The 72,089-nt window shown below is 42.2% G+C and overlaps 1 protein-coding gene and 1 pseudogene across 1 annotated transcript; both read left to right on the top strand.

Moving 5' to 3' along the window:
* Nucleotides 1–7,250: 7,250 nt before the first annotated feature.
* LOC147446842 (uncharacterized) lies at nucleotides 7,251–15,397 on the top strand. The gene is made up of 6 exons (XM_086522796.1): nucleotides 7,251–7,578; nucleotides 7,666–9,886; nucleotides 10,029–14,263; nucleotides 14,384–14,519; nucleotides 14,613–14,679; nucleotides 15,044–15,397. The coding sequence occupies exons 1-6, from the start codon at nucleotides 7,465–7,467 to the stop codon at nucleotides 15,051–15,053; spliced, it is 6,783 nt and encodes a 2,260-aa protein (XP_086378922.1). The 5' UTR covers nucleotides 7,251–7,464; the 3' UTR covers nucleotides 15,054–15,397.
* A 29,661-nt stretch (nucleotides 15,398–45,058) lies between these two features.
* Nucleotides 45,059–45,688, top strand: LOC147446841 (homeobox-leucine zipper protein HDG2 pseudogene; annotated as a pseudogene).
* The last annotated feature ends 26,401 nt before the right edge of the window (nucleotides 45,689–72,089 follow it).

Genomic DNA, 72,089 nt, shown 5'->3' with positions numbered 1-72,089 from the left:
TGTTTGATAATCTACAAGGCTCTACCTAATTCACTAGGATTGACCTTAAAAGTGGCTATCATCAAATAACGATAGTGGATGAAGATATCCTAAAGATCGCGTTTCGTACAATGTTTGACCTTTATCAATATCTAGTCATGCCTTTTGACTTGACTAATGCACTAGCCACGTTCAATCTTCTAATGGAGAAAATCTTTAGATCCTACCACAAATTCATTGGAGTGTTCTTTGATGATATCATCATCTACTTCAAGTCCTTGGAGGAACACAAGCAACATCTCCAAGCGATTTTTCAAGCATTGAGGGAGAACAAGCTTTTCTTAACCGAAAGAAAAGTGAATTTTTCCTTCAAGAGATTCAATACTTAGGTCATATTATCTCTCAAGATGGTATCCGTATGGATCCATCAAAGTTAGAGGTAATAAAAGCATGGCCTAATCCAAGGAATCTACATGAGCTAAGAAGCTTTATTGGTATGTGTGCATTTTATAGACGCTTCATAGCAAAATTCTCTCAAATAGCAGGACCATTACATGACTTAACAAAGAAGAACGTTAAGTATTTATGGACTGCTAAGGAGAAAAATGCTTTTGACAAGCTCAAAGAGAAGCTTGCCTCCCAACCAGTCCTCATGCTTTCAGATCTCTCAAAGCCATTTGAGGTCCAATGTGATGCTTGTGGTGATTGCCTTGGAGCAATCTTGCTTCAAGAAGCGCATGCTGTAGCATATGAGAGCCGAAGGCTCAATACGGATGAACGAGACTTGGGCATTTATGAGAAAGAGGTTTTAGTTGTTCTACATGACCTAGGCACATGGAAGCACTGCTTATTAGGGGACTCCATTTATTCTACGAACAGACCACCAGAGTCTCGGAACTTCATGACGTAAACCAAAATTTTCGTCAAACAAATGAGGCGGGAATTTTTTCTTTCGCAATTTAATTTCCATACTGCTCACATTGCTGGTAAGCACAATTGAGTGGCCGATGCACTTTCACGACCACCAAAAGTTAATGCGGTGTCTATAGCTACTCATAGTGATCTATCTTCTATGATAGACGAGTATGCTACTGACCCTGACTATAGAGACATAATGTCAGCCCTTGCTTTGGGGAAGAAAGAGGAACCATTCACTTTGTAGGATGGTTATCTTCTCCACGGCAATAGGCTATGTGTTACCCACTCCCTTCACGAGAAAGTCATGTATGAATCTCATGCTCCTTCCTACGCAGGACATAGAGGCATTCAACCTACTCTCTGAGGAGTAGAAACATACTTCTCTTGGCCTACCATGAAAGTGGACATATAAGAGTATGTTTCAAAATGTGTAGTAAGCCAAAAGACCAAGTATGATAGAGGGAAGCAATGTGGATTACTCCAGCCATTGCTTATCCCAAATTCACCATGGGAGAGTATATCCATGGATTTTATCTTTAAATTACCCAAGTCTATCCATGGGAAGACGGGAATATGGACAATAGTCGACAGGTTTAGCAAGCAAGCACACTTTATTCTTGTCAAAAAGACTATTAAGGCACACCAAATGGCAACTCTCTTCGTATCACAGATTTTCAAACACCATGGATTACCAACCTCCATCGTGTCAGATAGAGATCCTAGAATGACCAATAATTTCTGGAAAGGTTCTTTGAAAATTTAGGAACAAGATTGAATTTTTCTTCGGCCTATCACCCACAAACCGATGGCCAAAGTGAGATAGCCAATCTTACGATACTCGATCTACTAAAGACTTATGTTGTAGAAGTGATCAATGCTCACAATGGCAAAAGTACTTACCTCTTGTAGAGTATGCCTACAATAATAATGTACATACTTCTATAGGAAAAGCACCTTTTGAAATAATTGAGGGAAGACCTAAAAGTCCCTTGCTACTTAAAGTAAATGGGAAGATCTTCGATGCCGATGAGTATAGCCGTGACCTACAAGAATCTTTTCAAAAGATCAAGGAGGCTATATCCATCTCTCAACAAAGGCAAAAAGCTGTCGTTGACAAGCACAGAAGGGCCTTAACGTTCAAAGAAAATGATTGGGTCTTACTCAAGTTTCCCAAGGCTCGATTGAGGCAAACGAAACAAGAGTTATGATATAGACATGTGCTTATAGATCTATCTCAACATGGGGACAATAGTAAAGGGGCCCAAATGAGAGATGGTATGTCAAAGAGCAAGGCTAACCAATGGAGCTTAAAGACCTTAGGTTTAGCTTCATTGAAAACCTCCAATGGTTAGTGTTAAAAGTCCTTTGACCTTAGGTAAGCTAGGGTTGTGCTTGAGGTGGGAACCGAGCGCAAGCTTGAGATGCTTGTCATGCGTGATGACTGAGATGCTTGAAGTGCTTGATAATTGAGATGCTTGTCATGCTTGAGATGCTAGGGTTGTACTTGAGGTGGGAACCGAGTCCAAGCTTGAGGGGCTTAAGGGCCAAGCTTGTGGTGAGAACGGGGCCCAAGGTTGAGGGGCTCGAGGTGTCACAAAAGTCAATGTTAATCCCTACAAGGAGGGGGTGAGCCATGCAAGAAGGGGGGGTAGTTGCTTGACCACTCTCTCCCCCAAAGGGCACCCCTTTGCCCAAGAGGCAAGTTGGACACATGTCAAGCCCCTAGCTAGGTTACCCTCATGGTGTGCCTAAAGCCTATTGGTTGGCCTTACAAGGGGTCCAATGATAATTTAGTGGATTTAATTAATTGTTTTAGCATTTATCAAGTCCTCTCTCTCAAAAGGAAAAGGGGGACACTTGTCCCAAGACTAGCATGCTTGCTTGATATGCCTCTTGCTTGTGATTGGCTAGGCCTGGAGGGGTCCGATGAGCTTCAAGCATGAGCTACAAGAGGGGGTCGACCAAAGAATGCTAGGGGGCTACTTGAGGGATATACTCTCCCACACACACTCTCATTGTGTAGTGTGCAAAGTGCAAGAGCTCCCTCTCCTTCTCCGAGCAAGTAGAGAGGTTGAGAGCCTACACCAACACTCTTGGCTATGGAATGTAAATCCAACCAAAAGCCATGCTTCAATGATTAAGCTTGCCATCTTCTCCATCGTCATTACTATGCTATTATGTATGCTAGCAAGAAGAGTGTTGATAAGTGAGGAACTAATTCTTTCTCCTATGAAATGTTTCTTCTTCCTCTTCCCTATCAGCATTCCCTGCTAGCTCTCTCCACCTTCGAAGGTGTTTGAGGTCTTGGGACTGAGGCTTGAGAAAGTTTATGTTATGATCGTAATGCATGAAGCTTTTCATCTTCATTGCATCACCTAGGTCACAAGGAACACAAAGATTGTATTGTAACAAGTCTCTCTTGATGGGAGAAACTATCATACAAATGCCTATTGGAGGGGGGACCGGCTCCACATAAATCCGGTCCTCAACTGTTGACATGTTCTCTAAACTCTCTCTCTTGCAAAAGTATTGTTCATGCCAAGTTAAATTGCTATGTTTATGTTGCTACCATCAATTAAGTTCACCCACTATGCTCACAAAGTAATTTCACAAAAGTGCTTTCTCTAATTTCCGCTACTCTCAAAGTTCATAGGCCAATTACATTACATAGCGGATTTTCTCAAAACTGAACCAAACATCCGTCTGACCTGCTGGAACATGGGAATGGCCTTGCTTTTTACCTTAGAACCTTACAATACTGTCAATCAAGCATCTTAAATCAAGATGTTGACAAAATGGTCATTAGAATCTGTTTTTCTTATTTTCAAAAGAGACCCAATTTTTGGGGATTTTATATAGGGAATAATGCTAACTTTGGTATCAACTTGGACTAAATCTATGACAAAGGGTCATGGATCGTGATCCATGTACCCTAGTGTCAGATTGAATTGAGACTTGACACACAAGTCCCTCACAGTCTCTTGATCCTTGCTTTTTATGTAATTTGAATCCTTTAGATCACCCAAAAGTTAATTCCTAGATCTGTTTGACGATTTTTGGCCTTGAATGCCTTTTGCCTTGTTTTGGCCCACTTCTTGAAGTGTTTTTTTACCCTTGCTCTTGGATAAGCTGTTTGTATTGATCTCTACTACAAGGCTGTATAGTCTCTATCCAAAAATTTAGCAAGGGGACATACATAGCGATCCATGTTTCATCAGAATTGAACCCCAAACTTGGCTTGGTGATTACCTGCAGTCTATGGAGTCTCCCCAACACTTATTTTTGGATTTGGAGAACCCTTTTTTAATATATAAACCAATTTTTGTGTTTGCCTTGCCGTTTTTGACTTGCAACTAGTATTTTGGTGATTTGGTCAACTTTTTGTTGTTTTTTCTTGCCCCAAATGTTGTCAGCTACTCACTGCTCAAATCTCAGCTTCAGATGTCTCAGGGGGTCATGGAACGCGATCCATGGTCCATCACATATGGACATGAAATTTGGTTAGCTGCATACCTACACCTTGTAGATGTTAAATCTCCACTTATTTTTGAATTTGGATTCCAAAAAGTCAAAAAATCCCAATTTTTGGTCAATTTCCAAGGTTTTTGTGCTTTTTGCCCAATTTCTTGATTTGGATGTTTTATATGTCAATTTTTCACAAAAAATATATATCTAGTGATCTGGAACCTCACAGGACCCTTTGGTATCAGTGTCTGCCCAAAATGCTTCAGGGGGTCATAAATTGTGATCGATGTTCCTGCACCATTTGGCATGAAACTTTCCAAATTAGCTCTCCCTGGCTTGGTTTACCCCTTTTTGCACTTATTTTTGGGTTTGTATCAACTTTTGAGTTTTGACCATCAAATTTTCCAAATTTCAGAGTTTATGGTCTCGGCTACCAATGGGCGAATTCCTTAAGTCCATCCCGCTCCTGGCAACTCTTTGCAAAGAGAAGCTGGTGCATTGCATGCTACCTAAACATACAACAACTCTAGAGCAAGCTAAGGCTTGAGGAGTAGTAGAGATTAAGAACTGCTAATTGGGAGTTGTAAGCAAATCAACTACACTGAGTAGAGCTGCAAAAAGGGCAGCTCTCGAACATGCCCAAATCGAACATGGCAAATGAAAACAAGGTGTGAAGGATGAGAGAGCGAATTAACCAGTCCATGAGCAAATTGCACTTGAGCAGATCCCAATGCACATGCGAGAGGGCGTCACGAGCAGCAGAATCCAGAGTCACGTGGGCGGTAGCTCATAAGCCAGCAGAGCAAAAGGCAGCAGCTCTCGCGTAGCAAGAGGGAGCTTCTCTTTCATTTGTATAGTTTGTGTGTCTTCTCTTTCTTCTTCTTCTTCTCCTCTCTCTCTCTCTCTATTTCATCTCCTCTCTCACTCTCCTTGCTCAATGTCTTGTGTGAGTGTGTGGGCTTCTAGTCCTTGTCTATGTGAGCTTCTGCTCCCTACACCCCACCCACCACCACTACTAGAGGTGTTATTGGAGGTCTCTTGATAGAAATTAAGGCAACACCATAACTTACTCTCACAAGAAAGATGTTGACTTTCTAGGCGATGCCTACTTGTATCTTTGCTAAGGGTTGCTTCAACAATCCCCCCACAGTAAAGATGTGCCATTCAATTGGCAATTGCAAAATTTTGAACCCAAAAGTAGGTGCGCACCTATCACCCACTCACACATTTTTTTGAGTAACCAGTAGCGGAGTCTGTTGTTCATATTCTATGGGGCGGGTGTTCATATCGAGATGCTCCTCTTTTTAGTATAGGGCCCTCAACTCTTGAAACCATGTCCCCTTTAAAGGCCCCTCTACGATGAAGAGGGGGCAACTACCACGATTTAGCCCACAAGGTCCTTTAGAACATCCCCCCCCCCCCCCCCCCCCCCCTTCTCACGCTCGCGAAAAAAACAAAGAAACCCTTTAAAGGGCTGTGCGCTCAACACAACATGTGGCCTCTCCCACATTCACCATGAGGAATCGTTTGCAGCCAGTGGAAAAGGTGATACATTGATGATGATGAAAAAGTTGCAGTTGCTCTTGGTCAATAGCTCTAGCCTCTCCATTATTAGCTGGTTATGACACACAATCTCATTTTTTTTTGAAGAAAACAGTAATCAGATGCCATCTAAATTTTGAGGGCCCTCCAAAGGCGCCTTTAGAGAGCTTTTCCATAGACGCAATAATGGTGCCATTAGAGGGCCCTTCAACCAAAACGAGAGCTCCCCATAACATCCCGCTACCAAAAAGGCCCGCTTGTAGTGTTAGCTGAGAGAATTGCGACTGTTTCGTTGGGGGTGCCTCAACCACCCCCTACATCAAGCTTTTGCCATTATAACTTGCTACATCCGGTTGCAATAGCTCAAATCTAGTTCTGCAGGTGGTGATGCTGCATGACAATGACCTAGAACCGTTTGTCTATAAATAACAACTATGGGATTCTCGAGCACCCTTCAAATGCACCGCCTAAAGGTAATGGGCCCTCCTAGGTCATGTGCTTATGTGGGAGCCCTTTCAGACTCCGTGTTTACAGGGGCTATGGGGGAGCATCTTAGGAAGGATTTACACGGCACGACGACATCACAAGCTCATCTGTGAGCCTTTTCTACCCCCCATTCACAAAGCACGGTGGCAACAGAGCTTTGGCAGTAATAACAGGTAGTGTAAAGTTGCAGCAAATCTACGACTCTATTGAGTTCCCACCAATTTCAAACTTTTTCAGCTTCTACGTGTGGAGACATGGATACCTCTACCGGGGGAGCTTCTCAACTTCACGTCTCCTCCACCCGGAAGTTGGCATTTTACTTCCTTTCTTCCGCCTCCCCACCGTGAACCCAGCCTTAGCACCACCGTGAAATTGTGAATAGGCTAAGGCTGGATACACACTGCCAATGCGGGTGCCCGTCACTGTTGATGATGGGCGGGCATGCATTACACACTGGCTACATTATTTTATCATAAAGCAAAATCATTTTCAGTAGCTGCGTCCATCGCATTGGTTCACCGCCTGATTTTGGCTGACCTGGCAAAAGCTCAACCCCCGCCCGAGCTTGTGCAAGGGGTATCGCCTGTCCAAGACCTTGTCCTCTGCCCTTTCTGCCCTGCGTATCAGCAAACGCCGCCTAGCCTCTACGTCTGCGCGCCCAAGCTTGGGCACGCGGTCAGTAACCAGCCTAAGATGAAAAGTCTCGCTTTTACAAGGCGCTCCAACTTCACCAAAGTTTGAATTTTGAACTAAAGGGGGCAACGGTATGTTTTGGAGGGTTTCTTGTTCGTTGTCACTCCCATCTATATGCCGTACCTCTAGCTCCAGCAGGGCATGACTTTGCATCACCCTAGAAAAGCAGGCAGCAGGGCGGTAGTCATTGGAAGTTAGAAGAATGGAGTGAGAGCACAAGGGGACCCGACTCCAGAGTGTGGGTGTGTGCGTGGGCAAGAAAGACAGTGAATGAGTTGCCTGTGTAATGTAGAGAGAGAGAGAGAGAGAGAGAGAGAGAGAGAGAGAGAGAGAGAGAGCTACATTTGAGCAGGGACCAACAGAGTTGCTGCCCTTTCTAGCATGGATTACCACACACTTTCTCGGCGCCAACTTCAATCGCTTTGCAAAAAGCATGGCATACCTGCCAATGCAACCAACTTAGAGATGGCTGATGCCCTCTCTGCTCTGTTGATGGTAAGCTTCCGGTGCCTTGCCTTCTTCTCCACCTTTATATTTCGCCTTTTGTTTTTGCTACTAAATAAATTACTTTTTCTGATTCAGCCGAAACCAGACACCGCCAAGAAATTTGTTAAAATTGCAACTCGCAGCCAAGAAGTAGCAGTTAAAACAACAGTTGGCAAGGAGAAAATTATACCGCCCTCTGAAACTCAGGTGCAGAATGCTTTCGGCAGCGATGAGAAATCAACCATAAAGCCTCTAAGAGCTACAAGAAGCCGTAGATGTCTGACAGAAGCACCCGCATCAGCTCCTTCAAATACGGAAAATTCAAAAAATGTTGAGGTTCAAAGCGCTTTAGCGGTCCAAAAGCAGGGAACCAAGTCAGTAAGCACTCGTAGAAAGGTGGGCAGTAAGGGTGAAGACAGGCTGCTTTCCAAACCCGAAGAGGTTGAAAGTACCAAGGTGGAAAGCCCAAGTTCAGAGAGGAAGATAGACAGAGCCGGTGGAATTGTGCTTCGCAGGGGAAGGGTAAAGTTTAGATCTCCAAGGAGGAGTTCTACAGCTGCTCAATCTGACAAAAGTCTCAGGTCATTAGATGTCAATGGAGAGGGTAATGAGGTTACCCAAGGATATACTTGCGCCCAGTCATGTCTTCTAGATGCACAGAAGATCCAATTGAGGAAAAACAAACGATCTGTTACGTTCTCAGATGTTCTTGAAGTGACTCATAGCATCTCAGAAAGCCCATCAGCAGATACTTTGACTGAGAGTAGAATCAGCTCTAAAGGCTTGGCAGTTGATCAAGAGAATCAAATCCTGGTATCAACATGTGAGGACAAGAAAGCTGAAGGATCCAGAAATAATGCAAGAAGAGCATCAAGGAAGGATTGCAATCAAGGTAACCCAACTGTCCAGGTTCCTCAACAAAAGAGCAGCAAAGTGGGTGGCGTAGAGGTTAGCAAAGATATAAACAACCTTCCTGCTAGCAAGCAGAGCCAAGGAAATATTATAATGAGTGAAGTTGACACTTTGGTTTCTTCCCAAGTGGAAATGACAGTGGACAAAGAACATTTCAGTGAGTCTCGCACCAGACGAAGGTCCATTTGTGGTAGAAAGGGTGATAATGAGGCAGGTTTGGCATTGAATGAGAAAGATAAGGTTGGGGACAATCATTTAATCAATAAACAAGTTCCACTTGTTCCTAATACCAGACAAAGTCGAAGGTTGACATTGATTGCCTCAGACTTCAACACTGCCCAGGACAAGGGGAAGTCTTTAGAAACAAAGGAGGAAGACAAGGCTGTTGATTGTTCTGTACAAGGGAACCTATATATTACACCTGTCTCAAGTACCAGAAGTAGCAGGAGATCAACATTACTTGCATCAGATGTTAACATTAACCGGGTCTGGTCTAAGGTAGCTGAAAGTTCACAGGAAAAGTCCGATGTCGATGGTAGTAATTTTACTGCTCCAACTGAATGCGACTCCCATGTACAAGTCTCACGTAAAGGGCGTCAAAGAACTTTGCCACCTCTTGAGTCAAACTATATGCACAGAAATGGGAAAAGTGTTGGTGAGCAAATGATGAAGACCACAGCAGAATCGAAGAATACAAACAGAGTAAAGAATGCTTGTGATTTGGGAACAGGAAGTCATATTGCACCAACAAAGAACACTAAAGCCAAAACAGACGTGAGAATTTTTGTCAGTACAGATCCTATCAAACCTGAACAAGTTCAAACTAGTGAAAATATATGCTGTAGCAGACAGAAGAATTCTACCTGTCCTGCTGTTCAGAGTAGCAATGGCAAGAAGAAGAATAGCAATATGCAAATGATCTCTGATAGGGAGGCCAGCGGTGTGCTCAAGCCTGGTGCTCAGGAGCTGGTAAGAGAAACAGAGTCTGGAGCGGCGCTAGCCAAGAGTAAGCTAAATTTCTGTGAGACTGAAGCTCTGGAAGTGGCCAATAAAGAGGAAGAAGTAGATGCTGCTACAACTGCTGACATTATTCAAGAGGCTGATGAAATAATGTCACACTCAAATGGGCCAGAAATCGGTGGGATACAATACAGCAGACCGATACAGCAGGATCTTAATGGTTTGAACAAAGCTGCTGCGAAGTCCTCCAGACAATTTAAAGATCTTTGTGTCTCAACAAAATCTGGCAGTGAGGATTCTTCTACAAGCTTTGTTCAAGAAACTGTAAATTTAAAAGGGTTTGATTCTGTCCAATTTCTCTCTACTAACTACAGCAATAGCACAAAGAGCTCCAACACTCTATTTTCAGCAACTAGCAATAAGCTGGGACCAAGCAGTGCTGCAGGTATATTGATATTTAGGACCTCCACATGTTAATACAGTGGAAGTGAACTTCGAGCCTCTGTTACAGTTTATTTGTATGTTTGTATGAGGCTATGAGCTTTTGCGTGGCTTTTGATTTTAAAGCTGTTTCCTTCTTCCTGCAGATGCAGATGCTAGCATTTCCCCATGTGGCACTGGAGTTCATGGCATCTTGGAGGAGGTGGATGTTGGAAACACAATTGTGACAGTCGCCCAAAATGCTTCATCTTGTTCTGAAGCAGTAATTTCAATTTTCAGCAGTGAAATTGCTCCTGAGTCCGAATGCCTGGAAATTCCAAAAGAAGATCATCCATTATTTGACAACACTTCAAAATGTGGACAGCAAGCACTTGTTGATTGTAACCAGGAAGATTGTGCTGCAAGCAAAAGTGGTCCAATGTCAGACTGTAGAGCAAGCGAAGACAGCCCAATGTCAGATTTTAGAGGTAGCATTTCACCTACCTTAGTAATGATAAGTGAAAGCTTGGGGATCACCTCACCTATTTCGACTAGGCTAATTTCAGATGAGGGTATCATTGACTACAAGGAGGCAAAGGGTGGCACTTCACCTGTTTCAGTAAAGATGGGTCCAGTCGAAGGTAATCTAGGTGAAATTCAGTTCACCATTGACAACGAGGTACATGCAATTGCTACCAGCATCACAAGTTCAGATATAGAGATCGGTCTACCCTCTTCCATACGTACACGTTTGGCTGAGGTCATGGACACAGGCAATCAAGACGTTAGTGACATGGAGATAAAAAACAATGAAGTTGCTCCTCAAGGATTACCGGGTGGCAGTGTGCAGTCTCAGCGCAATGCTGAAGAAGGTAACAACCACATCAATGAGAGCTTTGGGAGTAGCTCACCTATTTCAGCAATAACAGTTTCAGATGAGGGTGTAATTGATAACAAGGAGGCACAACAAAGGACTTCAGTTGGCTTAACAAAGATGAGTACAGCTGAAGGTAATGTAGGTGGAAGTCAGTTAACCATTTATGATGAGGGATGTGCAATAGAAACCAGTGCCAAAAGGGCAGATATTGAGAGCAGTTCACCTTCTTTAAACCCTAAGAGTTCTGTTGAGGGCACCGAACATGGTAGTCAATACATAATTGACGTTTGGATGAAAGACAGCCTTAACATCGAGGAAGAAGCGATTGTCTCTGAAGGATTAGCAGTTGGCAGTCTGAAGTCACCATTTGGGCGGCACAATTCTCTAGAAGCAATTACTTCAGAGCAGGGCAGTATTGACAGCGAGGAGACACTGGAAAGCAATTCACCTGTTTTGACAAATATGAGTCCTGCTGATGGCAATTTAGACGGCCATCAGTTCACCAATGAGATTGCAGAACATAAAACAGAAAGCAGTGTTGGTTTGAGGCCAGACATAAATAGTGGCTCAGGCCCAGCAAGTTCTAGTGAAGATATTGCACAGTGCATTAAACGTACCACTGTTATTAACAGCCCTGAAATCAAAGCAGATAACGCTGTCAAAGAAGGTTTGTCGGACTCTGAAATGAAGTCACTATCCCCACATCAATTTGCTGCAGAAGCATGTGCTCTTGCACAAGAAATGTGCTCTGGCAATGAACTTCTTGTTTCACATGAGAATGAGTGTGTGGGCTCACCATTTGGCGTCCTAGGAAGCAGACTGCCTGTGGAAGTTTCGTGCAAAACAAAGCAGAGATGGCCACGGGCAATATATAAATCTGCTAGAAAGTTTCGACCTTCAGGGCTACAGAAGAGTGGAAGTTTTACAGAGATGGATTTTGGGTCCTCAGAGGGCTCTGCAGCTTGCTTCATGCCATGTAATCAAGGAGAAGATGTGGAAGTTCAGGGCTACGGTACACCCGATGTGGGATGTGATGGAGTACACTCTTCGTCTCTAGAGAGGTGTGAAGAAGGGGATTCTGAAGAAGATTCCTTCTCTGATGGAGAGTTTTCAAAATTTAATGTAGATGTGGTCCCTCTGAACGCAGATAAATCTGCTTCCTACAGTGAGGAAAACATGTCCTCTGACAGTGGAGAAGACTCAGCATTTGACAGCAAGGTGGATTGTTTTGAGGAAGAAGAGGAGGTTCTTAGTGGGGGGGAAAGCTATGAGAGTGAAGGAGACACCAGTGAAGAAGAGGTTCTTAGTGGGGGGGAAAGCTATGAGAGTGAAGGAGACATCAGTGAAGAACTATCTGAAAGTGATGATGAATCCTTAGATGACTCTGGCTCTCTTGCTGACCTTGAATCTTCAGGAGCACTGCATTCAGTGGTAAAGTTGAAGTCCTCAGAGGACTCAAGCTGCATTGGACATTTCTTCGAGGCTATAGAGGTGGAGGCAAATGCTGTTGAGAAGGCTCAATCAGATGCGCAGAATGCTGCTGCATATGGGTCATCTCTCTTTCATGAAGAGTTAACCCTCGGTCAAAGGGGAACTTGTCAAAGTTCAGAAAATGAATCAAACAACTCAGATACTACACAGCTGCTCTCAAATGATCATAACAGTTTAGCAGTGGTAGATCTGCAACTGGCAACTCACATACCTTGCCACAAAGACACTGCTCTGACTTCACTATCTTTCTTATTTGCCACTCCCACATCAAAGATCAAGGAGGTTGGTGAGTGCTCATCTGAACCATTATCTATTGATTATCAACATCTGAATGATGGTGTTTTAGCTGAAAATGGTCAGCAAAGCATGGTTAAAGCTGAGAGTCATACTGCATTCTGCGCATCAGTGTCTGCTCTGCAAACAGAGCAAGAGGAGAATGGTGAAGTGTGCGGTGTCCTTCAGAGAGGTTTGGAGCCATTATGTTACATAGATCAAGCTGTTCATCATGGAGTATATCAGGCTCTGGAATTGACTGTCAAAGCTGATTTTGTCAACAAAGAAGTTGCAACAGAGGATGCTGCTGATGAATCCCCTGACAATAGTGAGGAAGTCTGTTCAGATTCTTTGAAGGACCTAGGAGCTGGCAAGAATTATCCAGATACTTCTACTACAACAGTTGACAACGGGGATGAGCAGGCAGGAGGTGTTGAAGCTGCCAGTGTGGAATTTGCACCAATTGCTGTGGCTGCAACAGAGGATGCTGAAGCTGAAGTAACTGACAATAGTGAAGAAGTCCGTTCCAATGCTATGAGTGAGGACATTGGAACCAGCAAGAACTATCCAGACACATCTACTGGAACAGTCGAAGATGGGGTTGCTAATTATGAGCAGACAGATAAGGTTTTTGGTGTTGGAGTAGCCAATGTGGAATCCGCAACAGTTGCTGTGGATCTTGATCTTCTCCAGGATGTCGAAGATAATATAGATATACACAAAGCTGATGTGGTCTTGGCCTCTCCAATTGCTCCTCCTGCATCCTTGGAAGCTGTCGAGGAAGAAACTGTCAACACTGATTTAGAAGTTATTGAGCTTTGTACAACCATCCCATGTGCTATGGTTGCAAAGTCAGAAAGCGACTTGTGTCAGCAGGCAGGCAGACAGCAAGAGTCTATGCTTTGTGACATTTCTCATAACACTGACACTAAACTTACAACAGAAGAGCAAGGTGAGAGCTGGGAACAAATTTTTCCTTGTGAGATAACCCAGTGCAGAGATTCAGATGTTGTGCAGTATGCGCATGTGCATGAAAGCCTTGTAGAAGAGACACAAGCCCCACAATGTCCGCAGATACCACAAACACCGTGTGCCACGATTGAACATATGAGGTGGCTAGTGGATGAGCTCCTCGAGGGTGTTTTGAATGAGACACAAGCTGCACAATGTCCAGGGACACCACCAACACAGCGTGCATATGCTGAGGGTGAGCAAATGAGGGGGCCAGTTGATGAGCTCCTTGTGAATGTTTTGAATGAGACGACCCACAATTGTCTAAATGGCCTCCAGAGCAAAACAGAGGCTGTATATTGTGCAGAGATACCTCAAACATTGGGTGCATATGCCAAGGGTGATCTTAAGAGTGAAAAATTGGATATCCCCCTTAAAAATGTCTCAAAGGATCAAGAGATATCACAGCCACAAAGCATACCTGCAGAGGGTAGCATAAGGAATGCACCGATGGAGGAGCTGCTTCAGACTGTTTTGAACAAAGCCCAGGCTTGTGAGAATCCTCTTTCTCATGTGATCAAGGAAGCTGCAGAAGCTGAGAATCCAAGAATGGAGATTTCAAGGGAACAATCCTTGCAGCACATGGATCTGACATTGATGAGCTTGAGAAAGCTGAAGCAGATGTGCAAGGAAAATGACTTGCCTCCTACTACCAAACCAATGACTGAGACACCCTCCCGAAGGGAAGTCAATGCATGGATGTCTGCTAAAAGGGCGAACACCTCAGTGCAACCAAGGGATCTTCCATCGGTGAGTCTTTGCCTTAAAACTTTGGTTTGCATGCTTACTGGCAAGAGTGTTGGTTGTTCAACTCTAGCACACTGCTATTACTATTTGGTTGATGCATTTCTCCTTTTGCTTGTGTTTCAGGCAAATAAAAGGTCTGCCTTGAAAGCATTGTCTTCCAATTTCAAGAGTAATACTCCAGCTGCTTCAGCACGAACTCCGACAGTCAAGAGCGTGCAAAGGCCTCGAAACCTTATGTTTACCTATAACGACAGTGAAGGTAATGTTTTATTTTGCAGGTACATGAATGCATAGGATCCATGGCTTTGCAAGCCTGTGTTGCTTGACAATGTGAATGTGACAATTACAACAGGTGCGGGAAAGAATTTGGTGGCACCGAGCCCTCAGGCTCCCCTATCATCCAGCAGGCATATTGCAAGGTCTGTTCAGCAGTAGTTTGCTCGGAATACATCAAGTGGGGGGTTGTCATTGTAGAAAAGCTTGTGTACCTCTCTCGTTAGCATAGACCAGTGGGTTTGCTTGAATGTATGTGGGCGATTGTGTTATGCTTTTGGTTGAGGTGTGTGTGGTGCAGGCATGTGGTGATTGTGTGTTTCCCAGTCAGCACATCTGAAAGCTCTTTCTTTAGCATAGGTTAGTTTGCTTGTTTGCATGAATGTGGGCAATTGTGTTATGCTTTTGTTTGAGGTGTATGTGCGGTACGCAATGTGATCAGCATATCTCAAAGCTCTACAAATGGCGGTTTGCATGCTTTCTCATGAGTTTCCTGTCTTGCGGATGCAGGCAAATTTGAGGGAGATAATCCATATGCTACTCAGTTCTTTCAGAGGGACTCTGATGTACATTGTAGTGCTCATTCAGATCGCGAAGGGGCAGCATCTTGCTGCTTTAACTGTCTTTGATTGTAGTCTTACTTCCATCTGAGGGAACTACACAAATTCTTAGAGGTGGGTTTTTTTTTTAATCCCACCAGTCAAAAGGGCTGCTTTTTATTTAGATTTTCTCATCCCATAGCTAAGGCAAGGCTAGTGGCTTGTCTCAATGCCTTTTAAACCTTGTCATCATATTGAGTAATTTTCACGTTTGCGTTTTTCATACCTATCTTTAATTCAAGAAGAAAAAAAATTTCTTTGAGAAAACCTTAACATGGAGTAGTGAAGGAATAGTTGAATTGCAGGTTCTTACGGTTCTCGAAAAAGTGAGGTTATGTGAAAAATATGCTTGGTTCACCACAACTGTTGAAATAAATTATTGTTTACAATTGATATTCGAAAGGAAGAAACCTCAGATGGAAGCTCAAGGATTGAGATAGTCAAGAGTCTATTGGAGTTGGAAAGTGTTCGTCTTTTTAAAAATATATATTTTAAAACCTGCAACTTTGAAATTATAATATACACACACACACACACTCAACCTCCGTAGGTGGAGGTAGCCCAACCAACTCTTAAGGTAAGTCTTTCTAGCCAAATGAAGTTGGCCAAACCACATGGGAAACACTCCTAAGAGTTGGGACATGTCTTCCAGAAGTCAAGGGGTGTTTAAACCCACCAGCTTCCAAGTTCATAGGCTATGGCCTTCAGAAAAAAAAAGAAAAGTGGAGTTATCCTTAAGATGACATGTGGATGCCTTAATGTTTGCGCATTTTTCCAATCTCCATAGAGTTTTTTGGGAAGTGTTTTAATGGTGTTCAAAAAGAAAAAAGTGGAATGACCTAAGTGTAGTTAGCATGCAAAAGGCTTGTAGCCTTCGTTACACTTACCCTTTACTAGTTGTGGCAACACATGCATTCCGTTGCATGCATCGGTAATCCATGACCGCTTCGGTAGATACGTCTTCTCTTTACTAGTATGGTCAACCGCCTTCGGTGGCCTCTCGCTCTCTTGGGCCTCTCTCTCTCTCTCTCAACCAACCTTGTGTTGCTTTCTCTCTTTAACCATGATGATTGGTGAACTCTCTCTTTCTCCATTCTCGATGCTCTTGCTCAAAGGTTGTCATCATTCTAATTGAGCATGGATGCAATGCGGCCCATGTTCACAACACCTTACGGATGTGATGCCCGTGTCAAGAACATGCTCGTGTGTCAGTCGTAGGTCGTCATCTTCACCACCAAATTGATGATAGAGGGCACCTATGTGTGGAGGGTATGTAACATGTCATCATCGTAATAGTGCATAATGGTTGGTTGCAGGTTGTTGTCATCACGATGCTTTACCTCTTAGGTTCAAGCTTAATGTAAAAAGTGTCCTCCATGGATATCTTAATATGTTACAATGCCATGGCAAGCTAAATAGAGCCGTGCGACCAATACTATTTATCAACAGGTTAATGGAAGCAAGCATTTTCAGGTCTAACTGTCCATGTAAGGTCTGCAAACTCTCCCCTCAACATCAGCTTGCTGAGGGCTTAAGAAAAATTGAAGGCAAGGGAACCCGTGGTGGGGTCGGGGGTTAAAATTTCCCCCAAGTCATCTCGCCCTTTGCAAGTTGGCTGCCCGCACATCAAGGGTCATGCTAGCTAGTGTGCTCCCGTGCTCCCACAGACCAAGGTGAGTATTCACGTTGGTGAGTGACTGCTATGATTGTACCAAGTGCTACCATATATGCGCCACGTAGCTAGGTTGGTAAGGCAACGGGTTTTACTGCAAGTATGTGCAGCCACGTGGAGGTTGACCTTGTCATAGTGCCGATCCTCTACAGAGGCAACCTTCATACCCAGTAAAGTGGCCACGCAGATGCAAATGGTGTTTGTCGGGAAGATGTTGTAGCGTGGAAGCCATGGTGGCAACCTGCAGGGCGTAAGCAGATAGGGCAAAAAATCCATAGGCCACTGCATAGATTTTGGATTTTATTTTTTGGCATTAGAGAGAAGTTGTATACTCCTTACTCTCGGTTGCTTTGTCATGTGTAGCCTTAAACTTCCAAGAACCTGGGCTAGAACAGAGGGATGAGGTTGGAACGTTACTCTTGATAATTTGCTTCCTATGATTATAGAGACATAGAAATTGTCACATAGAAAGCGGATCGTATACAGGATGTCTTACCAGAGGTGGACTATTGTTACAGATTCTACTTAGGAGGCAAGAAGACACGCTCATCATAGCCTTGCTGGCATGGTGGATGGAGCACAAATAATAGTGGAGACTCTGGAGAGGGGAGACCGTAGTAAAAATGAGGAGATTCTTTAGGAGTGTTAGAACTTAGATCGGGCCTTGCCCCGGGGGGCGGAGATCATGAACGTGGGGAGTTGCACCTGTTTAGATTGCAATGATGAGCGGGGTGGTGAGGAGCGAGTGCTTAACGTACAAATGGTGGGGAGGTGCAAGCGCTTAGAATATTGTTGATTGGGGGGAGCTCTTGATGCCATGAGGTACTGATTTATACAGAGTTCATGCACTGATGTATTGCATGCCACCCCGCATAGAGAGAGAGAGAGAGAGAGAGAGAGAGAGAGAGAGAGAGAGAGAGAGAGAGAGAGAGAGAGAGAGAGAGAGAGAGAGAGAGAGAGAGAGAAATGAAATGAAATGTTATATTAACGTCTTCAAAAGGCCATAATGACCTATGAGACCCGAAAGTTACAAAGTGGTGGATCTGATACAAAGTCAGAGTAACAAAATAACCTAACAACAGTACAAAACAAAGATATCTACTATGGGGTCCTAAGTGGTCGATGTGAGCCAAGCATAAAACTAAGCGGAAAAATTTGGGCGGCTTGTTGGGATGGCTGAATCACAAGAGATCTAGCATCGGTCGTTGGCAAATCTCATCAATTTTCTCCATGGTTAGTAGTTTGACCGGGCGTCGTGCATGCCTGGCCAGCGTGCTCCGAATTTGCTGTCGGAGAACCCGTCGATGCTGTGTAGTTCTTCGCAGTCGTGGGCGCCTGGATTTCCCTAGTTCCATCGCTCGGTCAATCAGTGTGCCTCTGGTGTGAGACGAGGGGGAGCTCTGTTGTGGGAGTGGCTCTTGCGGCTGTGCCGTGTCTGCTTTGAAGAAGTCTGTGATCCGTCTTTGAGACTGGCTAGCCTCGCCATTCATCAGGCTATCTCTGTGTTTGCGCTCAGGCTATCTCTGTGTCTGCGCAACTCGACTAAGAACAAACCCAGACATCTGAGAGAGAGAGAGAGAGAGAGAGAGAGAGAGAGAGAGAGAGAGAGAGAGAGAGAGAGAGAGAGAGAGAGAGAGAGAGAGAGAAGCCCACACTTGCCCGCCTATAGAGAGAACATCCCGCAACTCGAGAAGAGGAAGACCTTAGCGAGAGAGAGATAGAAGACATACAGACATGTATACTTGATTTGTCTCATAGGCCGACTTTGGCCTCACATAAGACGTTAAAAATCCCTTCTCTCTCTCTCTCTCTCTCTATGTGTAGAGCTATGCAAAAGGCTATGGCAGCACCGCCTTAGTGGCATTCATTATTCATTAAGTAAGGATAGTCGCACGCTTAACTAGTAATGTACACAATGGACCATTGAGTATGCAAAGTGTTAATTGATTAAACTAATGCAAAGTTCTACATGCTCTTATATAGAGCTAGAAGAGAGGTGTCTACATCATCGCTTATGTTCGATTAAGTGTAAGTGGATGCCATGTGTCGAGTAGGTTCACTCAAGCTAAGCGTGCATCCCAATGGGTGAAGCTAGGCAAAGACTGTGAGTTTGTGTATGGTGTGAGGATGTCTCACATGAGTATGTTGTATGGTGTGCATCCCCATGGGTGAAGCTAGGCAAAGATTGGGAGCTTGTGTACTGTGGGAGGATGTTTCACATCGTTAACAATCCTCCCGTATGAGAGACGGCAGATGAGCACCATGTGTGCAATGCCATTTCCTTGGGGTTTGTGTCTCCCATACGAAGTATGGCTACAAAGTATGTCCCTCCCTAAGAAGTGTGCTAGTAGGGTGTAGGACCAAAATATGTGTGTCCCCATGGCAATCAACAACGGGATGTGAGTTATGCCTCATGGCGACTTGTGCTATAGGTTTGACAAGGTGAGGCGAGGCTTGTAGTGCACGTGGGCAATTGGTGGAGGCCTTAGGATGGCTTATGATAGAATCTCATGGTCTTACACTATTGAGCTCATGAAAGCATTGGGGAGGGAAGCTACTCTGATTTTCTTTTAGATAATAGGATAGTGGGAATGTTTGAAGTCAAAAGATCCATCAAGCAAGGTTGTCCCCCTTTTCCACTGCTCGTTGCAGTTGGCTCACACCCTCTACTAACCTTGCTCGAGGTTAGTGCGGCTAAAGGTGAAATTCAAGGTCTCTCACTACCAGGGGAAAATCAATTGCATGCAAAACTATTTGCTGATGATTCACTGCTCTTTATAAAAAGTGAAACCCCAAATGCTAAGAAGAGCCCTAGAAATTGGTTAGTTATCTACTATTGCCTCGTCTCAAAGTGCACTATCAAGAAATTGAGACTGATCTCGCTTTCCGAAAGTGATTTCTTTGACCCCACTAAGTGGTTAGGAGAAGGTATAAGGAAGGGCACTATGTGTAGACACCTCGGTGCTCCAATTGGGGTAGATGTATGAGATAAGAAATATTTGATTGGGTCTTGAACAAGATCCACAAAAAACAACAAAGCCAATGTGATTAATGCTTTCATGACTCATACATCTCACCCATCCAAAAAATGGGGGAATTTTATTGGAAACAAATTTTTGAGCCTATCAAATGATTCTTGTGGAAGAACAACACAAAAGAAAAGAGTGGGTGGCGAGACCCAAGAACTAATGTGTTGTTGGGATTTTGGATTGTGTGTTGCATGTAGAAGCCATGTGTGCTAAACTAGTTGTCTCTCTAACTACTCAAAGGCACAAATGGGCGGTCATGGCTTGGGGCATGATTAACTCGATAGAGCTTGTATCACAAGGAGGCACATAGAGGAAGGCTAAGGTGCATGATAAAATTTTGGAACATAGCTAAACTTTCCTTAAGCTTGGGGGACGCATAGGGGCCATCGAACAAAAGTGCAACAAGGCAGCCTCGGCTCTAGAATGGAGAGAGACTATCTGTTAAGTGCTCCATTTTACATTCTCCCTAGATTTCCAAACTTGGCAGGTGATCCTTGAGCCCATTTTGGAGGAAAGTTGCACAAAAGGTGAGTAACAAATGTATCTCTAGTCTTTCACATCTCTAGGATGACAACAAGCTTTGCTAGAAGGAAGTGGAGCTAGTTGTACTTCAGCATAATTTGACCATCTACAAAAGGATGTAGGTCAACAGAGTCTTAGATATGCTCTGCTCTAGTCCTATGCCTGTGACCGAGCCAAAGCTAGATTGGAATGCCTGGCAGTGGCCAAAAGACAGAGTATTTACACTCCCTAGGACCCAAGATATGAAAGCAAAATTGGTTAGAAGAGCGTTGGTAGAAGCTAGTTAGTACCATCTAGGAAACTAAATGGCCAAACTACATGAAGATGTTTACATGGAAGGTGCTATGTGAGCCATCCCAACGAGGAACAAGATTTTTGCTAGAGGGATGGGCACTGACACCTGCTCTGGGTGTAGATCATTTTAAGTGGATCCTCTCCATGTGTTCAAAGACTACACTTCGGCACGGGGTCCTGCCACAAAACTCTGCAAATGGGTGCACAGGACATGGAAGATTGCCTTCTTCATAGACAACATGATTCTAGGAGGGAGTAGATTGCACAACCAAGCCATCCTCCTGGTTTGCACCCAAATCACCAGAAACTGTTATTTGAAATAGATTTGGAAAGCTAGGAACCTCTGCGTCTTTGAGAGGAAATATGTCATACCGCAATTTAAAGATATTTAGAGTGAGTTTTCTGAGCTCATCTATGTAGTAGGTTCAAAGAGAGGGGTGGGTACCAATACCAAAGATTGGATATATGCAGTTAGTTGCATTAGCCAATCGAGTGTTCTCTCTTAGAAGCTCGTTGTATGATTCCTTCTGTGTCACGACCTTTGAAAGCTTTGCCCCTCAAGGCACATGTTGTGCTTGAGGTTGATCGTATATTCTTTTTTTAATTAATATAACATCTCCACTCACAATTTTATGGCCAAAAAAAAAGTGCTACCACTCTAACATTGTGTTTTAAGGCAAGCCTTTGGATTTTAAACTTATTATAGACACAATTGTACAAGTTAAATAGTTTATCGGTAACGAGCGGTGGTGGAGACGAATGGGGCAAAACATATTCTTAACACCCACTACCACCGTTGGGTTTATTCTAAATTATCATATGCATCGTCCTTTTTTGTCCATGCTATATCTAAAATGATGGTGTTATAAGAAAGTTTTTGGATGCTTGCACTTATGTTAGATGTCGCCCTAAAAGTTTGAGATTTTGCAGAAATTTTATCTAGGTGACACTGTGAAAACTCCAAAGCATTCAGAAATGCTTAATCACCCACACTTGTGTTGGTTTCTTCTTACGTAGCAATCTTTTGAACAAATCATTCAATGTCTTGAAACATTTCTTTCTATTTTGTGATCAACTAGCTACGATGAATTCAATGACTTGGAAGTCTTCTCTCATGAGGGTTAGAAAGCATGGAACTCTTGGAAGTAATTGTGGACCGTTGGACATAGGTTGTAGATTAGTGCCACATGATAGTTTTATTGATAGCAGGCCTTCTTCCTTTTTCTTGCAAGGGGACCGTTACGTAAGGATTTTCTTATAACACCATATTAGATAAATAGGGAAAATCCAATTCCCACTTTAGAACTTGTTTCTTAACAAAAAAATCTATGATTTTTGCAAGTTGAGAGAAGGATCTTTTATGCTTAAAGTGTATGTATTACACTTTGAGGCAATGATTGAGGTTTTATGTGCATTGCGATCCCAAAAATCAAAGATGAGATTATTATTATACCTAATTGATGGTGTTGACAAACACCAAGATGCGAACCAAACAAAAAAACAAGTATGAAGTCATTGAACCACGAAAGCATAACCTTCATGATGCCAACATACAAATCACTAACGAATTCCCAATAGAACTATAAATATGAGTTTCATAACCAAAAATTTTATGATGTTTGAAAGTTGATAAAAAGGTCTCTATGTTTAAGTTCTCAACAACCAAAGACTAGATTATTATCATACCTAACTGACTGTGTTGATAAACACCAACATGCAAACCAATCAAAGAAATAAGCTTAAAGTCATTGAACCATGAAAGCATAACCTTCATAATGTCAACATACAAATCACTTGAAGTTTAAATGTAGTTTCAAAACAAAAAATCCAATAATTCTTGCAAGTTGATAAAAAGGCCTTCCAAGTATATTCTCTATGTATTACATCTTGAGACGACGTCCAAAATTTTGTTATGTGCCTAACAATCCCAATAGCTAAAGAGAAAAATATTCTCATAACTGATTGATGGTGTTGATAAACACCGAGATGGGAACCAAAGAAGGGAGAAATCACAAAGTTCTTTAACCATAAATCCATGTCTTTCATGATGCCAACATACAAACACTTACACACCTTTACTTCCCAATTTGTTCCTACACAAATATAAATTTGTAGATAGAGCCTTGTCAGTGATTTTAGCTCAAACAACGCCTTGCTTGTGTGTATGGATTGTGTCCTCCATGTTAAATGTAGAGTTCTCTCCAATTTATTCATCAAGTAGTATTGCTAATATGTATCTGGGCCACCCACATGTTAAGTTTAGTACATCTTCCCTTGACTAAATCCTGCACTTGTACATAACATAGATCCCTAGCATCAAGAGGACTTTGTCAATAGTAGTTGTTCTTTGGCAATTGACGGGATATCAACCTCAAGGTCCAATGATATTAAATACGAAAGTCAGTCTTGCATTAGAATGTTATCCCCTTGCAAAAACTGAGAAGATGATGAATGAATACAGTTCTCATGAGTGTTCATTCCACTCTTGTAATGTGAGTCATCAAATGAGAATTATTCACCTACGATCAAAGTGGGCTTGTTCCACTTGATGTGTTATCTGCAATGCAACAGAATAGTAATATACATGTGGACATTACCACTATTGATAATTAAAGCATTCTTAAAGCAACATATAATACAATTTGGATGGTTCTTTAACTCTCAAAAGCTATATGCGTTCATAAGTTTAGCAAGTCTGTATCTACTAACTATAGAAGTAGCACTCACCCATACACAAAATCTAGGACACAAGGAAACAAAACCTAAATCACTTGATCTTTTAAATAAAACTAAAAACCAATATTCTCTTGAAATTTCTTTCGAGCAAGGAAAATATAAATAAATAAAGCTAAAGAAGCTTGCTTGTCTAAAAATATGAAACTAATACTCAAATTTGAACAAACAAGGATAACGCATATCAAAGACTTAATCTCAACAAAAAATACTCAATAATCTTGGATTTGAAATAAGTCTTGAAATTTTGAAAATTGACCATTACTGGTGCAAGACTCACATGCAAAATCAACAATAATAGAAATTGGTAGTGTGATTGCAACAACTCTATGTTTTCTTGCTCCCTATATTGAAAGTTACCTACACACACCAATGGTCTTGGCACCTGACAAGCTGACCAGGATCCTTTGTCTAAGAAGGTGAGCTTAAAATACTTTGAGCTCATATGATGCAGGACATTGTTGCTACTTGGCATGAAGACCTCATTCGAATGGGGTATTATAATCGACTACTTGTTGTAACCTCCTTCATATAACGCTTGTAGCTATGCATTAGGGACCCTCCCTTCCACAACACCATCATTGAGCATGACCTTGTGTCATAAAAATTAATATCTAATACTTCCAAATGATTTTATCATGTTAAATTGATCATTTAATATGGGGAAGTACCAGGGGAGTAAAATCTAGAATATTGGTAAGGCTGCCAGACCGGTCTTTGTCAGGGATCCAAAGGAGGCAAAATAGGGATCCAAAGGGGGACAGCCTACAAAAGAGCAATGTGCTTGAATGGGCTTAAAAGACCTAAGGTTCAACCCCATTAAGACTTCCATAGACTAAAGTTCCTAATTTTAATTGTATTGTCCAAAGGCCAAAGTAGGGAAAATATTGGATGGTCATGGGAAGACTAAAAAGTCTTCCCACATCCCTAGGAAGGAGGGGGTGAGTCCTTATTGTAGGGGATGAGAGAGAAAAACACACACACACACACACACACACACACACACACACACACACACACACACTCCAAAGCTCCCCCTTTACACAAACGGAATATTGGACACATGTCAGGCTCCTAGCCCAGTTGCTCCCAATCTCCCCTCAAATCCTATTGGATGGCCATGGAGGTGGACCAATGAGAATTAGGCTAGCATAAATTTAGTCTAATCAATTTAAAAATGCTTGATAAAAGAACCAATAGAAATTAAGCTCCCTAGAAGACTATTGGACAGTCTACCAAGGGTCCAATGAGCATCTAGCAGCCCAATGGCTTGCCTGATTCCTATTGTCCAGAAGACAAGAAGGTCCAATGAGAGTTTATATGAATTATTTAATTACCTAAAACTCTCATAAAAGGGGAAAGGGGGACACATGTCACAAGGTTATTCTTCTAATTTGTGATTGGCTAAGCTTTGCAGGAGGCAATGAGAGGTCAACATGAGCAAAAAGCAAGAGGGGTCGACCAAGAGAGAGAAAGCTTGGCATTTTTAGTCTTACACACTTTGCTACACACACACACACACACACACACACACACACACACACACACACACACACACACACACACACACACACACACAAGTTATGTGTTGAGCAAGAATTCCATCTCCTTCTCCAGGCATTGAGAAGTAGAGGCCTACACCAACAACTCTTTGCTATGGAATGAAAATCAAACCAAGAGCCAAGCTTCAATGGCATGCTCATCTCCTCTACCATGCTAATTATTAAGCTAAGGTATGCTATTAGAGTGATTATGTGAGGAGAATACTTCTTTCTCGTAAGCACATCTTGTTCCTCTCAATCTATCCTCATTCCATCTAGCTCTCACCATTTTTGAAGGTGTGTGAGGTCTTGGGCTTGAGGCTAGGGACACTAGGTGTGGTTTTCAAGCATAATTTGGTGCATGAAGCTTCCATCTTAATTGTACCAAGTAGTTTTGTCAAGGAACACAAAGATTGTATTGTAAAAAGTCTTCTTTGATGGGATAAGCTATAATACAAAGCCTTTATGGAGGGGGGACGGCTCCATGCAAAACCTGTCCTCAACTGTTGTCTATTGTTCTATTACTTTCTCAAGCACAAGGATGAAGCATTGAGTGTTTTCAAAACGTTTAAGACACTTGTGGAGAATCAGAGTGGCAAGAAGCTTAAATGCTTACGCACTGACAATGGTGGAGAGTATGTTTCAAAGGCCTTTCAGGACTTTTGTGAGTCAAAAGGTATAAAACGTGAACTTACTGCTCCTTACAATCCTCCTCAAAATGGTGTTGCTGAGAGGATGAATAGGACCATACAAGAGAAGGTCAGAAGTATGTTGTCTAATGCACATCTGCCAAATGGGTTTTGGGCTGAAGCTGTATCAACAGCTGTTCATCTTGTAAATAGATCTCCTAGCAAGGTTTTGCAGAAGGATTCAGTGCCAGAGATGGTATGGTCAGGCAAAATGCCCTCATACAAGCATCTCAGAGTCTTTAGCTGTGAGGCATATACTCACGTTCCAAAGGAATTTAGGAACAAACTTGAGCCAAAAAGTAGAAAGTGCATCTTTCTAGGCTATGGTAATTCTGGTGAGATGGGGTACAGACTTTGGGATCCCGAATCCAGAAAGGTTGTCCGCAGCAATGATGTTCACTTTAATGAATCCAAATATTATTCTAAACCAGAGAGGGTTGAGGAGATTAGAAGAGTTGTCTTCCAAGAAGATGGACCTGCATGTGCAAGACAAAATGTCAGAGCTCAAGAGGAGCAAGGACAGGATAGAGTGGAACCACAGGTTGTGGCTGAGCCTGAGCCACCTATTGTGCGTAGATCTGGACCTGTCACGTGACCTCCTGATAGGTTTGTTCCATCTATGAACTATGTCATGCTGACTGATTGCAATCAGCCTTCATGTTACAAGGAAGCAGTGCAAATGAAGGACTCCGGGAATTGGCAATTGGCCATGCAGTCAGAGATGACAGCTCTGCATAAAAACAAGACATGGAAGCTAGTTAAATTACCACAGGGCAAAAAGGCTCTACCTTGTAAATGGGTTTACAAGTATAAGATCACCGCTCATGATAGTCAGCCAAAGTACAAAGCAAGGCTTGTTTCCAAGGGCTTTAAGCAAGAACAAGGCATTGACTTTGATGAAGTCTTCTCTTTGGTGGTCAAGATGACTACATTGAGATGCTTTCTTGCATTGGTTGCCATATTAGATTTGGTGTTGCACCAAATGGATGTCAAGACAACGTTCTTGCATGGTGATTTAGATGTGGAAATTTACATGCAGCAGCCAGAAGGGTTTGTTGAGAAAGGCAAGGAAGATTGGGTATGCCAGTTGTTAAAGAGTCTTTATGGCTTAAAACAATCACCGAGGGCATGGTACCATAAATTCCACAAGTTTATGCTTTCTCAAGGCTACAAACGTAGTGAGTTCGATCACTGTCTATATACAAAGAAGGCTAAGGATGGTAGTTGGCTGATCCTTATTTTGTATGTGGATGACATGTTGATTGCTGGCAAGCACTTGGAAGAAATTTCAGCTTTGAAGTCAAAGATGGCAAAATCGTTTGACATGAAAGACATGGGTGAGGCAAGTCATATACTTGGTATGCGCATTGAGAGAGACAGATCAAAGAAGTTGATTTGGTTATCTCAAACAGAGTATATTGACAAGGTTTTGCAACGTTTCAATATGGAGAAGGGAAAGGCACTGAGTGTTCCATTGCCACCATATGTGAAACTTAGCAAACAAGATTGTTCTATGTCTGAGGAAGAACAGGCTGAAATAGATAAGATTCCATATGCGTCTGTAGTGGGTAGTTTGATGTATGCAATGATTGCTACTTGCCCAAATATTGCATTTGCAGTGGGAGTAGTAAGTCGATACATGTCAAACCCAAGCAAGAAACATTGGGAGGCAGTGAAAGGAATATTGAGATACCTGAAAGCTACAAAGAGTATGCGTATATGCTATGGGAGTCAGGAGCTAAGTGTAAAGGGTTTTACAGACTCAGATTACGCAGGTGACTTAGACAACCGAAGGTCTACGTCAGGGTATGTCTTTACATTGGCTGGTGGAGCAGTATCATGGCGTTCTAGATTACAAGATTGTGTTACTCAGTCTACTACAGAGGCTGAATATGTTGCAGCATCAGAGGCATGCAAAGAATCAATTTGGCTTAATCGACTAGTAACAGATTTGGGAATCAAAGAAGAGATGCCTATGTTATATTGTGATAGTCAAAGTGCTATACAATTGGCTCACAATCCAGTTTATCACTCAAAGACAAAGCATGTGGATGTGAAGTATCATTTCATCAGGGAAATGCTCGAGGATAAGAAACTTTAGCTTGTCAAAGTTCACACCACAGAAAATCCTGCTGATCTACTTACAAAAGGACTTCCCTCAGAGAGCTTTGCGCATTTTCGCAAGCAGTTAGGTGTAGGGTAGTACATCACTTCTCTACATCTCTTGTATATTAGCTTGTATAGTAGCTTCTCTCACACTTAAAGTACCACATTGGACTTTAAGTGGGAGGTTGTTGGGGTATAAAGCCCAATGTGGTCGCCCAGGTAAGTGGGCGGGCCGCCAGGTATGTACACATATTCTTTTGTAAAAACCTAATAAGAACTGACTATGCTCTACACATTACAGTAGAGCGAGTTCACCATATCGTCGTGCTCTTCTTCTCGCACTCTCTCTCGCGTCGCACTTTCGCTCGTACTCGTTCACCTCTATGGCATTCTATGATTGTCTAATCTCGTCCTCATAGCTCTCCTTGAGATCCTTCCTTCTTGCCTTGCTTTGCCAAAAAATTGAGCTCCGATTGCTCTTCACCCAAAAAACTTATCATTTCTCGCTCACCAAGTTCACGAGAGAGAGCCTTAAATCCCTCTCTCTCTCTCTCTCTAAATAAATAAATATATATATATATATATATATATATATATATATATATATATATATATATATATATATATATATATATATATATATATATATATATATATATAGAGAGAGAGAGAGAGAGAGAGAGAGAGAGAGAGAGAGAGAGAGAGAGAGAGAGAGAGAGAGAGAGAGAGTCCTCTTCTCCTCTTAATCAAGAGTGAGAGAGAGAATCTCCTCGAGGTCCATAGCGAGAGAGAAAGATTGATTGCTTTTTCTCCTTCCTCACATTCCTTTTCCCCTGCTTCATGCAATCCCTTCTTCTTCCAATAGCCGTCCTCTCCCTTCGTGCATGCCCCTTTCTTCCAATAATTGTCCTCACGTTTCCATCTCATGCAATAGACCTAAAACCCCCCTATAAATACCTCCCCTCCCTAACCAATGATGGTGACGTTGTTGTTGTTGCTAGGGAGAGTAGAAAATTGCCCCTGCTAACATTGCAAGCTCGGCTTCGACCAACGCCAAATCCGCTGGGATTAGGGCCGAAAAACGCCAGAGACTCTCGATCACTTCGTTTCATTGACATGCTCGTTCGAGCACTGCAAAGTCCAGTGCGAGCTCATTCTCTCCCATGCTCACTGCCGTCGCCATGCTTTCCTTCTTATTTTCTCTCCCCCATCACACTTACCCCCCTCTTTGATTTGGGCGGCCTTCCCACCTTCTTGGGCAGCCACTAAATTGGCCTTTGGGCGGCCTTTGTAGTGCACCCCCAATTCATAAGGGCACCACATTTGGCATGCAAAAATTAACCTAGTCATTGCCTCACACTATTTGCAAAAACCCTTGACTGAAAATATCATCGTGAATTTTGTTGCCCATTTCAATCTTGAATGGTGCCGCTTGCCTTCAAAATAAAAGCGTACGTGATTGTATTTGGCGAGTTGTCCGCTCTTTGCATTTGCTGAAAATAGCCAGCTTCCTGGCCTTGCCTCTCTTGGCTATATCCCACGATCATTGCATTCGAAGAGAAGACATTCCGGACACGAAGCTCTTCAAGCACCTTTTGTGCTTTATGAAGTATACCACATTTGACATACATGTAGACTATCATAGTGTTGATGGCAGTATACCCTACTATCAATGACTTGTAGGAGATGACATTTTGGGCGATGCTCCTTGATCGATTATTTCCCTATTAAGTGCACCGCATTCTAGAACCCAATCGAAATAAAAAATTCCCAGATGGCACACCGATGATCGAGTCGACCAGAGTGGTATGGAACTGGCCCTCGGTGAATCTTTAACAACCAATATCTTGGCAACTAGAACTTTGATCGCTGATCTGAAAAGACTGACGTGCTTCACAAAGTGAGCACTTCAGGCCCATGCATTCACTTCATCTCAAACCTCTCAACTGCACTTGCCCAGTCCGATACGGATTTGCTATCAACTTAAACCTCAGATTTCCATAACTTCTTCAACGCAGCTCCAATCAAGGAGCCGTAAAGACAGGCCGGTAGAGCACTTCAAGCACTACGGTTCTAGATCATAAAATCCCATCAATGATCACTTCAAGCATGCTCTTTTTTAGCATCATTAAGGCATCTATTAGCCCTTTAAAGCTTGACATACATTAATCGTAAAACTAGCTTGTTAGCAAGCCTTGAACACTGATCATTAATCACGTAAGCTTCAATTAAGCTCGGTGTGCATCTTCTTGGTATATTTCTTAGCATGGGAGCGGAGCTGCATGACATCCACCCTCTCTGAACCTGCACAGCCTCTAGTCTATGCCAACCAATCTTTAACATGCATCTGTTATAAGCACTTAAAGCACTCTGCCATTATCACACTCACGTAACTGGTAAACATATGGAAAATAATATAAGTCTTATACCCTATCATCAATGTTCTAGCTTAATCATTAGGTAGCTGCCCATCAAAAATCTTTGAACTGTATTTGTCGTTTCTCCAAAGCATTTAATTATGGAAAACCTGTTTAGTGAACCCCACGAGACGCAAGTGCTCCATTTAATGAAGCACACGGCTTGACCATCAAGCTCGCTTTAGGGAACCCTGTCAAGCTCAAGTATGCCTTACTCTGTATGCACACGAAATGGCCGTCAAGTCCTTTACTTCAAGTTCTTGTAGTGGAACCGACTCAAAAGATGTGAAGATACTTCATCAATTGTCCAAGGAAGTCACTTGGAAGCTAGCCATGTAAGCTTATTGAGCGAATAACAAAAAATTCTTCCCACTTAGCATAAATCTAGAAAACAAAATCCTGCTACAAGAAACAACTGATATCCTTTGAATTTGCAACTTGCACTTCAGTAGCCCCCCAGGATCAAATGGGATAAAAAGGAATTTCCCACACACTAGAGCATCATAATATCCACATGAGCATACATTTCCTCTATCAATCAACATCAAGCATTTCCGGTGCCAATATGCTACCCCTGGTTCAAATAGCACGCAATTACTATGCATACTTAACAATATCCATCCATACTAAATCTGCTTATGAATATCCTTAGAATCTCCTGGATCAAACACCATTGAGATCACATAGCATTGATGGGCTCCGCAATATACTAGAGTTTCTCTCGAAGCATAATGCAACACCCACATCCCGTAAACTTTTGGCAACTTAAGCTTGTTACCAGAAACCATTAAAGAATTCTGACTCCCTTTTATTGGCAACCAAGACATCACTGACATAAGCATCATTAGGAATAACACCCAGCCACATTTGGCACATTGTCCAAGGAAATGAAAAAGTCTATGCATTTTTTGCAGTATCAATGATGATTTAGCATCATCACTCCCTCTAGCTTCATAGCCATCACAAAAAACCTTGGAACTCTTTGGACCTGTTGTAAGAGATAGGAAACTGGAACATGCTCATCACCACCAGCCATGCCCTATATAGGCCCTTGTCCTACTAAATATAGGGACCCCCTTGACTGCATGTCTGTCCTAGCCCTTGGCCGTGCCTGGTCCTACCCTTGGCATGACATTACTCCCCCCTTGGAGAAGCGTTTTCATCCTCGAAAACAGGAGTGATGATAGTGGCATCCTTCATGGATCCAACTATTTGGTTGACCGGAACACGGTTCAACAGGAGGTTTAATAAAACCAAGAATAACATCTTGATTTATCACATTGTTTCCTAGTGTGTTCACACACATCACTACCACATGTATATGGTAACACATGTTACAAAATACATACACCAAGTTCGCAGCTCGTTTAGGACTTAATCAATTTCGTTTTTTAGTATGCACAAAAGCAAATGAAGACCAATTTCTTTCACGCTATCATTTGAGGCGGCAACATACAATACTCTCATAGGCACATACTGAAGTTCCACTTTTTCTTCACCAAACTGGTGTGCTCATCGTCTTGATAACATCTATATGCCAGGGATCCCCAAACATTCCTTCTCTGCTAGGATAGGCCGTCTTCTATGTGTATTCCACCCGTCCATCCACATTGCCTAATATTTGGGCACACACTTTCTTGAAATCACTAATCACTTCATTGTTTGAAGTTTGATCGTGCATCTGGAACTTGGGATCTAAGACGAACCCTGCTCCATGTAAAGGAGTTTGCAGCTACTCCAATTGTCTTTTGAAAAATCACATCATGATGGATTTCTCTTTTCTTGCATAAGATGTATAGTCTTTTAACTTGCAAGAGGCTTCATGCATGTACCAGTAAACTCGTCCAAATATAGAGGCTTCTTTGTCCACTAATCGTATAAGATGAGTGAAGGGTTCTGTGACAATAACAATTTTGTCTACACTTCTCCAAAAACTAGGAGAGTTTGCAAACTATGGCATTTGGAAGTAACACGTTCATACTTGGGATATTTATCAAGCCAAATGTCCCATCTTATATCTACCACTATTTCAATAAGGGCTGCTTTAACCTGTTGTTGTAGTGTAGAGAGAACGTAATACGCAGTCGCAAAACTAGTCACACAAAAGATCTGTCAATTTTTGTTTGGGGACTTTGTTCTAAACAGAGTGTAAGTAAATGAGTGCTCTATTATAAACTTCACCAAGTGGTTTGCATCTAGAAGAGTTTGCTTAATAGAAGGAACTTTTCCAAAGTCCTTCAAGAGCAGATTCAAAGTGTGGGCAGTGCATGGAACCCATGTAATCTCTGGATACTTTGCTTTAATTGCTTTTCCAACTACTTTGTAGTTAGATGCATTATTTGTGACAATGGTTGTCACATTTTTAGGTCCTTTTCTCTTTTGATCAAACGCTCATATACACCAGCAAGATATCCACTAGTTTTCTCTTTTAGGGATGTGTCAATCGCTTCAAGAAAGATGGATCCTCTTGGACAAATCAACATCACATTAATCAATGGTTTCTTCTAACAATTTGTCCAACCATCTAGAGTGATTGTGCATCCATACTATGGCACATAATCAAAATTTGTGCGCTTTAAAATATTCTCTGATGTGGCTTTTACTTTATCTAAATATTTTGTACGCATCTTATTATAATCAGGGACCACAAAACCCTTCTTTGTTGTGCTCATTAAAGCATCTTTGAAGATAGGATTTTGAATGACATTAAAAGAAATTCCACATGCAATAAATGCTTGCGTCCACTTAACAAGGATCTCAAGCAGCCATTGTTTATCAAATGCCTGATACAAAGTAGAACCACTTTGTGCATGTTCTCCTCTAGTCCATGCTTCAGTTCGGCTTATGTTAGCAGAGCTTGCGGTCGGATTAGAGCTACAAGCCCCAACAAAGGATGAATGACACCCTCCTTGATTATAAGAAGGGGTTGAGGGAGGGTTTTGATCATTCTCGAGTGTCATCTCCACGTCCCTAGCCATAGATGGAGCCATCATTTTGGGACCACCCTTTTTTTTGCCCTCAAGGTGTAGTCTCTTTGCCCTGAGAGCCCACTCATGATTTTTTCTTCAATACCTCTAGGGGGATTTTTGCAAGCTGCCATGTTTCCAGGCATTTTGAACACATATTCTTTTATCCTGTGAGCATTTTCGCTAAAATTATGGCCATAGGTCTTACACCTCAAGTTTGATGTAGTCTTACTAACCAATTCATCTACGTAGCTCCACTCATATCCTTTCACCATCTTCTTGAGATCTACAAACTCAAACAACAATACTTATTAAATACACATCTAAAATCAAACTCTCATACCATTTACATTACTATATTTGCTATCATTTTCAAAAAACATAAATTTTCAACCTCTTTAAATTATAAATACCATTTTTTTTTCAAGTGTGAGCTTTCACTCTTAAAAATCACTTAATCTATCTCAATAACTTCCAAGTGTGAGTAAACTCTACACAAAGCAAGATATCTTTAAACTTCCTACCTAAATTACCTCCAAGTGTGAGTGTAACTCTACACATGGCAAGCAATTGAGAGGCTGATGCACAAAACAAACCCGGTGGCCTCTACACCAAGACTATGCACGAAGGCCTCATCATGGGAGGTACTCAATAGGGATACCACCTACCTTGGAATGTGGCTAGGACGCATGGTAACGGGTCGACACACAACACAAGGAGAATATGAGAGAAGGAGAGAAACGGAGAGGAAGAGACTCATCCCCAGAGGTTTCTAGATCCATGTTGCATTGCCAACCTATCTTCATGTCATAAAGCATCCTTCATCTAAATTATGCTAGTGTCCCAGGTCCTGCTTAGCTCTCATAGCCATAAGCCAAGGCCTCCATAGAAATGATAGGATATCCCTCTCCCTTGTGTGGCATGACAACGATGTCCACATCTACCTCGGCGTTGAACTCCTTCATCTTAACTGCATATATAACAATGACACATTAAACTTTTACATTATTTGCCATTTTGGCTTGGCATGGTGCCAGCCTACTCACCTCTAAACCCAAACGGTGCATCATTTTTTCACTCATGATGCATATTTGTGCACCACCATCGATGTAGATTTTGGAGATGTGCTGCCCTTTGATGTGAGCGTCCATCACCGATAGTATGCCATCTAGATTCCTCCCAGAGATAACCCCAACTATCTTTCGCTTTGGTTGTCTTGTGCTAACCATCTTTGTCCATTGTCTCCTCACCCTAAGTACTAGGTGGAGTAACTGGGGCCATGTGATTTTTGAGCCCTGCACAGAAACATCTTGAACCAAATCATATGGCTTAGAACATTCACCCAAAGAGAAATCTACAATGTCAATTTTATGTTATGACTTAGACGGCTTTTTGCTAGATTTCCCTTTATTTTTCATCTTTTTTTCCTTTTGGGAAGATTCACCATGCCTAGCTCTCTTTACCCCCATGGCATCTACTCCTTTAACCTTGGTCTTACCTTTTGTCACTCCCTTGATATCCTTCTCCTTTCCCTAATCTTCAAGACTAATGACACGTACTGCTTGCTTGTCGGCTAGTGGTGGGGGTAAGGGTGGAATGAGAGGTTGTGGTGGTGGTGGTGGATGTGGTTGAACAGGTGGTTGTAGGATTTTCATTGGTGGTGCATGTTGTGGTGCCCTTGGTGGTGGTGGTCTTGCTCTTGATGGTGAGATCTGGTTTTGTCTGGCTCCTCTGTTGAAATTCTACCTCCTTGGGTGTGGGCAGTAATACATGCCATGGCCATCTTCCCCACAATTGTAGCACTAAATGCACAGACAGATTCTCCAGCTGAGTAGTGATACAGCTCAACAGGTCTTGTTGCTCTTTTGATGCCTCTTGTGGTTGGGTCCTCTAAGTAGCTGTTGTAGTTACTGGGGTTAGTTGGACTGAGCTTGATTCCTATGACTCGTTGACTCTTGCTTGCATATGTAGCTTCTTGTCTTTAAAGCGGGCTACTTCCACTACCAACTCATACGTTCTAGGGAATCTCCCCTTCACCTTCTCCTTAAGCGACAACCATAGGCCAGCAATGAAACGATCCTTCTTCAGGAAATTAAGCACTCTTTCATCTTCCTCCAGTGAGGCAACCCATTGCTTCCACAAATCCACAAACTTGGATCCGTAAGTGGCATACTCTAGCAAAGCTCCCTGCTTTAACTTTGTCAGCAGCTGTCATAACGTTTTTGAGGTTGTGCCTCCACCAAACCTCTTCACGAATGCAACACGTAGTAAGTCCCATGCATCCTTGGTAGCTTGGGACAAATCATTGTACCAAAACTTGTCCTCTACTTTCATCAGTAGAGGAAAGATTCATAACCGTGAGGCATCATCATCCTTGTTGGAAACCACACAAGCGATGTCAAAGTTATCCAAAAAATCGGTGGTGATGTATTCTCCCTTCTTGCCACTAAATGTGGGAAAAGAGACACTTGCCATGGTAGTAAATTGATGAGCAGACAATTACATTTTTTTTTGTTTTTTGTTCTTTTGGAATGACTTAGTGAGTCATAAAGGTTTATACATTGGTGGAAAACTTGAGCAAGAGCTAAGAAGAGTGCAAGGCTAGAATAGAATAAAGATGCTTACATAAAAAGAATGATAGTATTCAAGAATGGGCAAGATGATGGGACGTGGGAATCTAAGGATTTCATCAAGCATCTCTGCTCCGAATAGAAAAAACATATTTTGTTGGTAGAATATCTTCCTATCAATGTAGACGTTTACATGCATGTGTTGCAAGAAGCGAAAAACAAAAACTTTTGGCCTATTGTGATTATCCATGTTGGGTGTAGGGCAAGGCTTTGACCACTAGAGTTGCATACCTTAAGTGTTGACGAGGTGACACCTTCACCACAGGCCTCTGCCTCTTGTTGAAGTCCACATAATCCTCCGTATTGGGTTCAAAACAGACTGGGCGAGAAGAGTCTACCTCAATCGGATTTTCATTTTGCATGCGGTAGTGACGCTTGGGTGGTCGGACTTCACTTGAACTCTCTAGGCCTAGAGAGAGCATAGGTCCACTTGCTTCTATCAAATGCTTTAGGCTTTGTGGCTTGGACTTTGTGGTTGATGTAGTTGACGACTCTTCTCTGACTGTTGGAAAGAAAACACTTGGTGCTACACAAAATATGACTGATGTGAGAGTGATGATGCGGTTTGCAAAAGCAAAACTCATCGTTCTTTCTTCACCTCCTCTGGCGGTACTCATTGACAAAATTCTTTGGTTGATAGCAGTGATGACATTCTGTAGCCCTCCCTCTTAATGCTCTTGATTTGTAATTAGCACGAGCAATGTGAGATGGGGATCTTACCTCTCGGATATCGATGAAGCTACAACCTGGCAGTAGCACTCCGATGAATGCCTTGAGTGCTCCTATAGTCTCCTCTTCTTCAGTCCTCCAATTTGAAAAATCTTGTAGAAACTCATCCATGATTGATGGCATGCATCGCTATTCTTTGTTGACTAAAGGTCTTCACAAAGCCCTCCTCAGTGGGGGCACCAAACGAGAGGCGGATGCGTAAAATAGACTCGGTGGTGTACACTTTGCCGTAGGTGTCGAAGGATGGGAACTTTCCTGTGCACTGTGTGCGAGCCTTGAAAGGCTGCAAACACACAGCTAGAGAGTCCTAGCAAGCTCAAAGAACAATGGTGTGTCACTCACCTCTCAATGCTTTTGTCATGAAGGATCCTATGCTATGAAAAGGAAGGAGCTGTCACGCTCTACCGCCTCACCGCCGCCGCCGATGTTGCTGCAATGCTCGATCACACACACACACACACACACACACACACACACACACACACACACACACACACACACACACACACACACACACACTAAAGGTCAATAAGGACTAAGCCCACTAGAAAGCCCTAGTACATTGCACACAATGCTGCCTAGATCGAATTAAGACCTAAAGTAGCCATTGATATTAGGAAGACATTCCCCATGGTATTAATAGAAGATCTCTAACTCCTACCTTGGTCAAAATAGCTTAGTTAGACTGCTTGATCCTGAAACCTAGACAAGGGATTGTGACAAAAAATTATATAGAATCTAATGTTTAATCTAAGCAAATGTACAGATTATTGTGCTACCAATCACATTTGAAGCAGACAATCATGGATGCAAAAACAAAGACAAGGGGCAATGCTAATGGTCAAGAAACACCTGTTTGTGTTGATGATCACGCTTGATTTGAAGAGTAAACGAGAGAAAGATTCCATGAAGGTCCAAATCCTAAAAACAACAACACGTTCGTGTACACCCTAGGAAACACAAAGAGTACCTCTAGGAGGCACATCAGTGGGAAGAGGCACCAACCCTTATTGAACACAATCAAACAACATAAGGAACCCTAACCTAATTATTTGCATACCCCTAGAGAGTCAAGAGAACAGAATATTGTAGAGGTTGGGAGGTAACCCTAGGGCTAAGCCCCTTTCCTAGTCATCATCAAGAAAACAAAGACATTATCCGTGAGACTATATAAGCCATCTGTGTAATCATGTAACTCTTCCTCATCATTAGAGGCACAAATGTTCACTAAGAACATCACTAAACGCCTATAATCATCTTGGTCAAGAGGGTAGTCTTGTGCAATTGGGGTGACGTCCTCTAGTAAGTATGGATCAGTCGTGGGCAAGAGACGTGTCAACCACTCTAATTCCTCAAAATTCCTCTCACATGCTAGCGTATCTACTAGATCCCATTCACATGAAAGCACCACGTTGACTATGTGAAACACTTGTACAAAGTAAAGAGGGTACCTCTCACCCAAGGTAGGAGTGGATGACTATTGTACTAGCTATATTTGTATACACAAATAAATGATGGTTAGAGTGAAAATTATAAGGGTCATGTCAAAAGGTCGAGTCTTTGTGCATAATGCGTTTTTATGATTTTGTGTTATGTATAGAACTCGTAGGTTTCCAGATATTTGTTTGGTGGCTCTTGCTCATTTACTTTTTTATTTTTGTTTTGTGAGTATAAGGCTTTATATATACATTCCCTAAGATTGGAGATTGAGAGGTTAGGGAGGAAGGTTAACAGGAAGCAAGTGAATAATGGATGTCAGCAAACACTCCCCCCTTCCCTGGGTAGATCATACCTTTTGGAACGATGTCGTCACCCTTTGAAACCAATTGTTCCAAGTTGTTATAGGTGAAGGCTTTAACCAATAGTTTTTGACCGCCCTATGCGTTTCATCTAGTTGCAATGGTGGTAAGGTACTCTTCCATGATTTTATTTGCAACGTTGTTGTAGGTGGAGAACTTACAACGGGAGGTGCAAATTCTTTTTGGATTGTATGGATATGTACAATGGTAGGTGGAGGTTGTAATGAAGCTTCTATTTCCATATATGAACTACATGAAGAGCAAGAAGCTTCATTTAACTTCCCTGTTCCTGAGCTAGGTGGAACAAATCGTTCTTTCTTTGGTACCAAAACTAGCTCTGGTGTTTTTTCCTTTCCGTGATCTTCAATTTGTTTTGGAGCTACATGATTGAGTTCACATGCGTCAGGTGATAGGTAAGAGCACAATTTACTTTTTGCCACCCAGATTTGATCATTTCCTTCATAGTAGCCTTGGGCTTCCAATAGTTTTTTAGGAATCCAACACAACGTTTCTTCACATTTCTTGGGGCAAGTGGGATGTCTCTTACCAAGCTCCTGTTTTTTAGCACTCGCAATGGTTGCTAAAGAAGCTTTTGTTATGGAATTGATATTTTACTATTTTATTGCAGCTGAAGGTGGAAAAGACTGGACCAAGCTAGGCCTATGCGAATGAAAATATATACATTGTACATTTTATTATTCAAGTGCTCTTTTATGAGCTTTGGCCAATTATGTTCGGCCGGCAAGTTTGTAACCAATTTGACCATTCAAGAAATTTATATAACAAACACGTGCAAGAGGGAAATGGTCACTCTTGCACGGGGGGAGATTGCACCCAGTGTCTGTGTATTCTTCTCCCCTCTCCTCTCTTCTGTCTCGCCGTGCTGGCGTAGCACTCCACTTTAGGAGGTGCGCCTACACGTGCTCTTTTTCTCTGCTCGCAGTCTCTCTCTATTCACATACGTCGCGGTTTATATGCTATGGGAATTGCCAAGTATGCAGGCTTGTCAGTTTATGCTAGATATTGCGTTATCTTGGGTATTTTGGAGGGCAGCCATGTTTCCGTATGTAGCAGTGGTATCAGAGCATAGGCTACGGTCGGATGTCTACAGTAATCATCACAACGACCAGAGCTAAGTCTTTTTGTTTTGTTCTTGAACTTCTTTCTTGATATTTATACTTGTATATGAGATGCACAAGCATGGCTTGATTGTTTAGATCTTTTTGTACTAATAATTGCATGTGTAATTATGTTAATTAGTTCTAATCATTTTAACCATATTGTAAATTATATATATAATAGAGAAAATAGATCCTTTAGAGTGAAAGTGCTATCAAGCGCACAAAAGGTGGTGATCTTAAAATTTTGTGGCTCCTTCTCGTCGTAAGAAACAATCGGTCGAGAATCTTAATAAACATGTTTTACGAATAGTCAGAAGAGATCTTTGACGTCAAATCATTGAAAAAACTTATCCCGGTGAGAAACTACGCCAGTAAATTATTCGTGGCTCAAGTTTACTGTGTCAAAGGATCAATGTTGGTCTGGTCCAAGTAGACGATGTTGACCAAGAACGATTGCCGTGATGGGTGACGACACTGTGCATACCTGCAATGGCAAGAATAAGTGGCGAGTTTCCTTTTTGCATGTGCATCGCCTTCAAGAAGTGGTGATGAAGGTGCCAAATCAATAGGATGAGAAGCATCCAGATACTGGATATACTCGTCTGCATGAGTGAACTAAGCTTCGAGGCCATATAGCAAGTGTGTTGTGACCGAGTGATCAAGTGAGCAATCGCTGCGAGTGAGAACCATTTAGTACTGGAAGAAATCAGTCCTATCCAAAAGGGCAAGCTCAACCACGACTAAATGCGTGTGAGACTTTCCGATGCATGTACTGAGAAGGTCATTCTGCTTACAGACGAAGCTAAGCTAGTGATAAAGGCATAGCATGACAAACCGCTAAGCTAGTGATGCAGCACAGAACCAAGGAGGAGTGCCAGTTACAAGATTAGTTGAGGGCGGCATGCACCAGCCCAGCCTCACACACATTCTTTAAATAAATATATATATATATATACATATATATCGTTCTCAGCTAGTTATTCCGACAAACTGCACCTGCATCTCTCTCTCTCTCTCTCTCTCTCTCTCTCTCTCTCTCTCTCTCTCTCACGACGGTGCCAATCTGTTGAAAATCATTGCTACCCACACCTTTTTGGACGCAACTCCCCACCCTTACCAACTCATGCCGCTAGAGCACGCTTTAGCTGCCTTCGTGACCACGAGCTTCGGGACACCCACAGCCGTACACCACTTTCAGTCCTCCAACTGCCCCCTCCATCCCTTGCGCATGCAGAACAGTAGCCTCACTCTCTCCCTCTCCTCGGCTAGTTACCATGCAGCATGCAGCTGTGGTGCGTTAACGAGCAACTATCATCACCTCACAGCCACACATAGGCGCATTCAAACTCTCTCTCTCTCTCTCTCTCTCTCTCTCTCTCTCGATCGCGTCCTTAGCTCGTTATAACCATTGCATTCTCTCTCTGTCTCGGTTGTTGGACACACCCGCACCCCACGTTACTCTCTCCCTCCTTAGTTGCTGGATGCCAACACTGGGCTGTGCATCACCCCGGCGTCATCCAAACTGAGGTCTGCACCCTGCCTTGCTCATGGCACCCACAACCACACACCCACAAAGGGCATGCAGGCGGCTAGTTGCCATTTTTTTTTGTCTCTCACACACTCTCTCTTTTGTTGCGGCCGCCACACGCTATCAGCTCTTGACCCCGTCATATTCTTCTGCCAGTTTTTCTTTTGACAACCACCAGTTCTCCCTCTCTCTCTCTCTCATGTGTTCGCATGGAGCCATCCATCTTTCTCCCTCTCATCTTCAACCATCCCCCCGCCCCACTTCTCATCACTCGGTGGCCGCATGCAGTCTCCAACCACTCCATTGCGGCTGTGATCGTCTGCCAACCCACCCTTATCATCCCGCTTCTCTCCCTCACTTGATGCAACCACTCTCTCTTAACCAGTCAGTCAGATCCATACGAGCTCTCTGTTGGCAACAAGGAATGGGCAGTACCACCTTTGCTAGTTCCTACCATCGGAAAACAAACGAACTCCTTACAATATTGTTATCATTGTGGCAGCAAGCCTTCCATGGCGCGCGCTGATCAGTTATAAGATCGAGGCTGCTTAAGTACGTGTGACCACCAAAGACGTAGCACCAAGCCAAGGCATCTCAGATTCGCACGCCTCGTCCACTAGCAGCTAGTGCTCATTCGACAGCTCCGACAGTAAAACCATGGCCATTGAAGGAGATCGGGGAGCACCACAGATGGAGAGCAAGAGAGAGAGAAGGAGACACACACACGATGTGGGTGGGGAGACTGTGAAGTGGCAGCTCCCCCTATACAATATACTCACTATAAGTATAGGGTAACAGTGGGCGGGTGCCCATGACCTAGGCAACCAATCAAGGCACATAGGCCTTAACCCCAACAACCTCCCACTTAAAGGCCAATGTGCCTTTAAGCAAGATCTACTAGTGCACAACTAATAGAAGGTGATATATTCTCTCAACCTATGCCCACTGACTCTCGATGAGCTGGTGCATCCGGCTCTATTGATAGAAAAACATCCCGCTGCGGAAGCCACACAGAGCTAGCTCCAAGCTCTGCAAAGAGTCTACAAGAGCTCATGCACTCCGCCAAGTATCGGTCCAATACCTGCAAACCTCCCCTATACTCTATGCCGAGATCAGTCATCGAACAACTAATCAACCCTGCTGCAAATGCTCCCACTGCAGCTGCTATGTCGGGCCTCGAGATCAGCATCTCGTACATGAGGACACCGAACGTTGATGCAAACCTGGCAATCTCTACCACCTCCAACTCAGAACTCAACTCATGGCAATCCTGTCCCCTATCATAGAGACCATAGCACTCTGACTTCGAGCTCTGGAGTGACTCCTCGTGCCCACCACACATCACATGTGTACCAAGAGTATCCATCTGTCCTGAATCTGCATCAAGCTCTGGCATAAGCATATCAAGAAATGACTCCACAATAGCCGACATCTCAGCATCTATGTGAGTCATCTCTGTCATCACCTCTGATGAATCATCCTACTGTGACTCACTAGAGCTGTCCCGCTCTACCTGTGCATCCGTAGACGCAACCTGCACAATAAGGTCACTGCTCTACACTCCATGCAAAGCATCCTGCAACCCACAAGCAAAAGAGACTCGCGTGCTCTCTCGCTCTCTACCTAGCTGCATGATCACAAAGACAACACCGTCTCTCCCGTGATCCACATGCAATGGGTAACCTGTACCACTCCTGGCACCTCTCGCAATCACTAGCGAACCCAAATGCATCACAAAATCTCGCTCTCGTAGCGAAATCTAACATCCACAATCTCTAAGCTGACCAATCGAGATCAAACTCACTGTCAAATCTGGTACATAGCGCACATGTCGTAATAAGTAAGATGCACCACTCGGTAATGACAATCTCACATCTCCTGCACCTGCTATCGTATACACCGATCCATCGGTCAAACGTACACTGCCAAGCATCCCGCTAGAATAGCTACAAAACCATGCACGATGCGGCGTGACATGAAACATAGCATCTGCATCTAGCAACCACTGCGAAGGGAGTGCACTATCCACATGTATAGCATCTTGTGCATAGCTCGAGGTAAAAGTGACATCCCCGTCACTAGTATACTCCGACACTACATGTGCCTCAACTGTCAAAGCAACTGAGTCCATGGCATCACTACATACATCTCTGAGACTGCCATGTCTCCTACGATGTCGCATACGACGAAAACAGCGCCGTCTAACGTGTCCAGAATGACCACAATACCAACATGTCACTTGTCGGCGTGCTCATGAATCTACATGTCTCACACGAGTCCGTGATGACTCATATCTATCATACATTTCATGTAATCTGCGCCAAAGTGCTCTCGAAGTAGCCTCATACATAACAAGAGCATATACAGATTCCGCAAGGTGCAAAGAGAGTGTAGATAGTGCCATCTCCTCTAGCTCTTACCATTGATCGTCAGACATGTTTGAAGGTCTACCTGCATCACCACTCAATGGTCGATGCAACCCTCGCCGTGTCAATGCGTCAAGCATACACTCTCTCCATGCCGCAAAGTCTGACCCATCAAACATGCACATTTTGGAGAGATCATAATCTGAGCGATCACCTGTCTTTGCCATGAGCACAATGTAGCAAACTAGAAAGCAAAACCACCTCACCAACAACACCTGGAAACTATCTACAAATATGGCCAGAAACACAATGTAAAACTTGTGAGACACACTCCAAAATAGAGCTCCCGCAATGTCAATACAAGCCTCGCATGCTCTAGTATCACACTGCAATATGTGAGCTAATCATGAAGCCCACACTGTGCGGTATTGATGCATACACACGCACAAGTCTCCCACCTGCAGAGAACACCGCATGCAAATGCTGAGTGCAACCCGCAATCTCTACCTAGATCGCATAAATGATACACATAAAACTCCCGGGAAAATTTCGCCAGAGTTTCGTAAGTAAAACGGCCACAAAACCAGTAACCAAACTGACTGCACGCTCAAAACCATGAGCAACCAAAGCGCATCAAACCGCACTCCAAATGCATGCACCAATCTCCACACTTTGCATACATCATTGCAAACACCTGCAAATCTAGTACACAAATATCTTCTCTACCTGTGACTACCAAAAAACATGCTCGAGGCATACATTACCAAACTCAAAATGCAATCACATTAGTCTCCCTGAGCATCAAACCACATAAGGCATACATTGTATCCTCCCACCTGTGAGGAAACTTGCAGCAAATATCACTCTCACATTTGAGAGAAAACCATGTGTGGAATCCTTGACACACAATAAACAACTGCTGCTGCAGAAAATTCAGCGTTCAGAATTTTAAAATTTTGATATGACGAGCGCGTCCGGAGCATGCCAAAACCCCAAGGTAGACTCCTGGATCACATGTATCCGAGTCCGGGTGTGAAAGCTATGCCAAAAACCTCCGTTTCAACCCAAAAACGCAGCATAAACTGCCAAAAGAGGGTTGAAAAATGCAACTCCTCAACCGTAGCTCGAATGAAGTTTTTGATGGCTCGAATGGCTTCGAAAGGGGCGTAAAACAATAGGACACCTGACCCGGTGGAAACGCTCTCGGAAAGCTGAATTTGCCGATGCCGAAGTCGAAACCCTGTTTGCACTCTTGAAAGTGCACGCGCACGCGGACGCGATTTTGGGAATGAAACTAGCTCTCCGCTGTTGTCGTGACTGTGCACACATGCGCTCCCTCCGCACCTATGCTCTGATACCAATTGAAGGGGATCGGGGAGCACCACAGATGGAGAGCGAGAGAGACAGAGAAGGAGACACACACACGATGTGGGTGGGGAGACTGTGAAGTGGCAGCTCCCCCTATACAATATAGTCACTATAAGTATAGGGTAACAGTGGGCGGGCGCCCATGACCTGGGCAACCAATCAAGGCACATAGGCCTTAACCCCAACAGGCCTGGACCACTCTCTATTACTGCAAAATGCATGGCTTGGTGCTCCAAGGGTTTCTTGTACATGCAGCAGTGTGCGCTCCGAAGCTCGTTACAAATTTTTCTTTGAGAAGCCCTTTGTTGTTGAGCTTGCTCTGGAAGAACTTTTACAAGTTGCCCAAGCTTCTAAATCCTTGTGGGTTCCTCATCCTTCCTATTCCACCACATGTGATCCTCTCGAATGTATTGATCATGATGTTTATGTCCAGCGGTTCCCTTGCGGAAATTGGCCCTACACCTACGGGGCTACACTCCGAGAGTACTTGCCACACTGGCCTTGTCATCATGAATTCTCCCTCCCTTGTTGAGACCCTATGGATGTGGGACGCTGGCCATAAATGTTCCCTTTCATTATCTCTCGAGTTCACCCTGTTGAGATCCTTTCTACTAATGGCGCCATTCAGCTGATGTACTCAGAGTTTTAGCTGCCTACCCAATTGGTTCCCACTCGTGAAAACTACTTCTTGAGATATTCGAAGCGCGTAGGCCATCTATGGGTTGTTGTAGATGTTTCAATCGATAGTCTATGTGGGAACCCGCCCACGATGCAAAAAACGCCCTTCTGGTTGTGTTATTGAGGAGATGCCCAGTGGATATTCCAAGGTCACTTGGGTAGAGCATGTGGAAGATGATTGTAGAGGGGCTCACAATTTGTACCAATCGTTTGTTAACTGCAGTATGGGATTTGGTGCTCACCAGTGGCTATGCACATTGCAAAGGCAGTGTGAGAGAATTGCAAGTATCTTAGCAAATAATGTACCAACTGGAGATATAAATGGCCATGTGTGGAATACACTAGTCATAACTGCTTCACTTATTTAAGAATGTGTTCATTGACTAACAATCGAGGTATTTCTATAAGCACTCTGAAACCTATTGCTAACAATTTCGTGCAACTACTTCTTGCGTAATCAAAACAATACCGCTCACAAAAGAAAAATCTCATTCTATCAGCAGTATCGGTCAGTGTTTCATTTAAATTGAATGATTTTTGAAACTGGCTAAGCAAATCAAAGGGTGTTTGATGTTGACGCTTCTGCATTTTCCTACGATGTCCCACCTTTTCCCCTATTCTCTACATTTAGACCGTGTCTCACAAAATATTGAACAACATTATTGGTTTGTCCAAGCTAATATATATTCTTTGTAAAATCATCTACAAATGCACCCACATCCACTACTCTATTCACTCCAAGTCCTTACAAGGACACGATACTTCATAAGAAGCTAATAATTAGCATGCTATCATGTTTGCAAGACTTTTATAGATATGTAGGTCAGTTGTTGTCACTCTTCTTGTTGTAATTTTTCAACCGTTGTATAAGGCTCGCAACGCTAACAATTGAGAGCTAGGTATTATCATTTAGGACCTTCATTATTCGCCCTTTTGTAGTTAAACTCTCCCACTTTCAATCCTAACTTTGCTTCCGTTTTACCATTATCAACTTTGACAATATTAATGTGCGGTTTAATTATTTTTGGCACCTTGTCTTTTAGTAATGCTTTTGTAGATAACGTTCAACTACATTGCTACAATCAGAGAACCTCAAGGTATGAATTATGACTACATCCCTCTAGATAAATTCTCCTTGATAAGTAAGCTCCCTCCCTATATAACTTTCAATTTGAATGCAATATTACCTAATTCCCCACCCTAGTCCTTATTCCACGTACTTTCTTATTCAAAAATAAATACATAAATAAATTAAAAAAAATAACCTTTCCCTATATCTCCTTATCTAACAATCCTCCAGTATAATTTAGATTGAACAAAATTAATACTCTTTCAAGTTAATGTCTTTTGAGGGATCATTTTTACAGATATTCTCATACCCACCCACCTTTACAACAAGTAACTTGGGTATCATCAAACAATTTTTGACAACAGAGCCCTTCACTTATTTCAATTCTGTTACAAGTTGTCAATGTACTTATATTCATTGAAACGTATATTGACATAACTGATAAGACGGCTACTTAAATCAGCCCTGTTGTTTTGGGATATTGTTTTCATTTGGTTTAAACACTACAATCTACTCCAATTTGATATCAAGCAGGTAATTTATGATGTTATTTTTTTATGCTTGGTCTAGTCCATTGGTCACGTGCACACAGATCCGCCGATTTAGGCAGTGTGAAAATGCTCATCCTGGTGCAGATTCGCCAATCTAGGCAACAAAACAACAAACTACAGATTTACACCTTTTAAACAATACCAAATGCAGATTCGCCGATTTAGGCAGCATGTCCTATTGGTGTAGATTCGCCGATTTAGGCAACACCAATCACAAAATCATATTGCAGTGGCTGGCCACCACTGTAACTGGTATGATTTTGTTACCCGGGTAGAAAAGGAAGGATACTTGGAATTGGATTTGGAATTGGTATATGATGGTTTTCTGTCGCGATAGTATTTATCGAAGTGAACTTGAGATTGATGAGAATTGATTTATACAATAATGAGTGTGACCAATGATATCCTGATTTATCAAGGTATGACATATACTGCTTATTCTAGTGGTATGGGACACTAGAATAGGTAGTATGTGGATGACGACCGGCATAAGCAATGTTGTCTAATTTTATGGATTTTTCTTTACTATTTGATACAGATTTTTAATCATTGTTTTTGACAAGTATTATTTGCTGATTTTTATCTTCGCAACTGAGGACAGTTGCTTTCCAACGGAGAGGTATGTTATGGAATTGATATTTTACTATTTTATTGCAGCTGAAGGTGGAAAAGACTGGACCAAGCTAGGCCTATGCGAATGAAAATATATACATTGTACATTTTATTATTCAAGTGCTCTTTTATGAGCTTTGGCCAATTATGTTCGGCCGGCCAGTTTGTAACCAATTTGACCATTCAAGAAATTTATATAACAAACACGTGCAAGAGGGAAATGGTCACTCTTGCACGGGGGGAGATTGCACCCAGTGTCTGTGTATTCTTCTCCCCTCTCCTCTCTTCTCTCTCGCCGTGCTGGCGTAGCACTCCACTTTAGGAGGTGCGCCTACACGTGCTCTTTTTCTCTACTCGCAGTCTCTCTCTATTCGCATACGGCGCGGTTTATATGCTATGGGAATTTCCAGGTATGCAGGTTTGTCAGTTTATGCTAGATATTGCGTTATCTTGGGTATTTTGCAGGGCAGCCATGTTTCCGTCTGTAGCAGCTTTAGGGACCCAGTTGTATGTTTTCTTTGTTATATTAGGATGGGTCTTGTGTGTCTCAAGCTTTATTTCAACTACAGAAGTTGAAGCTCTAGAGAGTTGGGCTATGGGGACAAATGGTTCAACCTCTTGGACATGCAATGTTTTGGGGTTTATTTCCTTAAGAGGCAATATCTCAGGGACTATGGCTGGAGTGGTAGGGCTAAGAGCTGGTTTTTGCGTTGTGACACCCCTAGTCCCCCAATCTATAGTGCATTTGGTGGCTATCATCCACGTGTATCCTAGGTTTATATTACCCTCCATAGTTCCAACAGGCATGACCAAAAATTCTTGAGCTACAACCCCGTTGTCATAACTGATAGAAGTGTGTCAGATTCCAAAAATCGTGGTTTTTTTCTTGTTGACACCCTTGACTTGGATAATACTCTCACATAGAGATGGCTTTCCTAACTGACACCACTAACTGACACCACACCCCATATGATAGCAAATTATACTTAGCACCCGTGTCCAATAAGGCGTTATATAACACTTTTCTATAGGTGCTATTTAGCTCAATAGGGTATCATAGAGGTGTGTCAGAGTCCAACCAATCATCCTTTGTTTCAACGTGGAATGCATGTGTAACTCCTAGGCCTCTCATTGGCGTCTTATACGTTGTTGTCGCTCCTTAACCTCAACTTGAGCTTGTATCTTCTTCAACTTGGCTTGTGCCTTGGCTGCCTTTTTTTGATGGATGGCACGTAGTTCCACTTGGCTTAAAGGATCATAATTTTTTTGCAATTTACTCCCATTGAGGAATCCAATGGTTTCTACTCCATCAAGAGTTTTGACCTGAATGGTACCTTGTGGGGTGATTTTGTATACTCTATATGGTCCTTTTCTCGCATATTTCAATTTTCTTCTTGTTATGTATTCTATACATAAGGACTTTATCACCAACATTGATATCTTTGTCCTTTAGATGATGGTCAAACCATTTCTTCCTCCTATCTTTCTCCACAAGTGCATTTTGCACAACCAATTGTCTTTCTTCATCTAGCCTCTCAAGGATATGTAAACGCTCAACTAAAGGGTTACCATCCCAACCTTCTTGTGAAGCTATACGTAGACTAGGAATTACAAACTCCCATGGCATAACTGCTTCTTGGCCATATACCACTTTGAATGGTGTACAATTAATAGCCACTTTGTAAGAAGTATAATAAGCCCATAGAGATGATGTCAGTTTCAAATCCCAATCTGTGCGATGAGCTTCAACTGTTTTGATCAAGATCAAAGTTAAGGTCTTGTTAGTGCTCTCAGCTTGGCCATTTGCTTGTGAATAATAAGGTGTGGATTTATGGTGGGCTATCATGAAACTGGTAGAAGTGAGTTCTTTTATCACTCTATTTATAAAATGAGTGCCATTGTCACTCACAATCTCGAAGGGACAACCAAATCTTGTAATAATGTTCTTAAAGAGAAACTTTGTAGTTGACCTTGCATCAGCCTTCCCTGGCTTCCGCCCACTTTGTCACATAGTCAGTGGCAACGATAATATATCGAGATTGAGTGTTACGAGTTGCTGGACTAATTGGGCCTACAAAGTCTAAACCCCATTTTTCAAATGGTTGAGTCACTTTAATAGGATGTAAGTATCCTTTCATTGTGTGATCTTGTTGCTGGCATTCATCACACCCTTTGGCAAAAAGTGATGCATCCTTAAATAAGGTAGGCCACCAAAAGCCTGATTGCAACACCTTCCTAGTAGTTAGTTTCCTTGAGAAATGTCCTCCGACTATACCCATGTGGGCTTCTTGTAGTATGTACAAATACTCATCCTCACGGACACAACATCTAAGAATATCGTCCTTCCCTAACTTGTAGAGAGCTCTTGCAATTAGAGAATAAGGTTCACATTCTTTTAACAGTTTTTGAGCTACGTCCTTATGAAGCTCTTTGGGTGAAAAACCATTAGCTAAAAAGTTCACAATCTTCTCACTCCATTCAGGCACGGTCTCGACTAGAAATAAGGAAGTATCGGGCAATTCATCTCATCGACTCCAGTAGGAGCTTCACCATTGGGTATGCCAGACAAATGATCCGCCATGACATGTCTTTTACCATGTCTCACCACAACGATAAAATCAAACTCAAGGAGAATTAACAACCATCATGTAATTCTTCCCGTGGAACAAGGTTTATTTACTAGATACAACAAGGTTTGATGATCCACATAAACAACAACTTGTTGGCAAGAAGGTAGTAGCAAAATTTCTTCACTGCGTCAATTATAGCTAAGCCTTCCCGCTCTGTAGTGGTGTAGTTTCTCTCGGCATCATTCAATTGACGACTTGCAAAGCTAATGGGGTATTCCAGTTTATGTTCTCCTGGTTGAGCTAGAACACACCCAATAGCAAAGTTTGATGCATCAATATGCACATGAAAAATTACATTCCAATCGGGTACTCATAGAATGGGAGCACTTATCAAGGTCTTTTTCAATGACTCATAAGCATGGTCACACTCCGCGGTCCAGTGGAACTTTGTACAATGGACGAGCTATCTTGGTAAAGTTTGAAATAAACCGTCGATAATAACCAACATGGCCCATGAACCTTTGAACTCCTTTATAGTCTGTATGTGGTGGCAATTCAGTAATGGCTTTAATTTTTCCCTCATCTGTGGAAATCCCATTTTTGGACACTATATGCCCTAAAATGACTCCATGTTTAACCCAAAATTGGCATTTGAAAGGGTTTAAGGAGATGCGATACAATCTGCACTTTTCAAACACTTTTTGTAAGCATGATAGATGTTCCTTCCAAGAGGATTAAACACAAATTTCATCTAAGAAAGCTTCGCAAAACTCCCTCAAATATTCTCTAAAAGAGGTGTTTATTAATCTTTGGAAGGTAGCAGGAGCATTGGTTAAGCCAAAAGCCATAACACGAAATACGAACACTCCGAATTTGGTTATAAAAGCCGTTTTAGCTTGGTCCTCTAGTGCAATTGTGATTTGATTGTATCCAGAGTAACCATCTAAAAAGCTATAAGCTTCCTTTCTTGCAACTCTTTCAAGCACATGTTGTGAATATGGCAAGGTGTAATGGTCCCTCCTAGTGGTGGCATTCACCTTCTTGAGATCCACGCACACTCTAAGTTTCCCATTATTTTTTGGCACAATCACTATTGGAGACACCCATTTTGAGTGCTCAATAGGGTATATGAATCTGCATTTGACAAGCTTTTCAATCTCTTCTTAAACAATCTTTGCATATTTAGGATTCATTGGGTAGGTTCATTGCTGAATTGGTTTAGCCATACTATTCATGGGGATTGTGTGTTGCACCAGGGAAGCTGGAACACCTTTTATATCATGATATGTCCAAGCAAATATTTCCCTGAATTCCTTGATAAGTTCTTTAAGTACATACTCCTCAATCTTTGTCAGATCTTGGGTAATGAAGACATGTTTGGACTCGTCACCTGGGTCTACTAACTCTATTTCATCAACTTTTGATGGACCATCATATACTTTATTGCTTCCATCGATGGGTTTTCTCTGGGCCTTTGTATACACCACCTTATGGTCCTTCCATTGTGTAAGCCTTGAAATGATCGGGTGCAGGGTGTAAGTCTGTGGGGTCTCGTGGTTCTATGGACTACGATTCCACTTCCGCTTCCCTTTGCTATTTGAGCTAACTCTCGATTTTGTCGTCTCCTATGGTATGGCTCAACTTTGGCTTGTCTATAGCCTCTAGCTGTGAGATGTCAATGGGTTGTGGACTACACCACATAACACTTTGAAGGTATTCACCCTAGTTATCTATCAGCTTTTTATGAGCATCACATGCCCCTATATAATTAAGCCATTCTACGGTAGATTTCTTTTCATTTATTCTAGTACGCACATTTTCTCGATATCGTCGCCTCTTATACCTCTTACTCTTTAGGTCTGATTTTCAATTACGGTGGATTTCTAGTGAAGAGTCACTAGATGAATCGTTACTTGCATCTTTTCCTTTGTTGGATAGATTGTCATCTAGGGTACCAGTGGGCCCTGAATGGTTTGTCTGCACATTTTCATTAAGATTCAACTCAGATTCTTCATCCTTAGAGTCAATTTCAATTTCATGTCTCTTTCCTCAAGAATATAATTTTGTTTTTGGAGCATCGATCATGTGAGTACATTTATTGGTACCACAGATGTACCTTGTGATGGCTGCTTGGTAACCTCAATCAAGTTTAATGGCGTGATTTTTGATGCATTTGGATTATTTGGACATTGGGAAATAAAATGATCTATGCCACATCGGTTACACATGAGTATCAGCATTGTAGACGTGCTCGCTTGATTGGTTTGCATTAGTGTAGCATTATTTTGTAGCCTAATAGGACACTCAGCTACACGATGTGGACCTCCACACTCATAGCATTGAAGAGGTGGTCTCTTGGCAATGTAATTGATATTTGGCCTCTTGCAGCAAGAGCAACTACTTGATAAACATGTTTGACTTGTCCCCAATAGTCCTCCATGTAGTATTGCGGAGTTTCTTTTAAGTGCATCAATCCCATAGGCAATATTAGGGTCTATATCTTTCTCACAGCCTTCCAAACAAGCAAAAGATGACTCACGACCCACTTGATTCACATAAGTGATTCTCGGATGTGGTGGTTGCAGTCCTAGCACTAGAGGTGGTAAGGGTGTTGTTTGAACAACATTTTGGGTCCTAGGGACCATGTGTTGTGACGTTTGTTCAAGAGGTGGAGCCAACATCAATGCAGGAACTTGAGGTGTGTCTGTTCATGATAAGGTTGGTCTATTAGTGGCCATCATACGCTTAAATACTATGCAATCCTTAGCTTGATGACCATACCTCCCACATGCATTGCAATTCCCATTGAACATACTGAGCACCATTGTTGCTCCCTTCTTGGATACATATGATTGTTCTATGGAGTACGATTGTCTCAAAGACTCTCTTGACTGGCCTCGATAAGATCTGCTAAAGTCATCTCATATATTTTGGCTCCTTAGCAAGAGGCTTTAGGTCATTGGCTGATGCCCATATGCTTATGAGCTAGTAGATTTAGGCTCAACAGACACTCTTTCTCCTTGAATCATTAATTATCGTCCAATGGATCGTAGTGGTGGTGGCTACTTTCCAAGTGGTGATACCTCTAATGACTAGGCCATTGTAGATATCCTCATGTCGTAATCCCCTAATGAATCTATCAAGCAATTGGTTATTATTGAAACACTCATTTGGATTACAACGAGAATTCAAATGCTTCAAGCGACTAATAAAGTCTCTCACGGACTCTCCTTCCTCTCATTGGGCTTTTTGGAGCTTACCTACTCTCCTAAGAGTAGGGTAAATCAGTTTTTCTTCCATCCTTAGGGTTCTATACCAATCCCTAGCCTTCCTACTTATGGTTAGGCTTAAAGCATTACTCTTATGCAGGTCATTGTGTTCTCCTAGAGAATTGCATATTTGTTCAAACACTTGGATATGGCTATTTGTACTGCCTTACTTCTAGGCTCTCTATCAGGCGGTTATGCATATTCTCAGCAATAGATCAACCAATAGCTTGAGCAATGTTGCCAAGTCACCTAAGTGAGCCGGCACCGTGGGTGAAGGCATTCGAGAGACTACATGTGGAGTAGGTATTGGCATTGGGCTTGGTGCATATAGGAAGCCCTTGGGTTCCATGTTTGGTACAGTGTTGTGCCATGTGGTGGCCCAAAGTTCATATGTGTGGCCCTAGGCATAATAGACGTTGGATGTGACATGATAATGCTAGCCAATATGGTCCCATTGAAATAAGAGCTTGGGTGTTGTGGTTGTGGAGCATAGGTTGTTGAAAAATGGGAGGGGTAGGAGCTACATGAGTACGAGGACCTATAGGTGCATATGATTGGTAAACACTTGTAGGTACTCTTATAGGCATTGAGCTACCATGTAGTGGTGCTTTACTAACAAAAGAGGTCCATGCGTGTTTCTTGGTATACCCATCATTGGGGTAGGCATTGTAGCCATGGTGTCATCAAGGGAAAGATGATCTAGACTTGGAAAGGTAAAGCTACCTTGAGCTTCCTTCGTCTTCTCCAAGCTGTGTGTGTTTTCTTGCAACACTAATTCCAACAATTGTAATTAGAGAAGGTTTCATTGAGGAAATGATCGGAAGGATGAACCAAGAAAACAAGACAAACCCAAACACACGACAACAACCCACACAAAAATATGACACTTATGGAGGAGATCATCCAACTCAATGGTGCAACATACAACCAAGGCCAGGAGCAAATGTACAACATGTAATAAAGTGGTGTGCTATTGAAAAGAAATGGAAAAACCATGAGACCCATGAATGTTTCTACAATAGAAACTATGTTAGAGAAAGTCAATATGGGCCACCTGGAGGGCAACATTTACCACCTCCTCCAAGGTACCAAGTAGGACCAAATAATGTAGTCCAAGGGCAGAAAAAATCTCAACCTATTTTGGGACATCAACCTCCTTTACCCTAGGAAAACAGGGCCATGGTAAGAATTTTACAACTTATAGAAGCACCTGTGGATTAGAGTATGGTTGAGGTAGTTTCCTACTGAGAAGATTCAGACAATCCCTATGAGAGAGGGTTTGAAAAAAATGCCTATTCTTCTGATGGACACATTCCATGGATAGTTTCTGAAGAGATGTCAGAATCATCATACATAGCACAACCAACAAAAAACCACTACTTGGTTGATGAAATATGCTCATGTTCATGGCAACCCAAAACTACAAACCTAGGGGATATCCTCCTAGAATAGGACAACCGATGGGATCTCCACAAGGCTCTCCACCACCAGTAGGACCATGCTATGAATGTGGCGGTGATCATTGGGCAAGGAGTTGTCCATAGAAAGGAGAGCATATCAAACCCTTTGGGTACTGTGAAGGGTGTACAAATGACCATCTCATTCCACATTGTCCAAAAAACCCTGACAACAAAGGGAAAGCAACCATGAACAAAATCGGAATTGTATCAAGCTCAAGTGGATCAGAAACAGAACCAACCATTCCAATAAATGCGATCACTAGAGCACAAGCACAAGAGGATGCAAGGAATGTCCCAGCCAGCCAAACTAAGATAGAGAATTTGTCTATTAGAACCCCTAGGAAATCCTGGATGGCAAAACGATACAAGATGAAAGCCAAAAGAGTGAAAGAAAAATCAACTTTAGAAACCAAATTGCAGCAACAACAGAGGAACAATTGAGAATGGAAAGGAACCTTAAAGAAAAGGGTGATTTAATATTCAGTTGGGAGGATCCGTCTTGATAGAAAAGGTCTTTGAACCCTTGGATGCGATCTTGAAAGCTTATGAAGCTAGGTTAAAGCCCAAACAAACCCAGGAGCATAGATGGCTAACGTATCCTCACCCAGGGTATGAAAAAGAGAGGTTAAAGATGTACAAGGAGCTCATTGAGGCAGCTCAAGCTCTTATGGAACTGCCTGTTTTGACTGCTCCAAGGATTGAGGTATTAATTCGCAAAAAAATCCAAGCGTTAAAGAAACGAGGGATCAAAGACGGAGACCAAAAGGGTTTGATAGATGAAACGCCTTTGGATACGAGGATGGCAGCCAATACAACAGATGGGGTGTATTCACAGGCACCTATGCAAATTCCTCAAGTGGAAGAACCATGGTCACAGGATCTGTGGGAGGATATTAGAAACAGGAAAGATGGAAGTGCAACGCTTCAGTCAGCTCCTGTCACTGAGATCCACCTTGACCATGAACTCTACCCAAATGATATTCGATCACTGTATGGTGATGCAGGTACAAAAAACAAACCTTAGTCGTTGAAGACATTATCCTCATTCATAGGCAACCATGAAACCAGATCAAAAGTAAGGAAAGTACCATCTCAATGGAGATCTGGTCCTAAGATGATGGATACCAAAACACTTCATGAGTTAATGTCGTCCCCTCTCTGTTGTATGCTAACTCTATCTGAGTTACTGCATGTAAGACCTCACCTTTGGGAGGAGGTTGGAAAAATTTAGAGAAAATAGGGCTGGTAATTCCGCCACCGGTTGTTTCTCCAAAAGTATTGAATAACTAGACCTCGAAACATACTAAACATGAGCCAGTACTTGTGAATAAGGTGGGAGACTATTGCGAAGGAGAAGAAGAGAACACTACCTTGCCCGTGGAGTACAAAGGAGAAAAATCAATTGCTATATTGGATAGTGGATCAGGAATTGCCATAGCCACCAAAGCAATGTGGAAAAAATGGGGAAAGCCTGCTGTAAGAAAAACTAGAATGAAACTTCATTTGGCGGATGGGTACCTGGAGAGACCTATTGGCATTTTGGAGAAAATCGTAGTAACCTCTTGTGGAATCGCTTATGAACAAACCGTCGCTATTATGAATTTCAATAAAAGTAGCAATTTTGATATCATAATGGGCAGACCATTTATGCGTCAGCTCAAAATGGCACAAGATTGGGGCTATGACTATATTTACATAAGACACAAAGATGTCACTATGAAGATCAGTGTCACACATCATAGCTATAGAGATGTGGAACAAACCCCAGGAGAATAATTAAACTGCACAACTGACCAAGAAGGAGAAATAACTGATTGGTCGCAAAACAAAGCTCACAATTGGACGGGTGAAGCTTCTGAGGACGGTAGTTTGAAAAAAGAGGATTATATTCACAATAGGCCCGTACAAGACAAGGCATATGTACTAGAGCCTTTTTTGAAAGAGATGTTTGAACCTTTTGGATGGCAGTAAAACAAATACTGGCCACTCTTGATGTGTGTGTGAATGAGGTGACCTTGATGAGATTTTGTGATGAGGAGGGATATGATATCATTCCATTCCAGATGATGGGTATCAGCCTAAGTCCAAATTATGGATCTGATGTCCCTGACATGGAGAGAGTTTCAAATTGCCGACGCATAGTGGATGAGATCTCTGTAAGGGGCCTTAATCAAACTGACGAGGAAACATTCCAAGACTCTACGGACAAGCCTTTAGAAGACAACATAGATGACAAGCTTTCCAACAACTCAGACTAGGACATCAAAAGGAAGGATCGATAGGTGGTCTACATGATTTTTCAAACCAAAATCCTCGAAGACAGCGTAGATATTTGAATAGATGCATGAACAAACGAAATAAGACAAAATAAAATTTTGTATCTCTTTTAACCGAAAAAACGTAGTATTTAAAGTTGGTTGAAGCAACTGATTGCCTTAAAGATCACATATCAAAAGAGGTTCATGAAACCCAACTCAACCAAAAAGAAACTTGAAGAAGAAGAACAAACAAAAACCACAAACTGAAAATGTCTTGGAGAAGTCAACAAAATTATCCAAAACTGAGCAAAAATAATTTAAGGAGTGTTAAGTATGGAGCCTGATTTACCCTTGTAATTTTTTGTGGTAAAAGCGCACATTTGTAAGGCCCCCATTATGAGGAGAAGCCATCGTGCGTGAAGGAAAATCACTCACCGGAAACCAAAATTTTCACGGACAAGAATCAGGGGCAACTTTAAAGGCCTCGGGGGCGGAGGCCCCCGAGACTTTTTTTTTCGCCGGAATATTATGGTCGGACGGCGGCCCGAAAGTGGTCGGAAAACAACCGGTCGGTTGACCGGTGGCCGGTGGTCGGAAGTCAATGGCCGGTGGCCGGTGGCCGAATTCAAAAGCGGACTTGTCTTCTCAAGGGCGGCCACACATGGGCGGATTGGAGGGTCCGATTTGGACTTATTCGCACAAGGGCGGCTACACATGGCTGTCTCTCATAAGAGAGGGCAGCCCTTTTGGCCTATAAAAGGAGGCCATTTCTACACACATTTCATAGTGTGAAGTTGATGCAACAAGGTGAGTGTGAGGTCGTGAGAGTGAAGCAAGGCGGGAGCTCCATTAAGGGTATAATCCCTTTGTAAACTACTTCTTGTTTTGAAGTACTAAAGCCATTGAGTGGTTGCTTTCCCGTGGACGCATCCCACATTGGGTGAACCACGTATATCGTGTGTACTCTCTCTCTCTCTCTACTCTATAATCTCGTGTATGTAAATCTGTCTCTCTCCATTAAGTAATCTACTCAATTATCTATTTAGCTACGTCTTATTTCCTAACAACTGGTATCAGAGCAAGGTTTGCTTGTAGCTAAATTATCTCAAGGAAATATTTCCTTGAATTGAGTGGGAGTTATGGCGGAGGAAGGGAAGCTCAAGATTGAGAAGTTCAACGGCAAAAAGTACCAACATTGGAAGATGCAGATTGAAGACTATCTCTACCAGAAGGACCTCTATTTGCCACTAGGCGGTCTTGCGAAGAAGCCCGGTACAATGGCAGATGAAGCATGGATTGTCCTTGATCGAAAGGCACTGGGAACAATCCGGTTAAGCTTGGCGTCAATGGTGGCCTTCAATGTTTCCGAGATGAAGACCACGGAGGACTTGATGAAGTCACTTGACGACTTCTACGAGAAACCATCGGAGGACTTGATGAAGTCACTTGACGACTTCTACGAGATGAAGACCAGGGAGGACTTGATGAAGTCACTTGACGACTTCTACGAGAAACCATCGACATCCAATAAGGTATTTCTTATGAAGTGCTTGTTCAGTCTAAAGATGGAAGAGAATGGTTCAGTTACAGAACACCTAAATGAATTTAACACAAACATAAGTCAACTTCGATCGGTGAAAATCAATTTCGATGACGAAGTGCGAGCTCTCCTTATATTATCATCTCTACCGGATAGTTGGGACAGCCTTGTGATGGCTGTAAGTAATTCTATATCTGGCATAAATACTCTTAAGTTTGATGATGTTGTGGGTGTTCTCCTAAGCGAGAAAATACGAAGGAGAAGCACAGGAGAATCATCAAGTGCTGCATTGTCAGTGGAAACAAGAGGAAGGCCTAAGGAGAGGTTCAAAAGCCAAAAGGGTCGTGATCGCTCAAGACGGAGCAAGTCACGAACAAAGTCAGTTCTTGAATGTTGGAACTGCGGCAAGAAGGGCCACGTCAAGAAGGATTGCTGGTCCAAGAAGAAGAAGGAGATAGAGTCTCAAGACAACAAGCCAACATCGGAGGCCAATGTGGCAGGTAAAGTAGAGCAGGATGCTCTAATTCTCTCATTAGACAATGTGTTTAATTCCTGGATAGTAGATTTCGGGGCTTCATTCCATGCGACACCACACAAGCAACATTTCCAAGACTACACCAAAGGTAATTTTGGGTATGTATACTTGGGAGATGATGAAGCTTGTGAGATTGTCGGCAAAGGTACAGTTTCTGTCAAAACTGCTAACAGAAATGAATGGAAGCTTAAAGATGTTAGGCATGTTCCTTCTCTTCGCAAAAATTTAATCTCTACAGGACAATTGGACGATGAAGGTCACAACATTGCATTCGGAAACAAACGGTGGAAGATCTCAAAGGGATCTTTGGTGGTTGCCAAGGGAGAAAAGGTCGGTACACTTTACTTGTGTACTGTTAGCACGCAACCTTCAGCTTGTGCAGCAACTACAGAAGTTGACAGTGCGGTGTGGCACTACCGACTTGGGCATATGAGTGCCAAAGGAATGCCAATCCTTAAAACAAAGAAGCTTCTACCAGGTTTGAAAGAAGTGGACTTAGAGTTCTGTGAAGATTGTGTTTATGGTAAACAAAAGAGGGTAAAATTTCAAAAATCAGGAAATGAAAGAAAAAAAAAAAACTTGAGTTGGTTCATTCTGATGTTTGGGGTCCTGCAAGTACACCATCACTTGGTGGCTCATTGTACTATGTAACATTCATAAACGATGCGACTAGAAAAACATGGGTTTATGTCATGAAGAATAAATCCGATGTATTTTCCATATTTCAAAGGTGGAAAGCCTTTGTGGAGAATGAAACAGGTACCAAGGTTAAATGCCTCAGATTCGACAATGGAGGCGAATATTGCAGCCAAGCTTTTGAAATATTTTGTGCTAGCAATGGCATTTGGAGGCAAAGGACAATCCCAAGGACACCTCAACAAAATGGGATTTCGGAAAGGATGAACAGGACAATCATGGAACGAGCACGAAGCATGCGGCTACATGCAAGCCTACCGCTTGAGCTTTGGGCAGAAGCTGTAAGTACGTCTGTGTACTTAATCAATCGGTCACCTTCAACGGCATTGGATGGGGGAGTTCCAGAAGAGGCATGGACAGGTAAACCGGTGAATTATGCATTTCTCAAAGTGTTTGGGTGTGAGGCTTTCATGCACATAGATAGAATCCTAAGATCAAAGTTAGATGCAAAGTCCAAAAAGTGTTTCTTCATTGGCTATGGAGAAGGAGACTTTGGGTATCGCCTATGGAATCCTGAAGATGGTAAAATCTTAAGGAGTAGGGATGTAATTTTTAACGAACAAAATATGTACAAAGATTACTTGGAAAGAAAACAAACAAAAGAAACAGGTGATGAGTACGTGGAGCTTGAGGACGGTGAAGACTCAAGGACTGCAAACGGTGACAATGTGCAACAACGTCAACCAAATGAGGAGCCTCAACCTATTCCCCGAAGATCTACAAGAGCAAGTAGACCTCCAGAAAGGTTTGTTCCTTCCTTCAACCATCTCTTGATCTCAGATTCTAGAGAGCCGGAATCATATGAAGAAGCTATGCAACATGAATCCAAAGAAGAATGGATGAAGAGCATGCAAGTGGAGATGGACTCACTACATCGCAACCAAACATGGGAGTTGGTTGAGTTGCCTAAAGGTAAGCGGGCACTTCAAAACAAATGGGTGTACAAGCTAAAGGAAGAAGAAGGTGGGAAGAAAAGGTACAAGTCTAGGCTTGTGGTAAAAGGTTTTTCTCAAAAGAAAGGTATTGACTTCAATGAAATATTTTCTCCTGTTGTAAAAATGAACTCAATTAGGCTTGTCTTAAGCCTTGTGGCTGCTCATGATCTAAATCTCGAGCAAATGGATGTAAATACGGCATTCCCTCACAGTGACTTAGAGGAGGAAATCTACATGCTTCAACCAAAGGGGTATGAAGTAAAAGGTAAGGAGAAAATGGTTTGCAGATTAAAGAAGAGCTTGTATGGTTTAAAGCAAGCATCAAGACAATGGTACTTGAAGTTTGATCGATGGATGTTGGATCATGGATTCACAAACTCAGATCACAACGTCTACATGAAGAATTTGGGAGATGGGAAATTCATCATTCTAATGTTGTATGTTGATGACATGTTGATTGCAAGTGCTAACATGCAGGACATCAAAGACCTAAAAGAGGAGCTGCCCAAATCTTTTTCAATGAAAGATTTAGGTGCTGCAAAGAGGATACTTGGTATGAAAATATCAAGGGACAGGACGAAGAAGACAATAAAGCTATCTCAAGAAGATTACATCAAGAAGGTAATAGAAAGGTTTGCAATGCAAAATGCAAAACCAGTTTCTACACCTTTGGCTGGTCATTTTAAACTAACGAAGGATATGTGTCCAAAGACACAAGAGGAGATAGCCTATATGTCTAAAGTTCCATATGCTGCAGCGGTAGGTTCTCTAATGTATACTATGGTCTGGACAAGGCCAGACATTGCACATGCAGTGGGAGTTGTGAGTAGGTTCATGGACAACCCAGGTAAAGAGCATTGACAAGCTGTGAAGTGGATACTTAGGTATCTAAAAGGGACAACAACAAATGCTTTGTATTTTGGAGGAACTGATATTTTTCTAGAAGGGTATGCTGATGCAGATATGGCAGGTGACAAAGACACTCGAAGGAGCACTACTAGCTATGTGTTCACGGTTGGAGGCACAGCAATAAGCTGGGCTTCAAAGCTGCAGAAAGTGGTTTCACTTTCTACCACGGAAGCAGAGTATGTAGCAATGACGGAGGCAAGCAAAGAAATTCTGTGGCTTCACAGATTCTTAGAAGAGCTTGGATTCAAACAAGACAATTGTGTCTTGTACAGTGATAGCCAAAGCGCTATCCATCTTGCGAAGAACTCAGCCTTTCATTCAAGGAAAAAGCACATTGAGGTGAGATATCACTTCATACGGACTCTTTTGGAAGAGGGACAACTAAAGCTAGGAAAGGTGCATACAAGTGAAAATCCTGCAGACATGTTTACAAAGGTGGTCAACAAGGAGAAGTTGAGCTTTTGCTCATCTTCAATCGGCATTCAAGGATAAGAAGCCAGAATGGAAAGCAGTCACAGGTTTGGTTTGGAGATCAGTCTCCAAGTGGGAGATTGTTAAGTATGGAGCCTGATTTACCCTTGTAATTTTCTGTGGTAAAAGCGCACATTTGTAAGGCCCCCATTATGAGGAGAAGCATCGTGCGTGAAGGAAAATCACTCACTGGAAACCAAAATTTTCACGGACAAGAATCAGGGGCAACTTTAAAGGCCGGAATTTTTTTTTTCTGGAATATTCTTTTTCACCGGAATATTATGGCCGGACGACGGCCGGAAAGTGGTCGGAAAACAACCGGTCGGTTGGCCGGTGGTCGGAAGTCAATGGCCGGTGGCCGAATTCAATGGCCGGTGGCTGAATTCAAAAGCGGACTTGTCTTCTCAAGGGCGGCCACACATGGGCGGATTGGAGGGTCTGATTTGGACTTATTCGCACAAGGGCGGCTACACATGGCTGTCTCTCATAAGAGAGGGCAGCCCTTTTGGCCTATAAAAGGAGGCCATTTCTACACACATTTCATAGTGTGAAGTTGATGCAACAAGGTGAGTGTGAGGTGGTGAGAGTGAAGCAAGGCGGGAGCTACATTAAGGGTATAATCCCTTTGTAAACTATTTCTTGTTTTGAAGTACTAAAGCCATTGAGTGGCTGCTTTCCCGTGGGCGTAGCCCACATTGGGTGAACCACGTATATTGTGTGTACTCTCTCTCTCTCTCTCTCTACTCTATAATCTCGTGTATGTAAATCTGTCTCTCTCCATTAAGTAATCTACTCAATTATCTATTTAGCTACGTCTTATTTCCTAACAAGGAGGAGATAGACAAAGTAAGGGATGCAGAGTTTATCTCTGAGATTGAACACACCGATTGGGTGTCCCCAATTGTGGTAGTACCCAAAAACAATGGTAAATTACGGGTTTGTGTGAACCTTAAACAGGTAAATGCTGCCACTATCAGAGACAACTATCCACTACCGATAACAGACCACGTCATCAAGAAAGTTGCAGGGAAGGAGGCCTATAGTTTTTTAGATGGTTCTCAAGCTACAACCAGTTGACCATAAAACCAAAAGATCGACATAAGACAACTTTTGCAACAGAGTGGGGCATATTTACATACACGGTAATGCCTTTCGGCCTGACCAATGCCCCTACCACTTTCAAAGACTAATGAGTCACGCATTGAAAGAATATCTCAGACAATGTTTAGAGATATATATGGATGATATTTGTGTTCATTCCCAGTTGAGAAGTGAGCACATAACACACCTAAAGAAAGTCTTTGAAAAGTGCATAACTTATCGCATTTTCTTAAACCCTGAAAAATGTGTCTTCATGGTAAGACAAGGTAAAATCTTGGGTCACATTGTGTCAAAAAACGGGATTTCCACTAATCAAGATAAGATACAAATAATTGTTGCACTGTCAAGACCAATGAAAATGAAGGAAGTGCAGGCATTTACGGGTCATTGTGGATATTATAGGTGCTTCATATACATGTATGTTGTAATAGCTAAGACTCTGTATGCCCTCATCACTAAGCTTGAGCGGACAGAAGAATGTGAGAAGGCTTTTCACAAATTGAAGCAAGGATTAATTTTTGCTCCAATTTTGTAGGCCCCTGATTGCAACAAGATCTTCCATGTTCATGTAGACGCATCAGCCTATGCCATAGGTGCATATTAGCCTAGCTAGAAGAGAAGAAAATGATTTTCCCATTTGCTACTCTAGTAGGCAGCTAAACTATGTAGAGAAAAATTACACCACTACTGAGAGAGAAGGTTTATGAATAATATATGCTGTCAAAAAATTTAGACATTACCTCCTTGTGAATAAGGTTTTTTTCTTTGTAGATCACCAAGCACTGTTATATCTGGTAAACAAACCTCGCAACACTGAAAGGATTATTCATTGGTTTATCATATTGCTTGAGTTTGATTTCATAGTAGTCGTAAAAAAGGGGACTATGCACATGCAAGCATATCATCTTTTGAGATTGTTCCATGGGAAAGCACCTGAAGGTGTTGATGATGATCTTCCAGATTCATACTTATTTAACATTGAAATGGTTCCAAGGTGGAGTGAAGCGATCATCCCTCTACTCACCATATGATCATTACAGGTGGAAAGACAACCATCAATCATACATCGAATGACAAATCTCCAGCTTTTGGCTGGACAACTTTACAAGAAGGGTAAGGATGAGATTTTGAGACTATGTGTATAGCTGGACGAGAATGAATACTACCTCAAACAGGCTCATAAACAACACACGGGGTTTCACAATGGAAAAACACAATCATATCAAAGACTACGAAGACTTGGGGTCGATTGGAAAAACATGGAAAACAGTGTCTACAATTACGTAAAATCATGTGAAACCCGTAAAAAGCAACCGCTAGTAGAACATGCCACCCTATTTCGAGTAATACAAGCGCCCAAATGGAGTACTTACATAATCAAGTACTTAAAAACCAAGACCTTCCCAGAGGAATAGGGTAAGGCACAAATGAGAACTGTAGAGGAAGAAGCAAATAACTATTTGCTGATTGCAAACCAATTGTACAGGCGGGGAAAGAACGATCAATTATGATTGTGTGCTACTACAAGCGAGTACTTCTCTATCCTAGAACAAGCACACTCGGGGCTAGCCAAGGGGACATTTTTTTGCTGATGAAATTCCAAAGCTAGTACTTCATACAGGAATATGGTGGCCAACGTTATTAAGAGATGCGGAGGCATATGCTAAAATATGTGATGAATGTCAACGCACAAAAGCCCCTCTACGAAGAGATGAAATGCCATTATGGCCGATGATGGGAGTATGAGTCTTTGCCAAGTAGGGCATATATTTTATAGGTCCCATCATACCTCCCACATGAAAAATGCACGCACATTACATAATCGTAGCCACAAACTATTTGACCAAATGGGTGGATGCAAGCAACACAAAAAAATGATGCACGAACTACGGCTCAGTTCCTTTTCGAACATATCTTTACCAGATACGGTCTACCCATTGAAATTGTGAGTGATAGAGGAACACACTTTGTAACCAATTTCATTGATGAATTCATGGTGATCCATCACAAATCAGCACCATATCACCCCCAAGATAACGGACAAGCCGAGAGGTACCAATAAAATCTTATGCATGGTGCTCACCAAAATAGTAAGTGACTCAAGAACTGATTGGGACCAAAAGCTACACTCAGTATTATGGGCGTACAGGGTAGCATTTAAAACTTCCATAGGAACCACTCTTTTTAACCTTGTGTTTGGAATTAATGCAATTCTACCCATGGAATTCTTGATTAACCGCTTTGAGTCGCAACATAGTTAGGATGGATGGGACACGAACTGTCTGAAAGACTAGACATTTTGAAGCAATTAGACAAAACTAGAATGAGAGTTGTAGCAGGAATTTACGCTCAGAAATAACAAATGAAAGCTTTCCATGATCAACATGTGATTAACAAGGAGTTCCAAAAAGGGGATTACGTTTTGGCGTATACCCTAAAGCAACACTCCAAAAAACTAAAAAATCAAGGGATGGGGCTTTTTGTCATACATGATATTTTGCAAAGTGGTGCCATCAAGCTTGCAACATTGGCAGGTGAGGAGGTGCCTTATTGGATGAGTCACTGCAGGTTAAAGAAATATCTTCTCCCATTGACACCAGAAGAACTCGAAACAATTCATGCAACAGATCAACGAAGAAGTCGAGCCCATGATATTCTGGAACAGGCTAAGGAAGAGGCCAAGATTAGAATATTACAGCGGAAGGAGCTAGCAAACCTTCAGGGCAATTGCGAACAGAACAATTGCATCTATTCTCCTCCAATTGCATCCATACAAACGGAGCCTACATGGTTAGGTGGCATTGATCTACAAATTTGGTTACAACTTTATGATGGTACCACCGAGAGAGCATTAGTGGACACTGGGCAAGAGCAAATGTTGTCACCACCTTCATAAAATTGACAAAGGAACCTTTAATGCCAAATACTATTGGGTTCAAAGTGGCCAACAAAGGAACAATGAATAGCTTGGACTTATCAATTTACCAATAACTGTTGATGGAACAGTTGATCCTCATCAATTTCATGTGGTGGCGGATACAGACCTTAACACTAGTTTGGTACCAAAACAGGACACTTTAAGTGTCCTTTTTTAACAAATTTAAATTAAATGCTACTTGCATTAGACGATTTATTTAAGAAAATCCTCTTGATATGCTTAAAAATGTTAGCTATAGGATCTTTTAAAAATATAACCTTGCATTTTAGAATCTAGCATGATCAAGAACTATACTCATCAAATTGATCCTCGTAAGACTGCGATTGACGCTTTGAAGAAATCGCCTTTATAAGCTTAAGAAAAAATGAATCGACCTTGTAGAAAAATTTAGGTGACTCTTCCACAATTTTTCTATACATAATTGAAAGTTTCATGTGCAAAAAAATTAACTTGGGAGTATATAAAATAATGGAAAATTCCATGTGTTTGATATGGTCATTTCAAGCATATCGTTGCATACAAAGAAAAATATGTTTGTGATGTATTTGTCGGTTTTAGAAAGTGATACATTGCTTGCCCTTTCCATTGAGCACTCAAGGTGGCAAGTAGAAGGGCTTTGGTATGCAACAAGTATTAGATCATTTTAAATATTCAAAACTACATAAGAGAAAACTTTCATATTTTCATTCTTGAGACATAAGCATTTAAAATCTCAAATAATATCAAACTTTACATGTTGTTGAAAGGACTCCCTTTCAAAAACGTTTCCATAAAGATTCCATTAAAGATTCTATAAAGATTCCACATGAAGATGGTGATGAAGATGAAGATGGATGCTGCAACATGAAGATACAAGTTCATGGACGTTATCCCGTTATTATTATTTTGAGCCATTACGGCCACTTTTGTAATGTTTACGGGAACCTCATATTTTAAGTCGGCACTTGCATTTTGGCCACAAATGCTTGTATAATGAGTACAGCCAACTCAGTTTCTTGTAATTAAGCTCTGTAGAAGCCTAGGGACAATTCAGGTCATTTGGCCGGACATTAGGTTTGAAGGCTTGGTATAAAAGCTAAAACCTAAGGCTTTGTAAGAAACACATTACGTTATCTCAAGTAATATACAGTCGTGGGTTCTGCAGCACACAGTAGTGAGCTTCACACACACACATCATTGCGCACACTAATCACATTGCAGATATGAGAGTAGGAGCGTGTTAGCATCGAGGAGCTCTCCGCGTCGACGCAAGCAATGCAAGCCGAGAACCACATCGCGAGCCCGCCTGCTACGAGCTATATTTGGCCGTAAGTACCTCAAACGACATCCGTTCTGAATGATCGAGTAGTCGTTAGAATCAGGGCGAGAAGCTCTTCGTGTTGATGTCTTTGTAGATCAGTTTCGGACACTTTGAAAATTGCTGTTTTGAGTCTATCGCGACAACGATTAGAGATCTTACAGTTATGGTTTTTAGGGTTTAGGTGTTTGGCCATATAGGATATGTCCTTGTGAGTCTTGCCCTCCGATTTCGAGTCATTCTGATATGATTTGAGACTGTTTCGAGCTTGTAGTGTTTCGTAGGATGCGCTGTCTATTTCTTTGCTTTATGGTAGTGTTGTGGTAGGATTAGTGACTGTAGAGTGTTGTCCGTGTCTAGCTCAGGGTTGACAACCCAGAGATTTCCTCCATGCCCTAGTCGGGTCAGCTACGTCCTCGGATTGACAGTTTGTTGGTCTGTGTTCTCGCTGTGCTCCATCGTCCGTTGCGGCGTACCTGCTAACATTGGCGCCGTTGTCGGGGACGAAGCGCCTAAACTAGCACATACCGCATCACTCGTGTTTGATAGTATAAAGTTTCTCTAGAGTTTCTAGAGTGTTGTCACCATTTGCCTTCTTAGTGGGAAGTCAGAGAGCGGATCTCTTGACTGAGGAATAGCCAGGGAGCCTGCGTCTCGCCGAGGTGGTGCACCATGAGGTTGAGGTATGGTTATATTATTTTATTGTGTGTTTAGATTAGGTTTTATGGTTTGTGTGTTTGGTTGTGACTTATAGTTGTGAAGAACTTGAAAGAGAAAAAACGCAAAGAAAAACGCAAAAGGTAAGTAGGAGGTTGTTTGCTTGCCAGAAAGCAAAAACAACCATTCAACCATCCAAAGTAGGACTTTAGGTAGTGTAGGAGATGTGATGTGGATCTAGAGAAATTTTGACATGAAAATGTGCTTGAAAACACAAAAGGCGGAATTGTGTTGATTATTGTAAAAGTGCTCTAAAATGGTCGTTTGAAAGCCGATTTGAGTGCTTGTTTTTGCATTGGAGACCTTAAGGTAGGGGGAAAACACAGATTTGGTACAATCCAAAAAAAAAAAAAACATAAAAAAAACCCAAAAAGCAAAAATCTGAAACCAAATTTTGCAATCTTTAAAAAAACCAAAAGTTTGACCTCAAGACCTTGTTTTGCATATGCTCTAGAGCTTGTATATGAAATTTCAAAGCATTTGCATCAGTGCTTGTGCATCTAAGTGGGAATTTTCTTTTTCTGAGTGTAAGGAAGTGAACTGTGAAATGCTTGAATCCAAAGGAAAAGAAGTCCAAATTGAATGAAACTTTGGGGATAAGCTTCTAAGGGTATTGAGAACCAAACTGTCCAAAAACAGAGAAAAAAATACTTTCCAGTGGCTCTTTGCCTAGTCTATCGCGATAGACTGGTGAATTGGAGATAGACTCACAAACAGGCAAAACCCCTCATACCATAGGTAAAACACATCAATACAAGGCTGCTCCCAAAAGTTGAGTGTACTTGGACACCTGCTTGACCACTAAACCTCAAGTCTAGTGTTTAGAGTCTAAGTTCAGAGACACAGTGGTACAAAGACCTTGACCAATAGTCCAAACATTGCACAACTTTGTGTATTCACTATACAGAGGATAAGGAAACTAGTTGTGAAGAGAACTTTGTAAAAAGACCAAAACTGGGAAACTTTATGAGCCTATTGCGATAGGTTGGGGATATTTAGCTGTGGACCTTATTTTGCAAATCCCTCCTAGGGATAGCTTAAGCAGAGCCTACATAGCATACACACATAATTTCAAGGTGTTTGGATCACTAGAAGTGAATCTAAAGCCCAGATAGAGATTCAGGTTCTGACAAAAACACTAAAAATGGCCCAAAACACAAACCAAGTGTCCAAATTGCATGAAATTTGAGGGATAGACACAAGAGAGTAAGGGGAATCTAAAAGTGAAGTCACAATTTTGAGTTGACTTTTCCTGCACAATCTGCCTAGTCTATCGCGATAGACTCATGACATTTTGAGTGGGACAAGTTTTGGAAATTGTGACTAGATAGCTTGAATCCACTCCTCACCTAGACCTTAACCATCCTTTCAAATTTGAAATTGGACATCAAGAAGACCACCAAAGCACTTGTCTGGTGTTTTGAGTCAGACTTCAGAGACAAATTGGGTAAAGGGACTTGACCAAATTTCCAAACCTTATGAAACTTGGTATACATGATTTACAGAGGGTAGGGAACACATCTGTGAAGAGAAAATTTGAAAAAAGTGTCATTTTAGCATACTTGGTTAGTCTATCGCGATAGACTAAGAACCAAGTGATAGAAACCAAATTTTTCAAAAACCTCTGTGGCATAGCTTGGAAAGGTGCTATCAAGGACACATAAAAATTTTGAAGTCATTTGGACATCAGAAAGTGGGTCTAAGACCATTTGAGAGGATTCAGCTTGTAGAAAACACCAGATCTGGTCTAACTGACAAAGTAAAAGTCCAAACCCATTGAAAATTGGCAGGAGGACTAAGGAGAGGTGTTGGAACACAATGGTATAGTCAAAGTTCAAGTTTGACCTATAAAAGGGGTACTTGCTGAGTCTATCGCGATAGACTCAAAGCAGGGCCAAAGAAATTGAAAATTTCAAAACCCTCGGGAGCATAGCTTGTTTAGCCTCTCAGGAGGTTACACACAAAATTTGGTGCATTTTGGACATTGGGAAGTCATTCTAAGTCTATTTTCTAGTGATCAGATAGACTCAGAATTCTAGAGTTGGAGTTAAGAGACCTAAGAAAAAGTCCAAAACAAGTGAAAATTGGTGAGCAAGGTGTACAGAGCATAGGGAACACAGTGGTGAAGAGAAATCTATAAAATTTTCAAAACTGAAGAACTTGCTGAGTCTATCGCGATAGACTAGGGTTTTTTCACAAAAATTGAAGTTTTTGAAAATTGACCTTAGGGCCTTTTTCTACATGTTGTTGTGAGGCTATGGTTAAGTTTTGAGTAAATTTGGAGTATTGTAAGTGCATCTAAGAGGATTACTTCATAAGATCAGAAAAGGGTCTGTTGTTTGATGCAAGTTACAAAGAAAAAGTATTCCAAATTGGTTGAAACTTGATGAGTAGTATCTCAAGAGAAGGGGGAACTCAAATCTGTAAAAACAGTTGAAAAACTGCATCCCAGTAACACTCTGGTGAGTCTATCACGATAGACTCAGAAATTCACTGTAGAAAAATCAAAATTCAAATCTGACTTCATATTTGGGTTCAGAAGGTCCATTATACCCGCTACACAAAGTTTGAGTGCATTTGGACATCTGCAAGGGGTACTTGGTGAGTCTATCACGATAGACAAGTGAGGAAAAAATTTTGAGAAAATTTTTGAAACCAAGTTTACCACTGAGTTTATCATTGCCTAAGGAGTGCACACACCAATTTTGGGCTGAAACTGACCACTTGCAAACACATCAGATAGAGCAACTTTCCAAATTACATCTCACTGTTTTGGTCATAACTTTCACATATGGACTCCGATTCCAAAACTTTTTTTATCAAAACGTAGCTTGAGAGCAGCACTACAGATCTTAGAGTAAATGGACCAAAATCATTCATAAGTATTTTTCAGCGTGTGAAGCACTATGCTTATGAGTAATAAGGAGGGGAGGTGTGGTGGGGGTGGGCTACGGGGAGGTGCGGTGTGGGTGGGCTATGGGGTACGGGGTACCAAACGCGTTTCGCTCCATTGAGGAGCTCATCAGTGGTAGGAGAAAGGAGAGAGGAGAGAAAGAGATGAGGGGGGGGGGAAACATGGGGGAGAGGGTGTTCTTTATATAAGGAGGGGAGGGGGGGGGGAGAAGGAAGTGTACTTTTTGAAGGGGTTAAGTTAGGGAGATAGTTCCTCTAACTGAAGGAAAAGAGTGGTGTATAGTGTGATGTAGAGTCCCCGTAAAATCAAGGGAAGTCTTCATTGATTGTTATTGAGGAGCGGTTAAAGTGAAGGCGGGGCCTGAAAATATGGGAACGTCTCCATTGATTGTTATCCGAGGAGCAGTTTAAGTGAAAGCGGGGCCCGATAATATATGGAAAAAATGGTGGGTGGGTGGGGGGGGGGTGGTGGTGTGGCGGGCGTTGAACGCAATATAAGGGGGTGTATCCCTCAAGGGGGGGTTTAAGTCCGGAAGGGGACTAAATTAGGCAATAAGGGGGGAATAGAGGGTAAGGGAGGTTTATCAAGCTAAGAACGTGAAGGGTGGTGTAGCTAAGAACTCTCCATGAAATGATTGTTAGGGAAAGACGATGTTGGGTCTCAAAAGAGTATCTAATCCAAGACTAGGAGTGTAATGCACATGACCGGGTGTACGGTGTACATCATGGGGAATGTGGGGGGGGAGGCCTTGAGGAGCAAGGGAGAGTATTTAATTTCATAAAAAGGTGTTACAATAGTACCATTCAACGGGACAAAAATTTGGAATGTAAGCTCCAAGAATGGGGATTTTTTAGGATAGGAGGGGTCTTTATCGTCGGTGAGGTTTATATGGGCGGGAAACGAAGGAGGGGTTTTAAGGATCAACCT

The sequence above is a fragment of the Adiantum capillus-veneris genome, chromosome 11 (genome assembly GCF_014529385.1).
Source record: "Adiantum capillus-veneris isolate H3 chromosome 11, ASM1452938v2, whole genome shotgun sequence".
Lineage (NCBI taxonomy): Eukaryota > Viridiplantae > Streptophyta > Polypodiopsida > Polypodiales > Pteridaceae > Adiantum > Adiantum capillus-veneris.
The sequence above is the reverse complement of the archived record's forward strand: the minus strand, read 5'-3'. Positions and strand labels throughout refer to the sequence as shown.

Coding starts and splice junctions, on each gene's coding strand:
- LOC147446842 (XM_086522796.1), top strand. CDS start 7,465: ATGGATTACCACACACTTTCTCGGCGCCAACTTCAATCGCTTTGCAAA. Junction 14,264..14,383: donor AACCAAGGGATCTTCCATCG/GTGAGTCTTTGC, acceptor CTTGTGTTTCAG/GCAAATAAAAGGTCTGCCTT. Junction 14,520..14,612: donor TACCTATAACGACAGTGAAG/GTAATGTTTTAT, acceptor CAATTACAACAG/GTGCGGGAAAGAATTTGGTG.